Source organism: Nyctibius grandis, chromosome 3, assembly GCF_013368605.1.
Source record: "Nyctibius grandis isolate bNycGra1 chromosome 3, bNycGra1.pri, whole genome shotgun sequence".
In the NCBI taxonomy this organism is placed as follows: domain Eukaryota; kingdom Metazoa; phylum Chordata; class Aves; order Nyctibiiformes; family Nyctibiidae; genus Nyctibius; species Nyctibius grandis.
In genome coordinates, this window is record NC_090660.1 from 59,707,563 (window position 1) to 59,779,651 (window position 72,089).

Genomic DNA, 72,089 nt, shown 5'->3' on the forward strand with positions numbered 1-72,089 from the left:
TGTCCTCTGGTTTTGCCTGCTCGCTATGGATTGCTGGGATGGATGGTGGTCTAGCTATTAAATATGGGTCAGACACATCATCTTTATCCTGTAAACTGACAGACAGCTGTGTCTCAAAGCATGCCAGGAAGCCCAGGAAAGAACCACTGAAGCAAACTGTGCAGCCCAAAGCAGACTCAAGTACATTGGCCCCATGCAGTGAAGCCTTCACATGTAGCTTAGGGAGCTCTGTGAGGGCCATGGGACCCACTGCAGGGCACCTGGTAATTCATTGGCATAAAACACCAGGACCACTTAAGTCCAGCATCTTCGGTACAAAGGCCCTCTAATGTGTCCTGCAAGCAGATTGGGAGGTCCTACATCACCATACAGTCACACAGCAGCCTCATACTGTTAGGTTTAGGTTTAGGTTCATTATCATACAACAGGTCCAGTGGAGGTTAATCAGATTAAGATAATTAAAAAGCAACCAGGCACCTTCAGCAGAAAGAAAAAGACTGGCAGTCCAAGCAAGGAGTAGCATGTTTTGCCCTTTGATTGTGGTTTTCCTTGTTTGCTCAAGTTGCCGGAGCCCTCAAAGTTACATGGAGCAAGCACGGCCAGGGACTGGCATTGTTTTAGCAGGATGAGGAAATTAAACTGTAAAAGAAATCTGTAAGGTTTGTGTCATTTAACACAGAGCCCTGTGGGTAGGTACGGGGATGGAGACATAGGTTAAACGGGGGATTCAGTTCCTTACAGTGACTCCGGCTCCTCAGGACGACCTTGGGCCTGCCACTTAATCTCACTGTCTTTTCTCTTCCTCCGCATAACAGCCATGACGATGACACATCGGTGCCTTGCCCTCTCTGCCTCATCCCCTGGAATGGGAACTCCTCAGGCAGTGATTGCTGCAGCTGCGTGCACACACACAGCCCAGCACTGCGGGGCTGCCGGCACAGCTCGTCACGGCTCGAACAGCAGCAGGAAGGTGTGCAGCACTTCTGTGTCACCGCGTGAGCAATCGCACAGCGAGGTTCGCTGCCCCTGCCACGGTGCAGGTAGAAGGACAGCAGGCAATAACTGCTTTCTGCACGCTTAACAGTTTAAAGGAGATAATGGCCATACATAACTTAAACCTTATGGGTAATTCAGGAAAGTGGAATGAATTAACTATCTTGGCACTTGGCCTTGATTCTACTGCTAGCATGTATTATAAAATATATTAACATCATGGAAGTGTTGTTCTATTTGTCATGCTGCATAACAAATCAGGGAAAGCACTACAGAACAGGAAGCCAACATCTTTCCTCACGCATGCTCTGCCTTAAGCAATCATCTCCTCCAATAAGGATCTGAGGCAACAGCATTGCAGCTATTAGCTGTCTTCCAGTTACAGAGGGACAAGAAGCACAGAAATAAAATTCCACTTCTTGTACATCTGCCTTTCCTAAGCAGCCAGCGCAAGTAACTCACTCGATTTAACCCTGGAATCTCAGACCCAGGCAGAAGCCAGCTCAGCCTCACCGAGGTCACTCACCTGGTAGTCTTTTGCCAGGTTCTCTGCAATTGCATCTTGTCCTAGCTTTCTTTCACGGTGCTTGTATGTCTTTTGATCCTCCTGCGTGATAAAACTAGATAACCTAATCAAAAAAAAAAAAAAAAAAAGAAACAGAAAAGACAATTTAGCATTTGTAACAACAATCTCATTGGAATTTCTCTGGACGGCTTCTTTCTGACCTTGCAGGGGCAAACTCCTCAGGCTACCAAAAGAGTACTTCCTTCTGTTCTGACCCAAATATTTACATAAAAATGGGAAGTTTTATCTCTTTTTTTTTTCCCCTAGCATCAGGATTTTTTAAAAAGTATTTCACACGTCAATTTGTACTTAGGTATTGAGATGGCTAGCCTTCTTGATGGAAGTGCAGAGGTCCCAGCTGAGATAAGCAACCCCTCAAAATAAAGGTAAGGTAATGGCTGCTCAAAATTAGGCAACTGCCATGTTCTCAGGGGCAAAACTTTATAAAAAGACTAGCCTAAATGGCTGTCCCAAGATAGATATTATGTCCTTTTGCTTTTGAAGTGTCTCTAAAGCTCAGGTTGCTTTCCTCTGGTGCTAGAGCTCTGTAAGAAGCAGTAGCATATGGATTTCAAACATCAGTCACTTCTGAAAGACAATGAACAAAGGGCCATGCAAAAAGGAGGAAAGAACTCAGAGCCAAATTCTCTCAGGTCACATGCCAGGTGAGACGACACTAGTTCAGGCTGTTCACTTGTCCAGATGAGGCCCTACTGCCATCTGCCCACATATTTCTATCTTTCCAGTGTTGTTGTCACAGTAAGTCCTTCATTCTTTTGACAAAAAGCCACCTGAACTATTGTATGTGTATTGATTTACTTGATTTGCTGCCTGTGTAACTCAGAGCATCATTAATCTGATACAGAGAGCACTGCTTGAAAGGCTTTGACTAAGTACAATATCAAGTGTCACCCTGAGCTTTAGAGTACAAAAAGTACAGATAGCACAAACAAAAGGGCCATATTCACCCTGGTTTAACTCTTCCAACCTTCCTAACAATTGCCATAAGGTGATTATTCTGGAGTTGAATCAGAGGAAGATCTGAACCAGAACAGAAACGGGGAAATGTTGTTTGGATAAAGATGTTTTCCTGACTTCTTAAGCATGTTGCTTGATTGATACTGCTGAAAACGTTGATGACTGAAAACATTCATGTTTCTGTTTTTCAGATGTTGCAATTGTCTGGTTTCTCTGAGGACGGCAATATGCTTAGCAAAGGTGCTAATCACTTCCTCTACACAAACAAGATTAATTTCTCTTCAGAAAGTGAATATGCAGGTTGCCTCTGACCAGCACTGGTGAACTGCTTCATAAGCAGTTGGGTAACAGTATAAATGCCCCTGAGAGGGAGTATATTTAGAGTAAGTAGCAGCAGGCATTTACTTTCACGAGGAGAAAACTTTCAAACTCAAATCCAAATTGTCTGGGTCCTTGTCCAAATTCCTTCCCCCTTCCTGCACCCTGATGCGTACTTCAGTTGCTGTGTCAGCTGTCATCCCTGCTGTTCCCATGTCCTCCTTCCTATTCACACCCTGAATGTCACCACTGCTGTCAGATGCTGCCTTCTCTAACCCTGGCCTCAACACCACTTGTCAACAGCTACAGCACATGGTGCTGCCGTACAGGCTGCAGCTCATCAGCCAAGTGTGCTGGTGTGATCCGCCGTGGGATTTTCAGCACTGTCTATGCTCCCTCTGTTCCTACAACACATATATATGCATCCAGAAGAAGAGGTGGACTATTCCGTCTGGCCAGCTGAGAAAGAGAGGATGCCAAGCCTCCAAGCAGCAGTGCAATAGGCTTGTCATAAGCCTGAAGCAAAACAAAATGTAGCACCCTGTCCAGCCTTCCTGCCCTTGATCACTCCTGATATCCCTTAGCCCCAGGGGCTCAGTCTAACCTTTACGTCATGCCTATGGCAGACAGAAACTCCTACGGTTTTACTGCAGCTAAATATTATTTGAATTCTCAGTAATTCTGGTGTCCCTTAAAAGAAACTTTGCGAGGCAATTCAATGCAGTAACTTTTGTCCCACCAATAAACTTCTTTTTATGTTAAAAAGGGTATTTTCATCTGAATGACAGAGGCTGGGCCGGATCCTGCCTCGTTTTTAAGCCAACAAAGTGGTGGGGAGCCAGAGCATGCTTGAGCTTTCACTTTCTTTCACAGCCCAGGAATGGGCCAAACATGGTCTAGAAACTTCCAAAAAGGAGAGGAGGGAAACCAAAGTGACTGTTTTCAGTTTTTAAACCAATTCCAGTACCAGCTGAAACCCCATTGTGCCATGAAATTCACTGAGGCCGAAATGTCTTTTTTTGGTGCTATTTCTCTGGCCTAGCACTGCAAAAAATGCAAAAAAGAAAAAAAATTATTTTCTGAAGAAAATACACCTGGTATTGCTGGTGACCCAGGTAGAGTACCTATGACAAAAAAACCAACTTCTCTCTGTTACCATATTATTGTTTCTCACTGACGTTAAGAAAACAACCTCGAGATTAGCCATTGATAAATGGTTTATATTTCCTCAAAGGTAAGATTCCTATTTTACACTGCAATTCAGACAATCGAGCCTATGTCAGATTGTCAGTAACGCGTGACAATAGTTTCCTGTAACAAATAGGCCATGTTCCAGTACGCACATTCCACTTGCATTAATCCTTGTACTACTTTGTGTTTAAAATATAAGAGGCAGACATGATTGGAAAAACAACAAAGATATCATCTGAGCAGTAAGTATATAAATGTGCAGAATTCTTAGAAACCAGCATTGCTGACCCTGGGCTGTCCCAGGGCTTCTCAGCATGTAGGGAAGATTGGATCCTGGCATCCTAAAAAAGAGGATAAAGTAACTCACGTGTGCTGACAAAACTCAAGAGCTGAGGGTTTAATCCCTGCTGCTGCAGTGAAGAAGGTGGAAGTAGCAGATTGCTCCTGCAAGGAGATATAAACCCTTCCTCCCCTCTGCTTTGACCCCAAAATAGCCACCATCCATCTATTTCGTTGGCCTTTTACTGAGGAGCAGCTAGGTATGTGGCTGCACAAGGGAAGCAGCAATTGTCTGCGTGGACAACAAGCACTCCCTGTCCCTTCCAGCACAGACACTCAGGCAGCAGGATCCTTGCCAGCCCAGTTTATAAAACAGGGGAACCTATTTCATCCCTTGTGTCTGTGTGCCCCCACAGAACAAATACACAATTATTTGAAGAATCCTAAAACACAAGACCTAAAGAGCAACAAATCAATGAAAAGAGAAAGCACAACAGGACAACTTCTTCCCTCAGCTACACTGAGATCATCCATTTCAGGTTGGAAAATAATTTTCTGCACTTCATTAGTGAAATATTTTGTATCTTAATATATAACAAGGAAGTCTGCTTAAATGGTAGCAGAGCCTAGATCAATACCTCAGATGTGGTTAAACAGTTTATGCTTTTGTTTCGGTGCCTTTTAAAGCATAGCTCAAATATGAGTCCCTGGTATTTGTTCTTAGAACTAATCATATTCCTGTATTTGCTTGAATATGAGCCAGGAGTGAACTACAGACACGAGTGTCAGAAAAAAATATATGACCAGAGGTACACATACACTGTTTGTTCACTATTCCATACGTTCACTATTCCTTTAAATTGCCTGGGGTGGGGGAAAGTGTTCTCTCAGATTTTCATTTAGCTCACACATTTTCATTTACTGAATTCAAAAGGGGTTTGTTAGACAGCATTCTTTGCTGTCTTTTAGATTCCTCTTTGCTGCCATTTTACAGAGCATACTGTCTGGTCCTGACTGTCTAGGAGTCAGCCCAGTCATAAGAAGGTAGGTGGAGAGTCTGTGTTTGGGCCAGGTAAAGAGAGTGATGGTTACCCAGTTAGTTCTGGCTAGAAATAGATTGTCAGGGTTTGGTTTTTTTTCCTTATAAATGTGGTTTTGTTAATTCTCGAGGATGCATCAGAGTTCTTTTTCTCAGTATTGGGCCAAAGAAAGAAAAGCTTCATCAGTGTGTTCTGATTTTGCATTTCTAGATGCTTGAATAAGAAGAAAACCACATCGCTGACTTGCAAATAGAAACACTCAAGGCCTCCACACCATACAAGTAGATCCATTTTTATTACTCAAGATCAAATTCCAATTATTTTACTTTCAAAAAAGCATCTGTTAAAATATGATTTAGTTCCTAAAGAAGAAAATACTGGGAGAAATTGCACAAGGGATGATAGGAAAGTCCCTTTCAGATACCTGAATTACACAGCACTCAATTCATTTACACACTTTATCTGTACAAGCACCAGTTTTAGAGGAGATGCTCCAGGTCAGGCTTGCTGACATTTCTGCCCACTTTGTGCTAACCATGGAAGAATAAAAATGAATCTTGCACATGCGATACGAGCAAGTTTCAATAGATTAACTTAGGTCTCAGCTATACAAGGTAACCACTGCCAAGAGTACTAGGGAATGCCATCAGAGCTCACTAATTAGTCCACTTTGAAAGTAGGATACACTTATACTTACTACAAGTGTTAGTTCAGATGGGACTAGGGCAAAGTAGCTAGAGTGCTGTACATTCACGCCTTAGCTTACTTCTCTCTAAAATTCCTATGTATGTCAGACACACTGACGAAAGGTGAGATTTTAAACTGATTGCACTGACCAAATCCAAACAGTAGTCTGATCACTGAAGTTCACATTCAAACTAGACTTCCTGGCTTAGCTTAGCCGATTAGGAATGGAAATTCATGTAAGTGGCTGCAGATTAATTTGGTCTAGCTTAACTGAATCATTTAAAAAGCCCTTCTACACTGAAATTCTGTAGTATCTGTTTTCTCAGACACCATGACTCAGAATCCTGATGAGCTATTAGCTGGATTCTGGTCTTGCCTCTGGTGGAGGCTCGGATAAAGGTGACCTCAGCCGTCAGTCCTGACACAAGTGCCTTCTGTCAGGAGCTTATGGAAGTACCAGAAAAAATACGCTTTCCTTAAGGCAAATTCCCACTTCCCTTGGAATTTTCAGAAGCTTCTAAGTACTTATGGAAACAACAATATTTACATTGTGTCTGTATTGTACTTCTTTTTTTTGATCACTAGAGCATTGAAAATACAGTGGTGGTATGCACAGTACAGTAACCACAGTGCAAAAAGAAACTCGACGGGTATCATGTAAGGAAGAATCACTTGAAAGTTTAAACCTTTCCTGTGCAGGTGAAGAGTTTATGTTTTAGCTATACAGCTTTCCTGAGGGAGGAAAATAAATCTAACACAAAAGACACTGTTAAATCACAATTACATTTTCTGTATTTGGGTTTTTTTTTAGTTGCTCCCATCTCTTCAGTGATAAACAAGTTGTGAATGAGGAAAATGTATTGTGTTGTTTCGAGAATTAGTCCAGTAATGCGCTTACATTGTAGCTGTAAATCCATTATACAGTTTCCTCATGAAATTAAGGCCTGAACAGCATTCATATCATACTAGACAAGGTTTTGGTTACTGTGCATGTGCTGGTTTCCCGAAAGTTTGATCCCTTTCATATATTGAAAAGATCTAAGCCTGTGCCCCCTCAGACATGCTACCATTTATGGCTTTGTTTTCAAAATGAAACACAGGTTTTGTTTAAAAAATAATCCCATGGGCCCATCACTTTTGCCTGCCCTGCCAAAGTTTGCCAGTACTTCAGCTACCCTAATATAGGGTTTGTGGGCTGTGCTATTGTATCAATTTAACAATTGTGGTTTAAAAGCTCCTTTTGCTGAAGTATAGAATTTTTTAACCAGATTATTTCACTGACACCCTCCACCAAGAAAACCCACAAACATTTTCATTGGCACACCTGGGAGATGATGGCAAACTTGGCTTCTGGGTAAATCAAGAACGCGAGCAACAGCTTCTTTGCCGTTCATGAGAGTCAGGGCTCCAGCTGTGTGTCTTAGAGGAGGGTGGTCAGAAGCTCTGCAGAGAGCAGTGCTGGGGGAAGGCACCACCACACCTTCTCCCACCTCCCACTGCTCTTCCCCTCCCTCTACCAGAAGCTACCTCTTCCTAGGATTGCCCAGAAGGTAGCTGATCTATATTTTAAACAGGATAAAGAAGAAATACTGGATGAGGCATAAAAACAAGCCCCTCTGTTCATCCCATTTCAATAATGCTGCCATACTAGTGTGAACTTTTTCCTTTTAAAGTCCTGAGAGAGCTGACAACAGGTAAAGCAATGAAGATACGACTCTGTTGTAGTTGCTGAATATAAACAACCGACCATAGACGACAGAAGTTGAAGAAATGAGAGAGGGACGGGAGGAGATCAGATGAAACAAGTAGGCCCAATTCATCTCCCTGTTAGTTACATTAATTTTAACAGAAATTAATTTAGTCCAGTGTGATTAAGCCAAGACATAAGTAACTGCTCTGACACTTAAGTGGGGACAGTGGATATCTGTTAGAGGTCACAAAATTGAATTAAATATAAGAAACAATGACAAATAAGACCACAAAAAAGGCTCTCAAAAGTCAGAGGTCATTTTCTCTTCATACAAAGAGGAAATAAAAGGAATATGAGAAAAGAACCAATTTCTTTTTAATTATGGATATCCATAAGAAACACAGAACATTGTTAAGGAATCAGACATAAGAGCTATATAAACACCAGTTTCCCCGGGTTTTCTATAGGTTACTCAATTGTTCTGAGCACGACTGCTTTTGAAACAACAGCAGTGACATTCAGATTCAGCACCCTTCTCTTAGTGCCTTGTATTTTCAATATGTTGTAGCTTGCAAAGTGGATTAAAAAGCTATTTTGGAGATAGTCTGATGAAGCAATAGTGGTCTTATTCTATATATTCTAGATATATATTAGTAGCCCTTGACAAATTACTGTTATTTAGCCTTAGAAGCACTGTCACTAAGGAAGCAATAGAACTAAATATGAATAAGTGCATTTCATTAAAAATGTTCTTGCGATACCTCTTTTCTGACACAGTACCTCAACATATTTCCAGACAAAAAGACACATCTGACACATAGTGTTACTTGGCAGGCAAGACGCACGATGGAAAAAGCCTACAATGCAGCTGGGGAGTCTGCCACTTAATGGGTTTACCTGAGCACAAGGCATTGTTAAGCAATATGCTTTCCTGCTTATTGCAATGGGACACTGCTAGACCTCTCCCACAGAAACAAATTCACCAGAGGTAGATGGTCACTGGATTACAGCCTGCTAGTGATCTGCTGGATGATGCACTGAACTGATACAAGCATACTCAGGGTTCAACTCACAGGCTGAAGGTCAAAGCTGGAGGCTTGATGGGTCTGTGTCTTGATTTGCTGCTTTTATCACGCAAGGCCTGGAAGGGATTCTCGGGTTACAATACAGCATGGTCCTGTATTCTGTGTACTGACTAGTACCACAAAAAGCAAGTAGCTCCCTTAACAGCTCAAGCCAGAAACATATACTGGAAGAGTTAATTTTTTCAAAAGACTGATTATTTTATCATACAAGAAAGGTACCATAAGAGGATTAAAAATCTGGCTTCAGTAAAGTCATTAGCAAAGCTCCTTCTAACTTCAGAAGTTGAGAATTCTACCTCAAAGGTATTAATTGCAAAAGTCTGCTTTTCTTTCAAAAAGTTGGAACCTACATTTACTTCCACCTAGTATTTTCCCAATACTCTCCTGCTCTTGCCGTTTCTAAGTACAAGAAACATGAGAGACCAACAAAGCTTTAGGTATTGGAAGAGAAAATGCTGCAACAAAAAACTGCTGAATGAAGTAACAGAACATAAGAGTGGTTGGTGTCCTGGTTTGGCCTAAACCAGGCCGATTTTCCTTTCAGTGATTTTTACTTTCAGCTAAGTCTCCTCTAAGTAACTGCACTTTCTGAAACTAACTGCATGTTTTGCAGACAGTGTCTGCTTCCAGGACTGATAACGCTCGAAGTTTGTAGTTATCACTGAGGCACCAGTAGGGATGTTGTGCAGAAAGGCTCTTGCTGTACTTATTCTTGAGAGAAACCAAGGTCACTGCTAAATTCCTCACTGCTTACGAGTGAAGAGCCGAAGGGGGGTCGCAGCTGCAGAGGGGAGCGGACAGGGCAGGTGACCCAAAATTGACCAACGAGGGTATTCCATCCCATACACGTCATTCTCGGTATAAAGTGGGGGGATCACGAGGGTCTCGCTCTCTTTCTGCTATGGCCGGTGTCCAGGGAGGACTCCGTCTGTTTTCCTGCTGCCCCCGATCCCGATCCGTGCGTTCCTGAATCCAGCTCTCGACCATCGCTAGGCCCAGGCTGGGCCTTCCCGGAGCCTGCCCTGCAGTGCCGGTGGTGACGTGGCTGACTTCAGGGGAGCTCAATCTTGGTTTTGTATATATATTTGTATATATTTGATTATTTTTATTATTATTATTATACTTTTTTTTTCATTATTATAGTTTATTAAAACTGTTTTAATTTTCCAACCCAGAAGTCTCTCTCCCTTTTCCCTTTCCCTTTCCCTCTGGGGGGAGGGGGGGGATAACAGAGGGCATCTGCCGCAGGTTTAATCGCCAGCCCAGCTTTAAACCGTGACAGTTGGGTTTCTCTTGATGTTCTGAATTTTGAAGATGTTTAATAACAAAGTGGCATTTTAAGTTTCTAAAAAAAGATATTTTCTCACTAATATCAGGTTTCAAATCAAAAATATATTTTCTCACTAACACTCAAAGAACCAGAAAGCAACAAATACATATTATTTTTTTTTAAAAAAAAGACCTAATGAGTAATTTTGGAAAATTTTAGTGAGTCTTTCTTCAGTAACAGCTTGATTTAAACTATTGTTACATTTAGCAATATGAAACACAAAGAGAAACCTAATATGCTAAGAACATTTCAGCAAGCCTCCTGCAACAGAAAACTGTAGCTCCTTAATGAAACTATCGGTGTATTAGTAAAACAGCAGATAAATGAGCAGTAGATAATTTACTTGGATTTTCCAAGGTCTTTGACAAAGGACTGCAGAAAAGGCTGTAAGTACAAGCTAAATCACCACGAAGTGCGAAAGTAGTTCTCATGTTTAAAAAAAATGAAGATGTAAAAGACAAAACGGAGAAATAAAATATCTAATTTCATCGTGGGAAAAGATAACTGTGAGGTCCCTGATAACCCATGCTACCATGTCTCCACATAGGAAACCTGTTGCTTAATACAGTTCATCTGAAAAAGACGACAAATAACAGAAAAATATTTATTATTCAGACCCCCAAACAATTACAGCAATTCCACTTCTGGTTCCTGCTTTATAACTCTCTTTGTAGCAAATACTCACTATTCTGTAAAGACTAATCTCCACAAAAAAAAAGCAAAGTATTCCTAAATGTCTATAAGAGGATAAGCTGCAATGCTTCATAATAATAATTAAAACCTGGTCAAATACAGACAATAGACAAGAAGAAAATCCAATGACAAGGGATATTGACACTTTAGTCTGTGGCAGTCTTTTCAGAAATAAGTAATAACCAATCACTCTCTGTATGAGAGTGTGCTGGAAAGGACTATTTGCAGGGAGGACTTCTTTGAATTAGGCAAAAAAGGAGGTTCCAGCCATTTGTGCAATCTTGTTCTGGAGTAATCATTCCAGTGTAATGGTCTGAGGTGCTCCAGCTACTTTCGGTTTGCATTTCATTTATTTCTGTCCTCCTTTCCGAGACTGGAAGGCAATGTTGGAATTTCCTAGGAATTAATTCTTCTCTTACATTTCCTCACAATGTTCTTGTACCATTACAGCCCATAGTGAGACCTCTCTACACCCAGAAGTTCACAAAACTGATTTCCCTTCTTGAATTACTGAACTGGACACACTGCTAAAGACAGTCTTGAGAATTGTGGAGAAAGAGGTAGCCTGACACCAAGAATAATATTTCAAGGCTTTTTTCCTCTCAGAGAAAAATAGCCAAGCTTTTATATCAGGCTCACTCTTGCAGTGAGAATAGTGACAGTTCTCTTCTAATTTTTTTTGATATCTTGCCAGCACCCGGACCTGATGCCTCAGCTGAGGTAAATGAGAAATTGTTGTCATCAGCTAATTAGTTGCAACAAATTCTAAACCTGTTCTTGCTCAGAAAAAGCACCAAAAAATGCTTTAGGTTGCACCCTTTGGCTCACTTGGAGGCGTTTTTCTCTAGCTAGCCTCTAGGTCAGAAATTAACTGCTGCTACCTCCCTTCCCTATCCAAGGTAGGACTTGGCCTGTTTTTCAATATGCTGTCTATGAACCAACAGTCTCCCTGCCCTTGCACTGCTACACAACCAGTCCAGAGGAGAGAGATATTACCTAACCCTGATAGGGATGTAGGGGCATGTGTGTTATCTGAATTTGTTTGTGAAAACACTGAGCAGCTTTTGATAGCTACGGGGAGGTATGTTGTAAACTCTCTGTAATGAATACTTGTAGACATGAATGTTTGTGCATACTTTCACTATAAGAACAAGTTGAAGCCTGTGCCATTTAGATTGTCTTACTTTTCAGAATTGCACCTCTCTGAGCCTCTTCTCCTCATGAAGATTTTATGTGATCATTGTATAAATCAGAAGAGTTCACAGATAAGCATTATGTGACTTTTCTTGACTGAAGCTGGAGATGACAAAAAACTTATAATTTTTTCTCAGATGGAAAAGCATTTAATGATAGGTTTGATTTGAAAGAGTATTCATCTGTAAGGTCCCTTTATTGCAAATTATATTTGAAATGAGAGAGGATTCAGTACTTCAGATAATTATACTGCCTTCTTTAGGAGGAAAAGCAACCTCTCTAACAGAGAACTCTTGAGCAAGTCTGATACTACAATATTATTTCAGTGGTATATTTATTTTCAGAAGTGTCATGAGTTACAAGGCTGAGAACAACAGTCAAGTGATGTTTATCCAAGAATGTATTGATTCACACAATGACTTTTTTTGTCCTATACCTTTGCTTTTTTACTTAGGAAAAATTTAATTTCTGTAACCTGTGGAAGTGAATATAAAAGCCTAATTTAAGGTCTCAACCCTGCCAGCAACCCTATATGAGAAGCCCTTACTGATGAGAAGCCCCTACTGAATCTGTAAGGTGTGTACACGGTGGTTTTGGTTTGGGGGAGCAAGAGGCTGGAGAGGAGAAAAGACTCTTCTTTAAGCTACCAAGTCAAAGGAAGAGATAGTAAAGATCTGTTTTATCCCTATACTCTTCAGACTCCAGTTAAATGGCAAGCCCAATGTCTTTTAAAGGCCCACCAGCAGATTCCCTATAAGGCTCCAGGTTTAATCTGGAGAAAAGGTATCAAGAAAGCCGGTGTTTATTTTACCTATTTAAAAATGGTCAAAATGTTCTTTCCTCAGCCCTGTTGTTGCCATGATGATCTCAGGACGCAGGACATAAAATTTCAAACAGCATCTTTTATGAGACCAGCTGACATAGCCGGAAGGAGTAGACCAGCTTTGAAGCATACCCGCCCTTCTTTAGTCTATTATGCAAGCAGAACCTTTTCCACATTGTATAGTCTAACAGCTACTTTGGGTTGTATCTTACCTGTGTTAATCAGTTATGCAGTTTGTCCAATTATGCGACACTGATAAAAACAAATTGTAGGCAGTGTTTCCGGACACAGTACCTTCACATTGGACAGGGATTTACAGTTCAAGGTGTAGTGCCTGTGGAAAGAGCTTTGGAGTCTTTAAAAATTTAAATTTTATATGGCACCAAGACTGTGGCATACCCAGGATCCAAAGTCTCCATCGCATTTGGCACTGATGCTCAGTTATTCAGTATAGCCTACTGAATCACCCAAACCACTTCCTGCAGGGGACTTTTTGTAAATCTCCTATCCAAGTACTGACCAAGCCCAGCCCTGCTTAACTGTATGAAATCATAGCCTAAGGTGGTGTGACTGCAAGCACAAACAGCGTACATCTGTCATTTCAGCTCAGTTAGTAATCCAGTTGCTTTCTTCAGAATTAAGCCTTCAAGGCTGTCATAGAATGTAGTCTTATAAGAAGGGTTACTTCCCTGTAGTAAAATAATCTGAGTAGACTATAATCAAATATGAGCATTTTTTCTTTTACATATTCTGGTCAACGATGAAAAAAGTGCCCACATTGCACAACACTGATGGAATTTGATGGTAACTTCCTGTTCTGATCACTAGTTGTCTAGTAACTATTATTAAAAGGGGTAAGTAAGAAAAGAAGATCTAAAAAAGGATAAATGATACCACTGTGGGATCATTTTATGAACAAACACAGGTTTCTACAGTTACTCGGAGCCTTTGACAACACTCAATAGAGAAAATTTTTTCAAGCCTGACTGTTTAAATCTAAGTGCCTAAATAAAAAATAAAGGAACCTGCCTAAGCATAGGTTTAGCAGACTGATTGCATGTACCTATGACCACATTTCCAGAAGTGTTAAACTTCTACAACTCCTACTGATTTTAGTCAACATCTCTGACAATCACAGCAGGAGATCTGAAAATTATGGTCTATAATTGTATTTGAAAAAAAAAAGTAGTAAGTTTACACAGATGCAGGCTTCTGTTGGGGCATATCCTGATCTTTGCCTACAGCTTGAATAATTGTGCTATATGCAGGACTGATGAGCAAGTATTCTTGCCCTCCAGCCATGAACAAGAAGGAGCACAGTTGCTGCTGCAGCCCATGTGCTATTGTAACAGGGCAGCTGCTGTACCCCTTGGAGAAGGGTGTTGCCTCACAAGTAGTTCCTCATGGTTATGGAAGCATGTCCCATACACTTCATGTTCTCTGACCTGCTTCACCTTGAAATATCCTGTGCAGTAATTCAGGGTGAGCTTGCACTGACCTAGGGCTCCATGGAAGTCACAAGGTGGATATTCCATGTGCAAGCACCTGGTGTCCTGTCTCCCACATGTAACACAGCTATGCTGAATCCTATACATATAGTAGGTATACTTAAACACCTAGAGCAGGACTAGAAATAAATCTGAATTAGAGCATAATTTGGGGTTTTTCTTAGCTCCTCACACTAAAGATTTGGTGTTATTTTATTATAATAAGTCTGTACAGTTAGTGTTACAAAAAAAAAAGGTATTTTCTTTCCTGTTTGTCTTTGTATTTGTGCCGGGCAAGACCTCTAGCCCAGTGCATCTGCATATAAAATGAAAGAAAACTTATAACAATAAGATCTTGCTACACTTAACAAGGATATATCACTCCCCCACCCATCAGTAAATTATTTTGCTGGAGGCTACATCATTCTCTCTAAGTAGTATGTTGGGAGTTGACAGAGGCGTGAATAATTCACTGTGTAGGAAGCCTCCCCGAGCTGAGCTGAGCTGCAGCATGTTGGGCCGGCCTTTGATGCAGACTGGTTGGGCAGGTTCCTGGGCGCTCCGGGAACCGGTCTGACAGGCCTGTTATGCCAACAAATTCTGGTATGATTCCATGCTCTCCAGAACACAGAAACCTGCCCAGCCAGTTAAATGAAAGGCATATTAGGTTATCCATTGCACATTGTATATATCTTAGGTGCAGCAGATCTCCTCTCGGCATTCTCTAGTGTGGTCCACAGTGGCTTCCTCATCTTACTTACACTTGAGGTTTATAGCTGGAGGGGAAGTCAATAGTAAATATTTATCACCCCGATCAAGAACAGAACTTTTCACAATTCAAAGAGAAGGGTGAGTTTTGAAAGTCTTTCTTTAAAATTAATTTAAGATAACCTTAAGCAAAAATTTCTCTTATGCTTGAAGTGGTATAATGGCTATCTCCTTACTGTGTCTGAGTACTGCCAGTCTCTGTGGCGCTTTTTGACCTTTCTGGGTGCAGCTCAACACCACCTTCTCTGTCTGCAAGAGTATTTACTGGAGAGAGAGTTCAATGAACTAAGCACGGGAGTGAGAGATAGAAATGCCGCTGCCAATGACTTAGTATTTTGAGCAGGTCACTTAACTATTGCCTATTGGTCTTCTCTTTTATACAGTGTTTTTATAATCCTTGTCTCATAACCGCACTGTCGTGACAAGGCATAGTGCCATTACAGTAAGATGTGTGGTTACTAATTCTTGCCAGACTAACTTTTTTAATTGTTCAATTTTATGGAGTGACTTAATTAAACCTAGATTTACATATTCAGAATTGGCTTCATGGTAAGATAGGAAACGTACTTGTCATTCTTACTGCTTGCTTTCTATCTACCTATTAGAAATTTACCTGTTTAGAATGAGTAACGGTGGTGGCAACAGTAACAAAAAGCAGTCCTAATCATAAAGAGTAGGCAGACTTGAAAGTTGTACCTGTATCTGCAACTGAATCCATTCACAGGTTCTGTGTCAAATAAGAAAAATTAAACAGTGTGGAAACAAAAGCTGTGGAATCTGGTAACTGATTAACTACTGGAGCACAGAAGTACTTGCTGAGCTGAATAGAAAGGAATGAAGACAGGTTTTGTCATGCCTGTTAGGACAAAATAACTCTTTAACTTAAGTAAATGTGAATCTTCTCGCCACCTGTGCAACTACATTTTTGAAAACCATCACATAGTTACTTCCATCTCCCTGGAAATCTCAATTTTGTCTGTCTTTAAGTGAAACAATTACCGTTCTCTTTCATGATGTAAAAGAAATAAATCAGAGTCCCCGGTGGACATAAACCACTAGATACAAAAATATCTATACATGATTATGTAAGACTTTATGGTAGTCACACAACAGGAAGCTTCAATTATGGAGGTGTTTACTGCCAGCTATTTCCAGGTTGATGCAAAAACGAACACTATTATTCTTTTGTAGAGTGCCAATAAAAAGGCCTCCTGAGCAGCTTAAAAACTCAATGAACAGCAGATTGAAATGACCTTCTCATTAGCAGCATTGTATCTGTGTGTACGAACTTTTCTTCAAAGTGTGGGAAAACAGAAAAGAACACAGGGAAAGTTTTGTACTCTCTCAGAAGCTAATAATACTCATCAGGAAAAAACATTTAGTTTTTATCACCTCTGTTGATTTTGCTATCAAATACGGAAGGAAAACTTGCTAAGAAACAAATCATTTTCAAAAGCAAAAATTACAGCTGGCTGAACTGTACGGTTTGCACAGGGATTCTGTGCCTATAAAAATGCTACGAGAGAGCTACGATTTCTAAAGATACAGGATTTTAACACAGTACATTTTAAAAATTCAAACCAAATAAATCAGTTTTTCAAAATACTGCTTGCCATCCTCTCTCTCTACAGTTTGTGCGTTCTGTTTTATTTGGGTTTTCCTCAGCTGCATTTTTTTAGGGGGCAGGAAGGGCAGGGGCCATTGTTTGGGGATTTTTTTCCTCAAAAGGTAAGTAAAATATTAATTCCTGTATGTTGTTTCTCCTTTGCTTCTTTTCCTATCCCGAATTCTTGTTGTTCACTACAGTAAAAGGTAAGTGGCATGATTTTGTACACAGACCTGTAAAGTTTTACTTCAGCCTTCCAAGCCTGAAACACTTCCAAGGCTGAGATAAATATGCAAAACTACTCAGACTATTCATGTTAACCTGAGAAACATCAGTAGGAGCAAAACATTTCCACATGCAGCTAACACAAATAGGTGCTGCTGCTTAGAGTCTGAGGACCAGGAACACTGCACTGGGGTCCTGCAACAGCATCCCTCAGGTTGCTATTTGTTTTCTTCATCAAGGCTCTCTAAAAGACCTGAGAGTTTCAGTTGAATAAATCCTGGCTGTTTCTGACTACAGATGAGGAGCAGTGAAAGGACTTCAAAGAAGAGGGTTTCTTAAAGTGAACAATGTTACTGGCATCAGGGAATTTGATCTTGCTACGAAAGCAGCTTGAGAAGAATCAAATTCAGCTAGTGGGGGTGATGGAGTGGCTCCTCCCTCTTTTTCCAGAGGAAGCAACTACCTGTGCCAGGTAGCAGTGGTGTGCTCTGTGCACCCTCCCAGCTGTAAGAAATCATACCATTCAGAGGACTGCCAGTTCCTACACTCCCAGTTCAAATCCCGTTTAGGTAGCAGCTTAACTGTGTCACGTGCTCTTATTTGTTGCATCTGAAGTTGGGCTCCTTTGATGTCCTTATTGGCAACTGCAACATAAAGGTCATTAAATGATCGTGACTAGAGTTGCAGGTCAAGGAGGTTGCGAGCACACTGGCCATGTATGTATATGTGCAATCTAGTAAACCTCATGTGAATAAATAAGGACTTCACTACTTTATATATAGATATATACGTATATATATATTTATATACACAGGAAAAGAGTGATATATTTACCATTGCATTTAAAGGAATTAAAATATTTAAATTGGAGTTCCCCAGTGTAATTCAAAGATGGTTTTAACCTTTACATCTAAATTTAAGGTAGTAGAAGCAAAAAATGTAAGCTTTCTGCTAATCTTTTAGCCCTATTCTCTATGCATATGCAGTGAGCTAGGTCGCCTTCTGTTACTTGAATGGTTAGAAACATTGATGCAGCCTCTGTACTACCCCCCAAAAAGGCGTGTGTGTGTGTGTGAATTAAAGGCTATTTTTTATTTATTTTACCTGTGCTGCAACATTGCAGTACTCTTACAATAGAAATTCAGTCATTAGTCGATTTGCTGGTAAACAGGCCACTCATCAAGAAGGAAGGCTTTACCACTAAAGTGTAATTGAAAATCAACAGCTTAACATACTATTAGTAAGAGTAAACATTTCAGACCAGCCAGGTCTAAAATGGGCTAGGATTAAAGTAGATGCCCTTTTTGTGGAGTTGCTTATGGATAAGTATTCTGTCACCTAGTTTAATGTGTCATATTAAGGGTTATTTTGAAATCTGGACATGAGCCATGACACCATAGAAAGTTTTGTATCTGTTCAAGGCCAAAAATGGTGAAGCATTTTTCCCACAGTTTTATTGTCTAGGTGTGTGTGTTTACTCTTATGAGGTGAATGAGATGCAGTTCCAGTTAGACTAGTCAGCTTAAGACATCCAATGTATGTGAATATGGAATATCAGACTCTTCAGTAGTTTTCTAGTACGTTTAATGAGCCAGGGATCTATTCAGCAATTGGTGGCCAAGTATGTGATTAGGGAATACATAAAATCAAATAAATCTGGAAGGGAGATAAAGTTCAACTGCTGGTCTTAATCCGTTACCACTTATTGTCAAGTAGATAAGAATAACACTGTAGAAGTCAATGGATTTATATTGCTGTAAAGTTCAACATGAGAGAATATGAGAATAAACTCACACAGTTTATTAGGAAATAAAATGGATGATATAATTATTTTCCAGAGTGTTTCCTATAAATAGAAAGGTCGGTCCATTTTATGGTAAAATACCTGAACAATCAGCAGAAGAGCTACTTTATGACTACTTATCACATCTGTGTATATGCTTAAGACATCTGTTTCTCCTAACTCTGAGGAAATGATTATTTTCCTACATCACAAACTTTCAGATTATATCAGTTTCAAAAGTAGAATAAAAAGCTGCCAACAGGCATTATTTAAGAAGACTGGAGTGTCTATCACAACCTGCTATGAGCATTTCTTCCATAAGATGTAAGTAATTTTAGTTCTACCATATGTGTAGATATGATAATCAATCAATCTTACGATGTAAGTAATCTGCTGCTGAGCTACTGAACATTGGATTTATTTTATTTTAGTTGAAAAATAAGTGGTTAAACAATGGTGAGGAATGAGCAGAAAAGTTAGCTACAAGATTTTGGAAAATACTTCAGAATTCAAGGTACATATTTGATGGGAAACCAAGAATATTTTCAACAAAGATGAACAACATATTTCTAGCCTGCTTAATCACTTGGACTCCTGTCCGACAGTATTTCAAAATACTTCAGAAATGTTGAAATACTATTTCAGATCCAGTTTTATTTACACTGTAGCTCTATGTTTATGATATTTTCAGGAGATCTGAGTGATCTGAGTAATGTAAGATGGAGCTAGAGTAAGATGGAACAGCTACTAAAAATTATTAAATAGCTGAACACCTTTTTTCATACTGCTATTCATAATCTAGAAACTATGTGTTTGTAACACTGGCCCTTGCAAACTGATTGATTGCCATTGCGTCCTCTAATCATGCCACTAAGCTGTCTCTGCAAGTGTTCCTATACATACCAAAATGGTCCAGTGGAATCATGTGAAGGCAGAATTGTGAAAAGCTGTGGTTTGTTTCTATTTCTTTATTAAGAACTACAAACTAAAAATCAAGGGGTTTATCCCATGGCAGATGGCAGGGTTGGTCCCAATGAATGGAAGAACATTGATCTGCAATTTGGGCAAAAGAATATGTTGGTAAAAATCTCAAAAAGTGACACAAGTTCAGCTGCCTTATGCCGTACTAATTATATGAGCCTACCTCTTTTCATACTCACACAAGACATTAAAATATGCTCTAGGCTGTTCTGCTGTATGCTAAAATGACAAACCCACGGAACCTGTTAAGATCAAGAAGGGGGTGGGGGAAAGCATTGCAAAATACATCTTCTGTGTGCAAACCCCAGCAGGCTACAAGTCCTGTGGAAAAGGTAGATTTGGCTGCATAGCCCGAGTACTAGCGAGGCCACTTCTGCCACAGTAGCATACCCCACAGATCCTCTTTACATCTAAACCTGCAAGAATTTCTTCCACGTAGGCTCCCGCTGGATGGGCAGCATTTAACGCAGGCTCTCACACACGCTCTTGCTCTTCCACAGTGCTTTGTGCCGGCTGCCACGCTTAACGGTGGCACGGGCCACGGCCTGGCTCGGCCCCTGGGCTTTCTTCTGGCTGCTCTCTGTGGAAATCCCAAGGGCTGGGCCAGGCGCAGGCTGGGGAGGAGGACAGGGCTGGGACAACGCCTGTCGGACGCGATGGATGTTTGAAACGGCGGGGCCGCGACACCTGAACGCGGGGCGGTGGCGACAGCTCCCACCCCACGGCTGCAACCCCAAGAAACCCTTACAGCCCCGCTCTCGCGAGAGCAGCGCGGAAGCCTCGCGAGAGCTGCCCGGGCCCCGCCTCCCCCCACAGGGAAAGGCACTCGGCTCCGGCGTTCCCTTTTCCCGCCGTTTCGTGCGGAGCCGCCGGGAGCCAACCAGGTAACGGCGCGCGCTCTCCTCACCGCCGCCGCCTGCCGCTCCCGCTCCGCTCCGGGGACGGGCTCCGCCGCAGCTCCGCGCCGCCAGCGGGGCCTCCCCCCGTGGCCCCGAGTCTCGTTGGGTTCCCGTTCCCGCAGGGCACGTTGCAAACACTGGCCCTCCTTCCGCCGGTAGCCCCCGGGGCGGGGCGGGGGGAGCGGGCCGCGCTTGCCCATTCTCTTCGCTTCGGAGGCTCCGGCCGGCCTTGCTGCCGCTCGGGAGAAGAGGCGTGTGGGACATGCCCGACCCCTCCTTTGCCGTCCAGGCTCCTGGGCGGGAAGCGGAGGCGCGGGTGCTTGCTCCCGCCTGGCAGGCTCTCAGGCGCTGGTCACGGCAGGATTTCTCAGAGCACCCCGGCGTGTCTTACGAGTGAGTCTTCTGTCTAGTGTTTGTGCAAAGGGAAAGGGGGAAAAAAATCACCGCTGGGAGGTACAGGAGGGTTGAGTTTGTAGGAGCAGCTGGTGTTCAGGCTTTTTGGTGGGGCTCAGGGGTTCGGGAAGCTTTGCGCTCTCCAGGATCACAGAGAGGCAACGCGTTCCCATCAGCGAAGTATAAATACAGATAAGCAGTTACAGCCTTATCGGCGCTAACTGCCAGCGCTCATGGAGGCGTGTGTTCATGAAGCGGTGCAGAGCCTTACGGTGCCGGAGGGAGCTGGTGGTTGGAAGAAGAGGGACATGGAAATGTTTAGGTTGTTCGGTGAAAGGGTTAGTCGGGAGGATAGGAGGGAAACCCAGTCTGAGAGAGCGGCCCTGCTCCCTGCCTGCGTGCTGCAGGAGGACATTCGGGAGGGGGGCTGGCATGGCGCTCCCTTCCCCCCTCAGGCAGCTTCCAGTTCTCTCCTAGCCTGCAAGTGTCTATACATCCAGCTCAGGCGGTTTTTTGCCTAAGGACTGGAAAATCCTTTCTTAGGACTAGAGAGTAAGCTAAGAAGCTGACATCACTGAATGCCTTTTACACCTGTGCAACTGCCCAGACCTGTCAAAGGCTCTACTTGAACACTTGTTGGGGACCCTCTATTTGAAGACAGATTGAACACCTGTAGAAAGCAATGTATCATTTTGGGATCTTGAAGCAGGTGAAGCTTGGGAAAACCCATTGCCCTTTTTTTCCCTTTTTGTATTCAGTTGATGTACTAATCATTTGCAGAAACTCTGAGCAAGTTTTGCGCATTTTTTTTCTTATAGTCATCTTTGGGGAAAAAATAAGAACCAAACCAAAAACACTAGGGATAGCCTTTACTAATTCTAAAGTGAGATACCCTTTTCTTGAAAATTGTTCATCTGACGTACTCAAATCTAAGACAGTAAGTGAGAGCAAGTTCGTTGATTCTACTGCCCTAGCACTTGACAGAGAGAAAGATGGTTTCTGAGATCTGTGCTCGAAGGTAGAAAAATAAGAGTTTAAAAGACATTCCTAATGTCACTAGGTAATTGGTTCCACAAAGAAGCATTGTAAGATGGTTTAATGTGACTGCACACAAAGTGGAGCGTTTCAGCTGCAAAGATGCAAGCAGATTACTGTTCAGCTTCTGCTGAAGAGTTGTAGGCACTGCTGATTTAAAAAGGTAATTTTATTTTCCATTAAGGACTTAGTATAAGAACATTAGCTAACTTGAAACCAGGTGCTGAAATGAACGCTGAATTTTCCATAGACAGAGCATGTTAAAGCACATGTGGAGCTACCTAATGGTTACTGAGGGTTCTGCCAGCTCCATTACTGTAGCATTTAAGTATCCTTATACTATAGAAAACATATAGTTCAAGTGTTCCTGTGTTGTCGAGAATAACACTTTGTTCCATTAATTCCGTTTTTTTTATTCCATTTTAAAGACAGCCAGACTGAAAGAAAAGTGACTTGCTTAAGACAGTGCACAGACATACGAGAAAGGAGACCGGAACCAAGGCCTCCAGGCCCTACACTAGGTCGCTGACCACTGGACTAAACATTTTATCATGGTAAATCTGGGGGACCAGCTAAACCAGTAGCTGTATTCAGATATTCTAAGTTGCTTGAAGGCTCTCAAAGATAGGAAATGCAGCTTCTTGACTGATTGTAGACCTTGTATCATCTGAACTACAACTATAACTTGTGCCTCAAAAATTTGAGAGCCAATTGCTCCTTTTATTTGTCTGTATAGACATTGTGGTTTGCTTGCTCAGGCTGCTACTTTAGGAATAGTACAAAATACCTTAGGTGTTTTTTTTTCTCGTTGAAATTTATATTACAGAGTAATAGAGGTAGCTGTGTCCACCTGGTGATGACACAGTCCCTGTTTAAAAGTTGTTTGTTTAAAATTGATCACATAAAAATGGGGAAACTCAGAATGTCCAGTTTCACACACAGGGAACTGAAAGAGAGAGAGATTACATGAGTGTTTCAGTAATGGACACCCAGTGCCAATAGAACTGAATCTTACCTTGGCTCAGACCCAGACCTGAGTACCATGCTTCCCCTGCAGTTTGCCTGAGGGCATCATCTGTGCTAAGAAACCCTTCACAACAAATAAGAGTTATGGGTAAGATTGTTCTGAGTTGTGTAGGCAATCTGGCTTTTAAGACAGAGCTGTATAACTTTGATAGTTGTCCTCAGATACTGCTGTTTTGGAGATTTATAAATTTTGAGATTACTCTCCTATTTCTTTTTTGTCAGGGAGTGCGAATCATTTCAATGTAGAATCACAAAGACTTCAAGGGGATCTGAGCTTTTCCTTCCAGAAGGGTGTCATTTGAATCTGTGTTTATGTAAAGGATGTATACACACAAATACACCTCAGATAAAACTTTTGACAAATGCTTTTGCTGACAGCCAGATTTTGGAAGCATGGTTTACTTTTGGAAAACAGGAATTCTGTTTAACTGTAGCTTTACATAAGAAAATAATAAAGCCTCCTAAGCATATTAATCTAATTTTAAGTTGGTAGCTGTTTAAGGCGGGAAAAATTCTGTTAGTTTATAATTACTTGTAGCAAAATACTTAGCATCTTCCACACTTTCAGGGTGACTGTCAGTGTATAAGTACAACTTGACAAGGATAGGTGGTAAGCTTTGTATTTCATCCATGGCTGCAAGTTATACTCTGATAAATGCAAACATAAGTGTTGTCGATCTGTCATTACAGGCATACACCTGTCTTCAGAAACAGCTTTGTAACTATGTAATTTAAAACTCAAAGTGTGAGAGTAAGCCAGTTCTGCAAATAAGTCAAAGAAGTTGGGCTCAGAAAAAGGCAAGATGAACACATCTGGAGGAAGCTGTGGGAGCCCTAGTTCTGCAGAACCTACAGGAGATTTCTTCAAGGAATTGTGGTCCAAACTGAAAGAATGTCATGATAAAGAAGTACAAGGTAAATTAAAGTTTGGGTTCACAGAACGCTGTCTGTTACCACAGGAAAACTTTGACCCAGAGTACCACTCTGTCTGCATGGAACGAAATAGATTTTTAATGTCTTACGTTATGTGGAGAGTTGGACTGCGTGATTACAAATGATCCTTACTGACTGACCACCTAAGCCTGGCTTAACAGGATTACATTTTAACTATCAACAAGTATAAATGATTTGCTAGGTCAGTGAAGAAAAAGTAACACAATGTTATGTGGGATTTGTGTTTGCTTAGGAAATATTTAAATGTTACTTTACCTTTAATAGATTATGAGTCAAAGTTTCCAAATCAAGTTAATCAATGGAATTTTTTGCTTTTTTCTTTTGCCTTTGGGTTTAGTCACTTCAGATACATTAAAATGGTTTGCATTGTTTATTTCCCCTAGCTTGTGCAACATACCACTGCAGATTAATATTAATGAAGTGAAAAGTATTTCTTCAGTTTTTAGTGTTCTAAATTTCTAAACAAATAGAATTGCTTATTCTTACATTGTATTTTGTGACCTGTGATATCAATTTTACTACGTATTGACTGTTAGTATTTGTTCATTCTTCAGTAGCGCAGGAAATTAATAACATCCAAGGTAAAGGTGAATTATTGCACCATATATTTATATTCTTATTATAATATTGTTTTACAAGTAGTATTCATAAAATATTTTGTTAAAAATACTTCATAAGAAGTTAAGATTTTGTTCTGCTAATCCTAAGTCACATGATCCATTCTTTTGGATGGAATCAGAACAGTATTTGACTGAATCTTCCAACAAGCATGTCCTTATGCATGAAGTAGTATTTATATTGGGCTGGAATAAAAGCAGGTGAGTGTTTGTGAATTAAGAGCTTTAGTCATGCCAGTGGATCTTTGTAGCCAGACCATTCCAGTGGCCTTGGTCGTTTCCATCAGCCTCAAAACAGTTCCAGGTCTGTCCATTTTGGTCCAGTTATATCATCACTTCCAAATTTCAAAAACTATGGGGCATTGTTTTATAATGTATAGATATTTCATACCTCCCACTGAAAGTCTTGACTCAACAATTTGCAACACTGGGCCTTGACACTTTATGTTAGTAATTTAAAAAAAAAACCCCAAACAAACAAAAAACAAAAAAAAAATCAGTTTGGCAACTGAAAGCAAAGATGTACCAGATAGTACCATTTTGTTACATTAAAAAAAGTATGTGTAACCATACGAAATATAATTTTATAGTGTCCCAAAACACACAAAAAAAAATCCTATTTATTTTTTATGACTTTTTCTTTTTTCTTTTTTTTTTTGTTTTAATTCTTGATGGTTCTTTTCAGAGTGGGTGTGATGTCAACTGCAGATAAATGCGGAAGTACTAACAGAATGGGATCTGGCAATCTATGGCATGTCTGAACAACAAAAACTGAACAAACAAAAAGCTCTAATGTAGAGGGTAATGTTAAGTGACCCCTTCTCTAGTTTCTTGGGATGTGCAGCACGTGATTTTAAAGTTTTGGTTTTCTTTATGCAAGTGAAGATACTCTTTAGAATGAGTGCTGGGTGTGGCCAGATAATTTTGCCACTAGGCAGTCTTTTTCATGCCTAGCCCTTTGTCAGTATGTCCCGCACTGTGTTAGGTAAAATTAGGTCTTCCATGATAACATCAAAGACATGCCTGAAGGATAGCTAATTTTTTCAAAAGGTGGGGATCCTCTTATAGAAAGTACTGGAAGATATTTTAGAAACATCAAACACAGGCTTGCCTGGACTTTGCTTGTTTCTGAAGTCTATAAATAAGAATTAAAATTGACTCATGAGTTTCCAATCTAAATGTCAGCAAAAAATTATTTTAAAGATGGTGGAAGGTGGATTAAGGGAAAGTTAGTAGTTGGAAAAAAAGCTTTTTGCATGTACAATGCACAATGCAGTGAACACTGTAATGGTGCAATTCTTATTTATTAAAAATCCATGAAAAGCAGGATTTATGACACATGAGCTTGAAATGGCCAGGCATATTATACAAGTTATAATATTTATGTATCTGTAGAGTATAGACTAGAGAATACTTCAAGCTCATACCGTTTGAAATGGATTTTATGGAATTTTTATATTACTATACTGTAAAGGGTGTATTTTTCCACCATGTTAGCTAAACAAACCCAGCTTCTTATTCTTTTAAACTGATCACTTGCAAAAAATTCCAGTTTTGGCCCTCTTTGGACAAAATAGCTATCATTTTCTCTCAATCCATTATGTGACAATGGGTAGGACTCCTACAACCCAGTTTCCAAAGCTGTTGGGCATGGTCAATGTCAGCTGGCTTTTCATGGAATTCAGAAGTGCTCAGCAACTCAGAATAATGGTCATTAAAACTATATTTGCTTTTATTTCCTACCTGTAGAATGTATGGGATACTAGCATAGTGCTCACAAATTAGAAAGGAATTTAATAATGCTGTTTATAAAGTGGCCAATTTCTACAGGTGTTAATACTTGCATCTAGCTCAAAATAATTATGTGGATACTTGCTGCCTGTGGGTCTTACCAACATGGTAAGACCCTGAGGATGTCATCCTGAGGATGAATTCAAGTCTAAAGCTCTATACTAAAAAGAAACATATTTCAGCATAGAAATGTGAGGAGATATCTATACTATACTAAAAAGAAACATATTTCAGCATAGCAATGTGAGGAGAGTTTTGTGTACAAGAAATAGCCTAGTTTTTTTTCAATTATTCCTTACCTCTGAAAAGCAGAAGATACCAATAGGGAAAAAGCTGTAGTCACAGATGCAGGGAAAATTATGAGGAAAGCAATCTCATTGATGGATTGCTGTAGGAACTCAAAAATAAATAATTATAGAAAACAGGGCTGGAAGGGATCTTAGAGATGGACTAGATGACCTCCTATACCCTTAAGATAGGATTATGTTGGTGTCATTGCTGACATAAGCTGGTCCAACCTGTTCCGAGAAAACGTCACCAATTAAGATTCTGCAGTCTTCCCAGGCACTGTCAATTTTAAGGAGGTGCATTTAATGCATTTGAAAATTCATCAGAACAGAAATTGTCATAGTCATTAATTGAAGTATTACAGGTACATGGTCTAATCAAGTTGCAAGTTTCATAAAATAGTGTCGTGCATTTAATTAATCTGCCTAATGACAGTTTAAAGAAAGTATCCATCACTTTAATGGGGACAGTGTGTCATTTATGAAAGCACTTATGAGCTTTAGGTAATGTAGATTTATACAGTCTGCAGCTTGTCTATTCCATAGAAATATTGTGGGAAAGATAAAAATCGAATCGGGAGTGTACATAGTGTAGTTCCCAATAAGTTTATATGCTCACTGGAGTGTTACGTAAGGAAATCTGAAAAAGCAAAGCTCTTTAAATGAGTATGCTTCAAACCTCCCAATGCTCTCGAAAAGCAAAAGGAAGAGATTACACCCGATGCAGTAATTCAATGCTCTTGGATAAATGTAACAAACTGGTTTCCTGCCTTCTCATTGCAGTCATTTGAATTAAGAAAAAATGTAATCTTTAAGTAACTAGTTTGGTTCCTCCTGAATTCAGGTGAGAGGGGAGATAGTGTTACCTGCAGCACAGTACCGGGCCTTTTGAGCGCTGCCTCTTCAATTTGTGGCTCAGGTTGCCAATGTTACAATCCTAAATGCTTGCTGAACAGACTACCTGTTCATACAGGAGATGCATTGTTGTGCAGCTTCATTCCTTCCGATGGGTGTGGAGCAGCATTAAAGCACACTTTATAGGGGTTCTAATTGCAGATGCCTAATTGACTTGATGAATAGCAACCACTTAAAAAAAAATAAACGCTCTTTCTGTGCTGATCTGCATGATAGAACGTAACATCTCACAGGTGTTGAACACTTAGAGATGAAAGGAATCTTGCTGTATTTGCTAAGAACATTTTTTAAGTAGTCTCTGTGCATTTTTACCTCATTGTCTCACTGGCATCTTGTAGCAGTCTGTGCCACGGGTTCACTGTGGCTCTGGCTGGCCTGACTGTTATATTGTAAGTGGCCTGAAGAGTGAACCTTCTCAAACAAGTAGTTTTCCCCTTTGAGTTGTTCCCAGTTGAGTGTGGTAGGGGAGACAAAAAAAGAAGTCAGTTAGCTGCCTTAACCTACATTTTCTATAGTAATATATAGTATGGGTTATGTGTTTTGGTTTAAATTCAAAATTGTCAGAGATTTTCTTAAAAGTATTCTGGTTTTATAAGTTTATCCTATTATCCTAAATGACTAATGCTTTTGCAAGAAAGCTCACAAGACACGTTATGTTCAACCTGAAGTTGCTCACAACTTGTTTGAAGAAAATACGGTGGTAGGAAAAATTGTTACATTACTTTCTGATTGTCATATGAAAATTTCTGTTGGATTTCTATTGAAGAAACTGTTATACTGTTGGAGTCTGATTATTTCTGACCATTTATTTAGAATAGGAATGGCAAGCTTGTGTGTGGGTAGTATCACATCAGTTTCCATAGCACTGCATCCTACTTGTTAAGCTGTGCTGTACTTAAAGCACCTTTATCTTCCTGCCCCTGTGCATGTACACATGCATCCAAAACCTTGCAGGCAGATTGGCTGGACTGCTTGTCTAAGCCCCTGGGCTGTCAGCTGGCCACTCCTGCCGAAGCGTCAGTGTTTTTTGCAAACCTTTTTACTTCTGCACAGAACGTACGTTTAGGAGTGTGTGGGCCTTAGTGGGAGAAAGGCCACAGATGAAATATCATTCCTCAATTCACCTTAAGATGTTCCAAAGAAGCTTTGGCTGAGAGGGTCTGGTAGCATACCTCCAGTACAGTATGTTGTCCTTTTGTGCTTTAAAGCTGTGAATCATGTATTTTTAATGTTTCCTTTATGCATATATATTGTAATACATTTTTCAGTTCAGTGGTTGGATGCTACATTTCAAGACTAGTATTACGCAGGTATGTGTACACAGAACATACTTTATGCTATTTATATAGGCATAGTCAATGAAAATATATTGACAGTGCTCGATAATTCATGTGTGGTTTTTTTTACAAAGGTGTTTTTATACCTGTTTAAGTGGGATCTGCATGTTTGTTTAAGAAGTCCCTACTCCCTAGAGATCATAATAGCTATATTTGTTTCCAACATCCTGTAGAACATACTTAAAGTCCAGAATGAAGCATTTTCTCTCTAAATTAGTGACATTTTCTCTCTCTTTTGCAGATGTCATTGGCAAAAGGGGAGTTAGTTTATTGTTTCACTCATTTCTTTTGAATCAGAATTCTGTAACATGTATTTCCTTCTTTCCACTTTTCAGGCTTACAGCTGAAAATATCTAAGTTGAAAAAGGAAAGATGCTTGTAAGTACTCATCCTAATGATCTAATTTATTAAAGGAGAGTCTGAGTACCATTAACGAGCCGTAATTATTGTCAGGTCAATTAAGGTTTCATGTTTTCTTCCTTCAGATGTGTACAAAACTCTGCTCACTTTAATAATTCAGCTGAAGTCATCTAAAGATATACATAATTCTTTATAGGGTGTGTAACCTGAACACTAGGTTTGCCTTCCTTGAACAAATGACTTGTAAGGTTTTCTTATCTACAGTATTTCTAGTATGCCTGTCGATGTTGACATTTCTAATACGAAAGATAATTAGGGAGACGTTTTAAAATTGAGGTCAAATCTGTAAAAGAGAAGTGACGAGATAACAAGCCACAACAAGAGAAGTGACAAAACAACTTTTTTAGGAATTTTTTTTTGCTACATGTTTGCGTTTAGTATCAAGTGTTGTGCCTTAACTCAGCTTTCAGTTGTTCAGTAAAGATTATAGTAATAACCTTGCTAATTTTCACTCAGTTATTGTATTTTAAGACATACGTAATTTTTTTGCAGTCATTATTTGCTACTAATTTTTAGTTCTGTTCATTAGAAGCGATTTGGGGAAAAAAATCTGAATTCCAAGATTTACATGTACAGTAGAATCACAATATGTATTTACAGCATTAAACAGCTTTTATTTTCCTTCTGCTGACTAAAGCCATATTTAATTAAATGATGAGATATGCTAATGTGATTCTTTATTCAAATTTTGACTTCAGGTTTAAGTAAGTTAATATTATGTTAATATTACATATGACCTGTATTATGAGTTGCACTTTATGAAGTGCTGTGTAGGAGGAATAAAAATAAATTACTTGATCTTTTTCCACTTTGGAAAACAATGTAATTGTATTAGATATATTAAAGAAATTAAACTCTTCTTAAAATTAGCAAAAATATCCCATATTTGCATTGTAGCATTGCCATCTGAAGTCAAAGATATACAATCTTAGTTTTAACGTGTAGCCGCAGTGCTCTCAAGCACAGTTTGTGCTTTTTTAGAATTAACATTTCTATCATCATCTAGTCAGTTTTCTGCCTCATTAGTTCCTATTAGTTTATTTAGTTGTCTTTTGTTTTTTCAGTTATATTTTTCAAATAACCCTCCCCTAGTCTAGAAAAATTAGGTCATCATGTGCTTTTGTGTACCAAACAACTCTATCATTTTTGATAGTTCTTGTCTGAACTCCCCAATGTGCTTATATTTCTGGATGAGAGAGAAACAAAGGTGTCTTTCCATAGGAGTAATTCCATCTAATGGAATCCATCTTTCCTTTTCCTGTAACATGAAGTATGTAAATGCATCTTATAATAATACTGGCTTTTCTAGTATAATTTGTTTGTACTACAGTACTTATTTAACTTGCTGTCTACTTTTACAATAACTGTTCTTCTGTAATTATAACTGTGTCTCACTTCCAGGAAAATTGTTCTTATTTCTTTTCACTAGGCTTTTGGAAGAAATTGCCTTCAATTTTGTAATGCCTGTGTTGCTCCCTTCCCTAGATTTTGGATTTTGTTTGTCCTTTGTAGGGCTCAAACCTCCTCTGAGCTTGTGTTTTGCTTATTTCAGTTAAATATTGCCCATCCTGCTACCATTTGATAATCCACAGTAGCACTTTGAGCCTGTGCAGTTTTGTATTTTCTCACATTTCAGCTGCATTCACACAGACCTCATCTGTGAAGGCTATAAGTGATTGCCTATGGTTTTGACTTTTGTCTGCACGGTGTCACTCTGATGTTGCTGAGCAGGTGCAATCCACCAAACCTACAGCAGGGTTTACAACCCCAAGAGTACCTGTGTGGGTGACTCCCTGTTGTCCCACGTATGTACCTGCTCTTCAGGATCCAGATTTGTCAGGTTTTATAGGGCTTCTTGTTCAGTCTGTCTCCAACACTAGTAGGACACAGTGTACACTACTTGCAGCTGCTGTTTAATTGTGCGTAAGAGTTCACAAATTAATAAAAAAAAAAACAACCAAAAACCAAAACAAAAGTAGCAATAGAGTCCAGTTGCTTATTTGGTCTGTGGGTGAATTTTTAGTCAATTGGAAATACGAATTCATATGAACTTTATCAAGATTTTAAGTTCAGGATATATCATGGAATGTTGTCAGATTGTTCATTACAATCCAAACAGCATATGTGTTGTTTACATTTTAAAGATATGCTTTCTGAACATTAAGATTGACATTGCAGCATCACAAGGAATATATTTATGTTAGTAGATAAAATTATATTAACTTATTAAATGACTTTCAGTTAGCAAATATTTGGTGCTACATTTTATACTTAAAGGCTACACTTACTTTCCTGGAAAAAAATCAATTTAACATCTTAATTTTTATGTATAATTCATAAATGAAGTAGCTAATTTCATCCTTTTAGATTAAAAATGAAATATCTCTTGCTGTTATTGTGTCATGAACTGCTTCCATGTTCTGAAAATCTTAAACTGATCGGTTAATTTTCTAGATGATGAATATTATCAGTGATGTGACTGAACACATACCAAATGGTTTAATTATTGTTTGTTGGAATCTTTCTACAATTACCACATTGTAGATATGATACTCTTACATAGGAGGTCTTGTTCTCCTTGGTGCATCTGAATACCTGAGGTTAGTATTTCAGACTTGGTAATCAGCTGACAATGAGCGCCTTATTTTGTACCTCACTTCAGCATTGGAGCTAATGACTTGTAAATGCTAGGTCAGAGACTGTTCATTATGCAGAGTGCCTTCATAGCCAAAAATGTCTGTCATGTTTATCAGGTGCACTGGAATTCTAAAAAAAAAAAAAAAAAAAGCCTACTTCCTTCTGTCATTTTACTATCTTAATGTGACATTTTACAGGGTTTAGGTGGAAGGCATGGAGCATTAGTGTATATTAATGTCTTTCCTTTTTTTTACCTTAAATAACTTAATGCCGTAGAATGACTTAAAGGTAGCTTGAGAAAAGACTTTTAAAATTTGATATTTTAGGCCTTCTGTAAGTTGCATAAACTGAAAAAAAAATATATTTTTTTTCTATGCCATAAACATCAGAAAAATACAGACTGCTTTTGTCAGACTTCAACTTTTGCCATGGCCTGGCTGTAGTTCGTTAATGAATTGAGGTAACAGAACTTTAACACTTTGTCCTCCCTAAGTGAAAGCAGACGTTTTAAATGGTCCCTCATGCTATTTGCATGTAACCATCTTATACGTTGTATATGCAGCTGGAAAGGACAATACTGGTCCGGATGGTAGCACAGAAAAATAAAACATCTGTTCTTAAATTTCAGAATAAATAAAATATGTCTGTGATTGTACACTGTGGAAGCTTCAAGCTGTCCCATTCACTTTGACCCATGATTGTTAATTTCTTGTATTACTCTAATACCAACAATATGAAAATGGGTTTGACTAATGTATCTTAAAGGGATAGGATCAATTTAAAAGTACGTCTGTGTAAAAGAATTGTATCAACAAGTTAGTAAATACGTTTTCATTTCCTGTTGTGTGTGCTTAGCAGCTTTTTGTGAGCCAGTTTCATGGCTTCCTCAAATAATCCATCTCAGGCACACTGAAAACAAACATGTGCTTTCATGGAATACACAAAGGATTCCATGGTAAAAAGAAGAGCTGTGAATGAATTCTCAGAAGTTAGTCATTGTCATGTTACATAGATTCAGCTGATTAGCTTTTACTGAAAGTTAATTTCCTTGTAGAAAGAAATTGTGTGCTTGTTGCTCATACCTTGTTTGCATCTTGAAGAGGTGTTGTGATCTGATAATAAAAGTGGAGGGGAGCTAAACTGGGAAGTTAATGTTACCACTTTTCCTTAGCTCTTTTAAGGAGGAAATGTTCTTTATTAGTGAAATAGTCCTGGCTTTTAGAGAAGGTATTCTCCCCAAGATCTGAGGTTTTTGGGAAGAGAGTTCTCTTCCTTGTATTCATATTATGGGAATACATGTTCTATACACTGAGAATTGCTTCTTGAGGAACTAAACCTCTAATGGATCTGAAGACTTGTCAGAGCTTTACAAACCTAATGTAGTTTGCCACAATGCAAGAAGCACTCACTGCTAAGACAAGACCAAAATGACCCAATTGTGAAAGCCCCCAATTAGCTTTCCAACAGCTCAGTAACACAGTAAAATAAGAGAAGTACTTGAGCTTACGTTCCCTGAGATTGTTGCTTTAATACTATTAGCTTTTATGCCTTGACTGTCATCAACTCTAATTTTTGTCCTGAGCAAAAAACAGATTTATCAACAGCTCAACTGCAATATGAATGAGAAACTAACTGCTTCTTTCCTAACTTGGACATTTCTAAATTATCATTCATCAGAAACACTTGCTTCATTTATCTTCAACTTAATATTTGTGCTGATGATAATCACATTTCCCAAGAATATGAAAGAAACATGGCAGAAAGAATTCTCTATAGAAAAACTAATAGCTGTAATTTAAAGCTAGAACTAACTTTTTCTCTATTTGATTTCAGGGATGCAGAGAGGCTTGAAGAGTTTTATACCAAGAACCAGCAGCTCAGGGAACAGCAAAAAGCACTTCATGACACTATCAAGGTTTTAGAAGACAGGTGAAGTAGTGTCTTTTAGCTTTTGGGTTTGTTGTATTGTGCTTTTACAGAGTAACTGGGTATTTCACAAGTTGGGTGGTTTTTTGTTTTTTTTTTTTCGTAAACCAGTCCTTTTCTAATACAATCCAAATAATGTGTTTTAAAGAAAAGTGTAGAATTTAGATTCTTCTGACTGAATTAAATTTCTGTTATTTTATTATTTTTGAAGTGCTTAGCTTGCTTAGTTCACTTAAGAGAAATAGAAGTTAAATAGATCAGCTTGGGAGGCAGACAGCCATTTTAAAGCACATTCTTTTCCATCCATTTTTGTAGAGGTAAGTTTGATATCAATTGAGATGTATTACAAGTACAAAATCCAAGGGCAAACTGTGTAATATACTTTGAAACTCATGAACTGACTCACTAGGAAATCTTTCAGGCTTGAGGGGGCTCTTTTTTTACCAGTTGTCTGTTTTACCTAAATTTAATCCCAGGTTGTCTTTTGCCTTCTTTTAGACTTAGATGTTCTGATCACTTTTTGACCCTTCCTGCCTTTCCCTTATTTGTTCCTGTTTAATCTGGTATAGCAAAACAAAACCAATAGACATGAAATTACAGTGCATTTTTTAATCTCCTAAAAATGATACCTGTTTCGGAAAGTGTATGTTAAATTTGCTGCTGATAGGCTCTCAGAAGCTTTCTGGGAACAGGAGATCATTGCATAGTAAATCACTTTCCCACATTCCTGTGCTACCTCAAATTTTGTACTATTATACTCAAATTTTGTATTCAGTTCAGTTTCTCTGTGAAAAGCATTAGGGATAAACTTGTAACCATGCAGGTAATACTTTCACACTGTATAGGTAGAGAGACATTTACAGAGTGAATGGACTTTTCTAATCCCTCAGCAGATGAAGTACTCACATTGCAGAAAACAGAATATTTAAAGCAGTTTAATACAAGGAGATAATACTGTGTTTATAACACAGTCAAATAGCTAGTATGAAGAGGCATTTCAGTATTTTACTCTTTCCATAATTCCACAATATTAAAATACCCATAAACCAAGATGACTTTCGCTTCTAATATTCACCTATGGAACTTAGCTGTTTTGTTTGGGTTTTTTTTTTAGTACTTCATGTGCTAGCAGCAGCAATGGAGGACTCTTAACCGACTGGTCTCCTATTTAGCAGGCAAAATAGAGTGTGGTTTTTGCTTTGATAATACTGTTAGCTTTTTGTCGTGTACCAGAAATAAATATACTTCAGTTATCAGCTGTAAAATGAACACACATTTCATTGCATGAATGAATGTGTCGAGTAAGATGGAGTGATCGTAACAAGTCCTTTTCTCATGGGGGTATGCTGTAAACAGCTGATCTAAACCATTAGAGACGGTGAAGGCAATGCCTAGCATGGACTTTTGGATCCACTTCTAAATATTAGTGTCTAGATAAAGATAAAGGATTTCACATTTGATTGGTATTTGTTACAGAGCAAACTTACTATTTTTCCTTTTTATTTTATTACTTTGCTTAATGACAGTGATATAGCCTTCTTAGATGAAGTAGTAATTATATTTACTGAAATGATTTGTTTATTTGCATTTGCTTGAAGGAACTTTACTTATAATGAATGGTAATTTATATCTGACAGTACTCTTGGTAGGACACCTCACAAAGGCTTTCAGTGGCAAGGTGTAACATGCTCCACTTTAAAGTAATGCATGCTGCTTTGGAAGTATCCAGTACCTACAGCCGTTTATGCAAACGTTAGTACATGTAGTATTAAGATTGCTCAGAAATCTCGAAATATTGTTATGTCAACATATAAAATCGCATTACTTAGTGGTGTTATGCATAGTTGTCAGAAATTTTCTGGTTTTCATTGTTCAAAAGACCAGTTAAGTGTGGATATCTGCTTAATGTATGGGAATTTTTTTCTTAACAGAGGGACTTTTTTCTCTTAATTTTATTGTAGATTAAGAGCAGGATTATGTGATCGCTGTGCTGTAACTGAAGAACATATGAGAAAGAAGCAGCAAGAGTTTGAAAATATCCGGCAGCAGAATCTTAAACTCATCACTGAGCTTAGTGAGTTTTATTCAAGAGTCTGAAGACAAAACATACTATTTTATAAACTAGTTCCTCGTGAATTTCTGTAACTTGATATAATTTATATATGGTGTGTTTAGTAAGTCCAAGTTCAGTTGGGGAATACTTAATTCTACAGTCTGAAAATACATAACATACCAATCACTAGTCATATGACCCACCTTCTTAAATTGAAGTGCTGATACTGAAAGTGAACTGACGTGGAAAATCTTACAGTGTAAAGTAGCTACTGTAGATAAAATGTGGCTCCTTATGTTTATTCCTACAACTAAATCATAGAATGACTGATTGCCAGTTTTCCTAAGGAAACCCTGACTTCAAAAATAACTGGTGATCACAAAGTAGCAAGTTCAAACAGAAGTTCCCTGGGTCCAGCTTGTGTCCTGTAGTTGGTCTTGGGAGTTTTAGCTGCAGTAACCCATAACCTTCACATAACCCTCTGAAGCCACAAAAGAATCGCTTCATGCCAGGCAGCTTGTAGCCAGCTCATTTTGAAATCAGGAAGTTGTACATATGGGACAGGAAAAAATAAACTGTTCTGGGTGACATGAAGGCAGGACACAACAAATGTCTTCATAAAGAGAGTTTGGAAAGGTTGGTTGTATAAAGTGCTAAAAAGTACAGGACAGGATTTTGAAATGTTATTGATATCTTTACCATTAATTAATTACTTTGTGTCATTTAGTTGTCGTGCTTGATCAAGAACAAGCAGACGTTCAGTGAGATTTAAAATATGGGAAATGTCGGGCACAAAAAGTAGCTTTTCAGTGCTTAAATTACAGAAATATTAGATTCTGTACTAATATAAATACATCAATTTTCAAGGACTTTTTAATATTGGATATTTATATAAAATATTCTGAATTCTTGAGTTTAATGATTAACAACAAACAGGGTACAACCCATCTTTAAATATATCTCTGAGCCTTAAAAATCAAGGTGAGACCTATTAGTTACAAATCTTCTTGAACGCTATCTGACAGAACAGTAGTCTTCCGTGGGTTGGAGTTGAGATCTGTATGACTATTTATGTATTTCCTGCAACCGGAAAAAAAAGGTCAGTCAAGAATAATCCACAGGTAAAATATACAACAAAAAAATAATAAGAAGAAAATAAAAATTAAAGTGAACGGAAAAGGTGGGAGCTATCACTACATTAGTTTGAAACAGTGTGGAAAAAAGGCTGAAGGTCATGCAATAAGCTTGTGTGAAGTATGGGCAGAATGAATTGGAAATTAAGAACAGTAAATCAAAAATTTCTGACAAAATATTTAACTGATTTTTAAGAAATTGGTTTTTTTTTTTTTCCCTTCTCTCCAATTAGCTGGTCGCTTTGGTGGCTAAAATGAAATTCTAATTACTTTATACTTCATAGGCTGTCTTCAACTTAAGGAAACAATTTTGTCCATGGAGCTTAATGAGCAATTCATTAATCTTTACAACACTGTCTCACTTGTATGGACATGGACAAAAGTAGTTAATAATTGTGTGGAACTAATATTATGACCCAGTAATTGTGACACCTTTGCCTTTTATAAGACATCATTTTACAACCTTTTTAATGACTAGCTTGAAAATTCATTTTGGTAAGCCGTAGAGGGTGTATGGTATTATGCTTTAGAATTGGTTCTGTTTTCCTAAAGGACCTGACAGAATTAGGTATATGATGTTAACATATGTGCGTTGACTTTTTTCCCTTTTTTTTTTTTTTTCCCCTATAAATTGCAGTGAATGAAAAAACCAACTTACAGGATGAAAATAAAAAGATAACTGAACAGTTCCAGCAATTACAGAAGGAGCTGGAGTAAGTTTTGAGTTTTTTTGGATATCCCCATTGTAATGTCTGGGAATATAAATATCAACTTTTAAGTCTTTAAAACTTGAGTTTCCTTCTTTTTGCTAGATTGTGATAAAATAGTCTACAGCCACTATAACAACATAAAACTAGCATCTTTGTATTGTGCAGAATTTTTGCATTTTTAACTGTGTGCATCTTTCTTTTTTAAAACTGAGATAAATTTGTCATAGAAATTCTGTTTGACTTCATGATTGTTCAAGATCAGTGTGGTCACAGTGCATAGCAAAGCCTTATGTCTCATTCTTTTATTCCTCTGTTGACTCTTTACCAGTTCTTTCCTCCGAGGTTAAGACTTTAGAAAAGTAGTTTCTCAGCTAGTCAAAAAGTCCCAGGATCTTGCAATAAATTTTTTAAATAAACTTATGATAATTTTACAATTTTAAAAAGAAAAAGCATAGTAAACTTCAAAAGGAAATCATAAAAATAATGAGCTTCAAACTGACTGTCAAATTGTAATCTGATATGATAGCAAGAATGTGCCATAAAGTGTTGTGGTTAATATGCAAACGTGATGCACTATACAAGTGCACCTTTCTTGTATAGCTGTGGTCTGACATCATCTGAAACTTATCTCACTTTTGCCTGTCTGTGAACAAGTTGCATACGTGTGTGGGGGGAACGGGACAGGATGCATGGACTTGATACATAAGGCTTTTTCCACGTTTAATTTTTTCTTGTCTTTGTCAGAAAGTAACTTTCATAGAGGAGTAAAACAACTCTGTTCAAAATGACTGTGGTCGTATTCCTTTGTATTTTTTGGTTTGTCTCCCATCGTTGGCACCTTAATCATCCTTTCGTTTCTGTATGCATTTCATCTTCTCCAAGTAACATATTTCATGACCCTAGGAATACTCCTTTTTAATACCAAATAGGAACAAATTTCTATATGCTTCCCACTGTATAATTGCTTCTCAATAATGGCTCTCCTGTGCAGCTTTACAGCAGTTAGGAGGTGACATTAAAAAAGTTGACACCAGATAGATCCACCCAAATGTGTTAGTTTGATCCCTGGTCCTGCAATTTAGCTTCCAGTAAAAATCTCCAGCCACTGTAGGAAAGCTGAGAATGAACAATGTAACACTAAAGTTATTTGCTCTGCATGCTAGGTGGTCACTTAAATGAGCACAGAGTTGGGTGAATAAACAGTAATTAATAAGGATGGTCCTGCTGTTTCTGATATAGCCACTGCATTTGGTTGTTTCAGTTGAACTATAGTCACGTTACTTTATTTAGAATGAGCAACTTAGACTAAAAAACATCATCATGTAGGTGCAAGGTAACAGATTGTTTCTGGTGCATAACATGAAATTAGATTTTGCAATAATCTTCTGTATTTTGTTATCAAGGTTTAATATTTTAGAAAAAAAAAATCTAAGAATCCTTTATAAAAGTGAAATAAATTAAATTTTGGAAGAATTGTATTATCTGATCCTTTATCAGTTTAGAATTTCATTATCCATGGTTGGAAACAGCAGGGAGACTTCTGCAAAAATCTTTTCTGGGGTCTTGGATAAATGGTTCCATGATTCAGAAATTATTTATTGCATATTTATGATGTATAGTATGGGTGGCAGCTTCTTCATTTGACAGTTTTTTGTGGTGTTATGTAGGAATGACCTCTTGGTTTGCATGGAAGTAAGGTACAGAAAAAAATATTTATAGCAGGCTCATTTGTCATACAAGGCCACATATGCCAGTAAGTTTAAAGAGAACGCTAACAGCTAACTTAAATTTGCAAAGTAACTGGATGAATATATTGTTTTATTGTCTGTTTTGATTTGTTTCTTAAGATATTGTTAGTAGATGAGAGTTTTCCAGTTATGCTGCTGCTTTGTAATGTGCTAGAAAAGAGGAATTACAAAATCACACAATAGGATTCATCAAGACTTCAGAGCATCAATGCATCAATGTTTATCATTAAGTGTTCACAAAGTTAGTCATGGTAAAAAGCCTAACTGCAAAAATACTTGTTGTCGCAAGCCAGGCAGCTTTCTACAATTCTCCATCATGTTATTAACTTATTTTGTATAAGATCTTGTGGTTCATTTCAATGCAAGCAGAAATATATCCATATTTCCTTCTCTCCCCTTAGATCCTTCTCTTTATAGTTAGGAAATGATCTTTTGGCCCATGTATTCTCTTGAGGGTCATAAGGAAAAGTGCTACTGCAGAAAGATGACCAAGCAGGCAGAGTTAGATTTCCTTGTGTTTTTCTTTTACTGCCTCTTCTATTTCCCACTACCACCAACACACGACAGGTAGCAATGCCCTTATTAAGTGCTAAATAAACTGTATTTGAGTTAAAAGAGCTGAAAGAAATGCTTTTTTGTTGTAATTTCCTTGCTATGGCTAGACAGAGTTTTTGGAGAGAAAAGACATAGTTATTTGTATTATGCTAATTTTTATACACTGACTGCAACATGCTGTTAGAGCTGATAGTGTGAGAGAAAATAAACTTCATAACTCATGTTGTGTTTTACATTACTTGTTTTACATGGTTTACATTGCTTTTTGCACTCCTCTCTGAAGACCTTTGTGAGGTGAATAAGAGGTATAATCCAATGGTCTGGAGAGGGATTGTTTGTAATATAGTGCAGTTCATTGCCATTTAAAATTGTCCAAAAGCTTTTGTTTTATTTTTAAGACAGTATTCTTGGAGTATGAAGGGACTTCCATACAGGGAGAGAGACACTAGTCCATCCATTTCAGCATTTTTTCATTTAAGTAGCACACGCTTCAGAGGACAAGCTAGAGACTCTACAGTCCCTAGTTTCTTCCAGGGAAAAAGTCTTCCATAGTGCAGTAGTTAAATATTGACTTCAAATGTGAAGAGGTAGGGGTGTATGCTATTCTTAGGCTTGATGGAGCAAGTGTGTATTTGTTCTTAGATGTGTCTGAAAACTGGGTTCTAGTATTACTTTTTGATGCTGTGATGTTACTGAGATGCCTGTATTTTCTAGATTGTTGCTTTCTTAAACCATATGATTGTCCTGCTTGCTGAAATGAAAGCTTTTCATCTTGCTGACATGGGGTTTTATTTGATCACCTAATTTGGTCTCCAGGGAACGAAAGCAACAAGCAGTGGAATTAGAAGAAGGAGTCATTCCAGATTCTCCAGTTCTGGCTTCTTCATTATCTGTGGTTAATCGTATGAGAAGAAAAAAAGAGAATAGGCATATCCGATACACAGAACATACACACGCAGATTTGGAACTTGCAGAAAGCAACAGTGGTAAGAATATTGTATTTTATTTTTTTAAAGTAATTTTAAATATATTTTTAAGGGCTAAAGAAAAAGATCATGTATAAATTTGATTGCAAGAGTGAAAACTAAAAAAAAAAAAGTAATCCTTTTTTTTTTTGGTTTGGCTTTTTTTCCATTTATGCTATAACACGTGACTCAGGGGAAAAACGTCTTTAGCAGTAACTGTTATATCAGCAATATGCTCAAAGCTTATCTCAGCCTCCTACTTTTCTCCGTCCACATACACTTGCAAATATAACAGTTTTCCAACCCATATATCTTCTGTGACTCCAGACTAACTAAAAACATCTGCTCCGGTTTGACTTGTGCGTACAGCTGTGTCACCACCTAGTGGAGAGTGAAGTAAATGTTTTGCCACATTCAGCAATTATTCTGCAATTAAAGTAGTGTTACTGAAACTGATAGATATCTAATTCTAGCAGCCATGTGATTTTCTGGTACTGATACACTTGTTTTGTCTCTGAGTCCAAAAGTATTGTGCACATTTAATTTCTAAATTTCATTCTGTAATGTCATAGGAATGGCTGTAATGTATTTTAACTGTAAGAAATATTTTTGTGAAATAAGGGACTTTGGCTTGTATTTTAATGATACACAGGACCTATGGTAAACAATCCCACGTGTTCTTAATGTGTTAATTTATGTTGTGGAATAAAAAAAGTTATTTTAAATAATATATGCTTACATCTAAATGTAAGTCTTGACTAAAACCTTCTTTTCAAGAATAAAAATAGCACAACTGTGGGGTGAAGAGGGTGGGTTGGTTACTCACGTCCTTTATTTTGTGTATGTAATTTTAGTGCTGTGAATAGTTTCTCCTTTCTAAACATAAAAAGTGTTTATAGTGCAACCTATCACAGTTAATGGCTATGAAAAGGTGTCGGTGTCCAGATAGAAAGGACTACATGGCACAAAGTTAGCCACGATTAAAATCTCAGGTTTTTCACCTCCTCATTACCTTAGCTGATACAGAAAATTATTCCCTTGGATGGTTTGCTCTTTAATAGTTTTGTTGCTGTATTAAACATGTCAAATATAGATTGAATACATACTTTTTATGTGGTTAGTATAGAAAGTGATGTAATTATGTGTCAGTATTGTTTTATGGCTGACTGGGTAGGCTCATATTTGTGAGAGTAAGGATTAATATGAAATATTTGTGACTAATTTGTCATAGTGGTACCTCAGAATAAAAATAATCAGATGTGCTTAAGTTACTGGATCTACTGACATATCAAAATTCACATTAAAGTTGCTTTTAAGATCAGGATATTGTCTATATCTACACAAGATTATCACAACAGGATACTAATTTCACTGTGTGAAAATGTTTCTACATCTTCTCCTAGAATTTGGAAAAATTCCGCTGTATTCCACACAAGGGAACAGTCACCATGGAGAAGAGATACTAGTGGCAGACACCTGTGATCCACAACTGTCCCCTGTACCAAGTAAGTGTATTAATAGATTTAGTTTGAATTCCATTCAAAATAAGGCAAAAATGTTATAAAACTGAGGGTTCATCAACAACTGAAGGTTCATCTCTTTAAACACAGGAGCCAGAAAAAGGATATTATGTTTAATCACAGAATTGCTGCTGAAATGCCTATCCTGTAGTGCCTGTCTGTATGCCACTAGGTACATGATGTAGTGGCATAACATCAAGGCTTAGAGTCAAGAAATAAAAAGAAGCCCAGTGCAGCTCTTACTGCAGATATCTTATATTTTAGGCAACTTATCCAATTGCTTACATCTGATTTTCCAACTGTACAGGAGATAAAATATTCTGAGAATTGCACTTCTCTCTGACATGAATATATAACATTTAGAAGTACTTCTGTTCATTATTCCCTTTTTTGCAACTGTGAGTTGGTACAAGTCTTCAAGTCTTAAGTCCTTCTCCATAAGCAGATCTCTGACAAGAACTTTGTGTCCCTGATTTTTTTTTTTCTGTGAAGTATTTAACTATAAACAGCTGTGAGAATCAGCATTTTGCAATTATTCGTGCAGGTCAGGGTTGTGGTGGTTGTAGTTCTTGTACTTTCCCATCATATTACCTTGCCCCATTTAATGAACTGAGTAATGTTAAACCTCTGAAAGAAAGGAAACTCATCTATTTGTTTTCCTAATAAAAACATAGGAAGAATAATTGTAAGTGTCACCTAGGAAATAAAACAACATAAGCATTTACTATAAATATACATTATCACTGTTGTACATCCTTTTCTCAGAATATTCATGCCCTGGACTGGGAGTTTGAAAAGCAACTTTTACATTGACTTGTCTTTGTATTTTAATTCTGGGGAGCTGTATTCAAATTGGAAGCTTAGTTCTCTGTGATGATACAGCAGTTTGCTCTCATCAGAAATTCCTCTTATGCCCCCCTTTTCCACTTACCACTTCTAGATATGATTTTTATCTGACACAGGTCAAACTATGTTTATAATTACCGATTTTAATTTGTGATCTTTTTAGTTCTATGTTTGTACTATCTGTGTGAGTGGAGTAAGATATTAGAATGTATCTGTAACTTATTGTGAGCTTCTCTCTAATCTTAAAGATAAACCAAGGATGGGAGGCTATCCTGTTCCAAAGCCATCTTTTAACTTGGCTGCAGTCGTGGCAGAAACAATTGGACTTGCCATTCAAGAGGAATCTGTAAGTAGTAATCCCAGATTTCTTACAGCGTTTTGTGCCAGTTGTTTTTGAAAACAGTATTTTTCTCTTTCGTATTAAAATTCTGCAAAAGTATTCTGAGTTCCAGTAAGCTCACCTTGATTTGCTTTTGCTTACTCATTACAGAATTGCTCTAGCAAGAAGAGGTGTAACTGTGCTGACCTGTCTGGGGGTTGGGGAGGAGGGTACGGGTGCAGTTCCTGTTGTGTATACAACTTTCCAGTTTGACTAAGACAGTGGACTAAATCCTTGGGTCTGCCAAACTCCCTTTGTGTAGTAATCAAGTCTAAGACACTAAAAAGATTATTTGGTGATGAGGCTGTTTGGTGACTTGGGTGAGATTATTTGATGATTTTTGCTTAGTAACTACAGTGAAAATGATAGTATGCAGACTATTTTTCTGTGTGTGTGCATTTGAATTATGAAATTTTTTAATTTCCATAAGATTTCTTTAAAGTTGTTGGTCAAAATTTCATCTCTTGTAACTTTTATTATTTTTCAGAATTTTGAATTGTTCAATTTGAATGGGCCTTCAGAGTATTTATGTGCAAAGCTAGCATGTTTCTAATTTTTAGTTCTAATAGCTTCTCACACTTCCTTTCTTTGTTTTCCTTCACCACTTGCAAGGAGTCCCAGAGTATACTGAGTCCTCCCTGCACAAATACTGTTATGAGCCAGGGCCCAGAGAACATGCAGTCTGAAGACTCAAGAAAACATCCAGATTCTGAATCAAGAAATGATGACAACAATTTAGGGTGTGTTTCCACTTGGTTATAGTAATATTGTTTTAAACAGGCTTATATGAAGTTCTGGTTTTAGTAGAATTTAAAACCTTACAGCAGTTCACTTTAAAGGTACACACATGGAAATAAATATTTTCATATTATACAGGCTTCTTTCAAGTAAATCACATTAGAAGCAAAGGAACTGATAGAATGCAAAACTGTGGACTTTTCCTTCGTTCTCAAACTTCTGATTTGGGCTTTCTATGTACACAGTCCCTCCCTTGCTGACTTCTTGTTATTGCAAGGTATCTTCTGAGGCCCATAAACCTGGTGGTAAGGGGGCCTGGAGCTGGGATAGGAAAATGAACATAAAACTTCCTGTTGACTAGATGTCATACTAGTTGACTGTTACCCTTCCCACTCTCCTCAGGATGTTGCGGTCTAAACTGAAGGGGTTTTTTTTAACCCCTATTTGTCATCTTAAATGTATGTTTTATTGATGACAAGTAAAAACCAAAATACCTGAAAGAAGGCTTGCACGTTTTTCCTTCACTTGCAGAAGCTTTGAGAATCTGTTTCTCGTGGTTATAAGTCTATACAAGAACCTAGATAGACTGCTATCACAACCATTCTCACTTTCGTCCATTTCACTGCAATGAAAGGTAGGGAGTCCTTTGGTAGAAGAGATTCCTAGGTAGGCTTAATTCTGGACTTGGTTCTCAGTTGAATGTGGAACAGAATTTCACACCGTACTAAAATGAAGGACAAGGTCTGTGTTTTATTTGCCTTTTATAGCTCTAAATGCGACAGTACTTACTCCTAGACCAAAAATTTCCCTTTTTCCTTCTATTTTCAGTTAATACTAGCAGCTCTGACAGCTTTGAAGTAGATCACTGATAGGAAACTTACAATTTCTGTACATCCCTTTCTCTCCTTCCAGCCCCCTGTGTACTCCAGGAAAATATCTCATCTCTCATTGTATTCAGTCTTTCAGATCCATCTCAGAACACACCACCACATGTTGACTGGGATTCTCAGGTAGCCTCTCCTGTTTTCGGAGCTTCTAGCAGTATGAAGAACAACTCAAGTACAAGTCATGCCCCTTGTATTTTAGATACAGGATTGAAGCCTAATCTCAAAACCAACCTCTTCAACAGTCCTTCCAGTTCCAGATCTCATAAAAATAGGTCAAAATCTGAAGATGTTGCTTTTGTTGCACCACTGAATCTTGGAACTGAAGTCAACTTGATTATTAGCCAGGCCTCTATCAATAGGCAAATGGTTGTGAAAAAGAACACTAATGAGGCTGTAACCTGTCTTGGGAACACTTGTGCAGCTAAAAATGAGGTGATCAAGAGCGATTTCCTTCTCGTACACCAGAGGCAGCTAGAAAGCAGATGTGCTAAGAGAAAGAAAGCTGAAGATGAGCATGCAATTAGCTGTGAAAAAACATCCTTCAACAAAGAGAACTCTATGCCCTTTCGATCAGATGTTCAGCATATTAATGGGGAGCATACAGTTGATAAGCCCTTGGATCTGTCTGATCGCTTCTCTGGAGTTCGTTGTCAAGAGAAAAAACAAGGAAGTGAGGAGACCTGTAAAAATAGACTGAAACAGGTGACTCTGCATGACATTTTTTCACAGCTAGGGAAGCCTATTCCCGAAGGTTCATCATCCATTCAAAATGCCAACCATGAGAGCTGTTTGTTTGGCAGAGATTTACAAGAGGAATCCTATGTACAAGAGGCAATGCTGGGAAAAATGTTCCCAGATAAGAAAAACCAGATCCAAATGAAAGAAGAAGTTCCTCCCTTCAAAATTGCACCACTGCCAAGTTCTGCAGAGACACAGCAACTTTTGATGATGTGAAGGTACGCTTTTCTGACTTTTTAAAATTCTCCTTTGAAATATTATATTTAAGTTTTGGGAAATAGTAAAATTGCAATATGTTGTTAGGTTGCCAGTGGCCATGTACCAAATAGAAAGAAAACAAGGACAGGACATGGCGAGTCTGAACCAGCATCTGTACTTCAACCAAACCCTTGTAGACTATCAAAAAATAAAGCACTGCAAAATGAGCAAGGTAACTTGATGAAAATGTTCCTTTTATTGCCCCCTGCCCCTCCAGCCTGCATTATTGTTGAATAGAATTTTTTGTATCTTCTTTTCTCCTACTTTATTAACTTTCTCTGTTCTGCTTTTAACTTAGTCTCATCCTGTTCGGGACTTCCCAAGATCACCCCCCACATTTTCAGTCTGTGTCTTCCTGGCATTCTCTTGCCACTATATAATAAATATATCATTGGCATTCAGCTGTAAACTCAACAGGCCAGGAATCTTGTTCTTTCTTGTTTATTTAGCATTATTGTTTACTGCAGCATGTGAGTAACAGATACTGAAATAAAATCTCAGGAAGTCTGAATTTAAACTGTCTATATCAAATACTTGAAGACTGTACTTAACTGCAAGGATAAGCCACTTTGTTAATATTTTTCATGATTCCTGATGATCTGTTAAAGAAATTTGTACCTTTAATGATAATGAACAGATGCTGCCAAGTTGTATCTTCTTTCCTGTTAAGTGGTCCCAGTGTGAAAACTTATTTTTTGAACTGGGATTGTAGAATCATTGCTTCTATACACCTTACCTGAACTGTTACACTGCATACTTTATTTAGAAATACTTGCACTGTGAATTTTAAAAAAATCTGTCAGCAGTTGGTGTGGTCATGTAGCTTGGAATCTAAACCTCTACTTCACAGATAAATCAAGAGCCATTTCTGGAACAATGACCAGACACTTTTGTACTCTTTTTGGGTTGTTGATTTACACAGTACAGAGATTTTACCTGCAAGAGTATTACGTATCTCATACAAACACAAAGGAGTGGTGTGCTCCCTGAATGTGACAAAAAACTTAAAGATCTATTTCTAACTCTTCAGACAAAATATGATTTACACCAAACAAGCATGTTTATTGTTTGAAAAAAATCAATTCCTAAACCCAAAGATTAATTGATAAAAGCAAAGCTGACTTATAATTTATACACTATAGGATGCCGTTGGCAGAATTTGATTCTGATTATTTGTCTTTTTTCTCATATTCTCTGCATCCAGACCTGAAAGGTAAACCTCCTTTAGAAAACCGCCACTGGAGCGTAGACCCAGGAGCTGACCTTTCGCAGTACAAAATGGACATTACTGTGATTGATACAAAGGTAAACTTGTAAAGCAAGTCTGCATGTTCTATGATATTGAAAAAAGCCTACAAAAGTAGTATCATGAACTTTATTCTGGGCAGACCAAAATCACTAACAAAAATCTAAATTCAGCTCATTTGATATTTGTTTGCACTCCTGAAAGTTTGTTTATGCACAGTACACTACAATTATCCTAAAACATTTCCACTGTCTAGTTGATAAACTCAGCCAGGTGGCTACACAATATGAAACTGATGCATTTGGGAGTGTTTTTGGTTTTCTTTTAAGACCAAAAAAAAAATGTTCTAAATCTCTCAATTTTTCCTGTGAAAATGTTCACTGTGGTATCTCTTTATGTTAAGTAATGGAAAATGTGCAGATATGACTATTATCTTTCTTTGAGTTGGGTGTAGGTTGGTTATTAGGATCTCTGAGAATGTTCCTGAAGACTATTTGTTTTGTCTTATTTAAAGGCTATCTTAAAATGTATTAATTTGAGACGGTTTTAATTTCTGTATGGTTCATTGTTACTTTTTATCTTTGTAAAATTTAACATGAAAACTTTTAAGGCATTTCTTGCCCATCAGGTAATCACAGAATCACAGAATCACAGAATGTTAGGGATTGGAAGGGACCTCGAAAGATCATCTAGTCCAATCCCCCTGCCGGGGCAGGATTGCCTAGACCATATCACACAGGAACGCGTCCAGGCGGGTTTTGAATGTCTCCAGAGAAGGAGACTCCACAACCTCTCTGGGCAGCCTGTTCCAGTGTTCCGTTACCCTCACCGTAAAGAAGTTTTTCCTCATATTTATGTGGAACCTCCTGTGTTCCAGCTTGCACCAATTGCCCCTTGTCCTGTCAAGGGATGTCACTGAGAAGAGCCTGGCTCCATCCTCATGACACTTGCCCTTTACATATTTATAAACATTAATGAGGTCACCCCTCAGTCTCCTCTTCTCTAAGCTAAAGAGACCCAGCTCCCTCAGCCTCTCCTCATAAGGGAGATGTTCCACTCCCTTAATCATCTTCGTGGCTCTGCGCTGGACTCTCTCTAGCAGTTCCCTGTCCTTCTTGAACTGAGGGGCCCAGAACTGGACACAATATTCCAGATGCGGCCTCACCAGGGCAGAGTAGAGGGGGAGGAGAACCTCTCTTGACCTGCTAACCACACCCCTTCTAATACACCCCAGGATGCCATTGGCCTTCTTGGCCACAAGGGCACACTGCTGGCTCATGGTCATCCTGCTGTCCACTAGGACCCCCAGGTCCCTTTCCCCTACACTGCTCTCCAACAGGTCTGTCCCCAACTTGTACTCATACATGAGTAATGCAATCCACCAGATAAATGCTTCACATTGGAATTTCAAAACATGTTATTCTCTTGCCTAGATTTTACATCTTTATCACGCACGCATAACTGCAGGAAAAACACCACAGAAGGTGTCCAACAAGATGCCAGTAACTGTTGTGAAAACGTTTCAGATATATAGCGATGTCACTGACTACACCAGTTGCTTCTGAGTGCAATTGTCATGTTTGCCTTTTTTTTAATTAGGGTGGTTCTCTGTCAAGAGTTGGAGGGGAAGCTGTTGATATGGATTATACATATGTTAGTGAAAGTGTGCTATTAAAAATGAAAAATCAAGAGCAAAACCAGGAAACCAGTCCAAGTAAGACTTTTATTTTTTTCCTTTGTTTTGGTTTGGTTTTTTTTGAGGAAGAAATTGAAGGGCATTATTTCCCCTGTATGATTAGATAGTCGAAAATGGTTTGCAGTAAAACAGCACTGATGTATTTTTGTAGGTGATGAAGGTCAGTCTGTTTCCTAGTAGAATCAGTGGTTGTTGAGCTTTTTTTTAACTTAGGTTCAGAAAATGATAGGATTTGTGCTGAGATAGAGCCAGTAGCTATGCTTTTACAGCGCTTAAAGAGTTAAATACTGAACTATACAGTAGTTCTGATCTCACTTGCAACAATCACTTAAAACAAACAGCCTTGAAAGTTTGCTATGTAATCGTATCAGACTTCCTATGGGAAGACTAATTTTGCTTTTAATGGCATATAAACAGAACTAGTATACTTAAAATAAATCCAAATGTGTTTATATCACATTTTATTTATGGTATGTGGTGAATCATGGCTGCAGGGCAGTGACTTTTGACAGTGTATTTTGGGTTTTTTAAGCTTTTGCAACTTGATCATATTTCTGTAGTTTTATCTCCTACCCACAGAAAGTATTTCCTTCTGCTTATATAACTCCATAATTACAAGAAAAAAAAATTCATGTGTCTAGTATTAAGGTTAAAGGTATATCAAAGTGATTTAGTAATTAATCAAATTCTAGAAATTGAATCAAGGTATCTTTATGAAAAATAGATGTGCCTTGTCCACATTTAAGATTGACAGAGAAGTTGCAGAAAGAATAAATGTATCACTGGTGTTGAGTTAAGCAGTACTGGAGCAGAAAGTAAATGTTAGTTCTTTTGATACACATTCAATCAAAAAACACTTTCTTGACTTAAATTGTTGAGAATCTGATTTGTATGTTCATTATCCTTTTTGTAATAGGAGGAGAAAAAAAAATGAATGATACCTTAACAGAAATGTTTGATCGGACAACCCATGAAGAATATGAATCCTGCCTACCAGAAGACAGTCCTCCTGCGTGTGATGAAAAAGAAACTCTTCATGATGAAGAGCAGGATAAGGGAATAACAGCAGCAAGCAAGAAACTAAAGAGTGGGATATAATTTGTTTTGTCTTTATTAGCCTGGTTAAACTACAAAAGTTGATTTGAAATCAGGCTCTGTTCTCTAGGAACAAATATGCCAAATAAACCATGAGTTCATTTTTCATAAATTCATGGGAAAATTTATTCATTGTAAGGACATAACGTAAACCAATATGAAAATTATTTTTTGGTAGTTCATTTATATAGGCACCACACAAATACGGGATGTGTAATGGAAGTTGGTATAGGAGCTGTACAGCAAAGTGACTCTTACAGAAAACACCAGGTTTTGGCTGCAGATTACTTGCTTCCTTTCTTCTCCCTATCCTAGGTTCTGTTGAAGGTTTTGCAGTATTTTGTATTTTAAGCAACCTTTCCTTTGCTGTTCTGCTTATCTTTTTTACTTGTCTCGCTGCTGTTTTCCTTCTACTCCAGTAATGCTTTCTGATCACTGGTTCAATCAATTCTATATTATTTTTAATATCTGTTTGAATCTGTTGTCTTGGACTGAATGTACGTGGCATTTTTGTATTTCTTAATAGCTGGCTAATAATTTTACAGACATTCCCCCAGGCAGTCTGTTAACCTTATATGACATGTAATTTTTTGTTTTGTATGTATATTTACAGAACATGAGGATAAACAAGATAAAGCCAAGCAGAAAGCTTTTGTGGAGCCATATTTCAAAAGTGATGAAAGGTAATTTAGTTCGCTCTGTGTAGGCATTTTAAGGCTCTTTATATCTTCCCTACAGGGAACTTGTTCTTCCATAAAATAGATGTGTTTGTGCATAACATACTAGTGGCTGAAGATGCACAGGTAAAAGACCTAGTGAATTAGATGAAAGCCTTAGATAAAAGCTGGGGTAGGGGGGAAAAAAAATAAACACATTGAGATGCCTATTTATCACATTTGCTGAAGAGAAGGGATTGCCTCTTCGGCTTTTTATAATTTTACTGAATGCAGTACTTTGTAATCCATGTTGTCTCTTACATGCATGTGGTCATGCATGAGTTTATGAGCAAAGAACCTATGGGTTGCTTGTACAATTAAAAACTTTCTTTCTCTGGCATTTTTGCCCCTCCCTTGAGGCAATAAATGAGTAATGTTTAACAACTGTACCTCTTAGTGCTTCCCCTATTGCCTTTCTGTATAATCATCATTGTAGTCTGAATCTTCATTTCATAACGATACTAACCCCTTCAGTAAAATAGTTGTTAGCTTATTTTTTTACCTTAGCATATGTTTTCTTTGTAGAGGAAAACTTGTTGAGTGTTTTCTGAGCAGAGAAGTTGAAAAGAATCTGTTTTGTTCTTGAACCCCAACATATGTTCCTCTTGCAGAAATCAGTGCAAGCACAGCTGTGTCGTGGATAAGTATTCTACAGAAGATCTATATTTGAGTAATTTTGATCTAGTAATTATTTTCACACTATGAAAAGCCATAATGAGGAGATGCACATCTCTGGTTATGTAAAAGATCATATTACATTTAAAAAATCCTGGAACTGTTTTAGTTACAAAAATAGTCCTATTCAGCTATGAAATGCAGTATGATTGGGTTTGCAGGCATTTTCTGGTATTTTTTATTTCTTGAGACTCCTTCATTGTGTTCTAAAAACTGAAAATTTCCAGACATGTAGGAGAAATAAATTACTATCTTGTGAAAACATTTTTGTTTTTCAGAAAGAATACTGTGCTAGATTTTCCTCATATTGAGGTTATTAGAAAAAAAGAAGAAAGAAGAAAATTGCCTGGCCATACTTGTAAGGAATGTGAAATAGTAAGTAGTGCTTTAAAATTTGGTCAGTCTTCCATTCTTCTAACTCTGCTAGTATCTAAGTGCTAAAGTGCTGTTGAAATTATGAATCTGGTTGCATCATCATCAGTACCTACAGTAGCAGAGAAGTAAGTGTTTACCAAAGCTGTTTTACCAAGTTTGGTGTTGGTTGGTTTGTTTTTAACTGTAGTAACTGCATATAATTTACACGAAAAAAATTAACACTTTCTATCTGAGTGATAGAAACTTCTGACACTGTGGTTCCAGTAAGATTTTTGTTAATAAAAAAGACATTAGCTAGTCAAAAAATTATTACAAGCTTCTAAACTTCAGCTTAACAGCTCTACTGAAATTTACAGGTACTGGAATAAGTAAGTTCTATGTTCTGTTGTACTTATATCTATACATATCTTAATTTGGGGGTTTTTTTTCTTATTTTCTGGAGTGTCTGCATTTTCAGATAATTGCACCAGCATAGGTGCCAGTGTGTGTATATATGCAAATGCATGCAAAAATGTTTACATTAGCATGTTGAAAAGTATGAAATTTTAGGCTTCACGTTACACGTTTTTTCCTCCCTTTCAAATTACTAAACTGCTTTCAGATACTTGGCATAGAGATAAAATATTGAAGTAATTATACGTGTAATAAGTCCATATTTCATTTGATCATTAATAGACTTGCAGGCTGGAGTTAATCAGGCAACGATCTAATACATTATGACTCGCCAGAAGTGTGGATTAATGACTGAATAATGATGGATTCTCTGGAATCTTTTCACTTAATTTCCACACCTATATAGAACCAACATTTTTCATAGGTTCTCCTGCTATTCACTTTATAGTCAAGTCACATTTACTTAACTGAGGAAATTTATTAGAGTGTATTTTTAACAAAAAGAGATACCTGAAAAATAGCTTTGGTAAAACTCATTAAATACAAATAATTAAGTTTTACAGTCAACTATACCTACAGTTTTCAAAAATATGTTTGATTTAAAGAGTTTGAAAGAAAGCAAGGTGTTGGAAAAAAAACAAACCCAAAAAAACCCCAAACCTTCAGTCTATTTCTTGGCCCAAGAGCCATGTGTTAAGTATTTTAATTTCCTGTTCTGTAAGCTACAGATCTTCTCCTCTCAGCAAATCCAATGCTTGTTACTTTCTGGCAAGTTAGAGTGGTAACTATGGTGTTTGGAAACATTTACAGCTCCAGTTTTACAATATTAGGTTTCTACATTAAGCTTCAGAAAAGTTGGGGTTTGTTGTTGTTTTTGGTGTTTGGTTTGGGGTTTTTTTGAGTCTATGCCATTCAAGATGAATGTCTTTGAATGTGTGGAATGCTTGGCTGTGTCATTGCACCATAATAAAACTGGCTTTGAATGAAATGCCTATCAGAGGAAGGGAGTATTAGACAAAGCATAAATGATGCTTTAAAAAAATCTTGGCTTACTTAGTAGTCGTATGGGTTTGAAACATCTCCAAAGTCTAAGGAAATATTTAGGGAGTGGGTAGAAATCAGTAAATTGTTTCTGGCTGTGTGCTGCAAGCAGAGTGAGTGGGGAGAGTTACCTGTCATTCTGAGATGTGAGAGATTTAACTTCTGCACATGCCGTAGCAGACTGATATCAAAGTCCTTTATAAGTCCTTATCTTAAAACTCTGTGTAAGCATCTCATTCACTTTATAGTGTAGAACATTGGATAAGAGGTCTTGTTTTGGTTTGTTATGACTTTGCGATGTGATCAGAGAACGATTGTATGCAGTAGTTACTGGCAGCTTGTAAAAGTAACATTTGTTAGTGTAGTTATTAAGTCTAGCTACACTTAAGTAGGAGAATGTCAGGTGTTTTTATACACGTTTAGACTACAGAAATTACTCTGTAAGTAACTTTGTGCTAAACTAACGAGAGCAACATTTTAAGGGTTTGTTCTCTTTTTGAGACTGCAAATTGTAGAGTTCTGTGAACAGTTCTTCTACAGTGAAGAGACTGCACGATGAGATTTTGCATATCTCTTCACGTACGGAAAAGCCTAGCTCAAATGTTTTGCGTGGGTTGAAAATGCTGTGGATAGTGAGATCGATCTAGAAAACAGCCGAGAGTCCTTTTTGCGGTTTAGCTGACATATATGTAACTTTCTCATTCTGTGTCAACCCTAATAGATTTCTAAACAAGCCAAAATAAGAAAAAGTTACTTTCTAATTTCTTTTGCACACATACTTAGCTTGATTATTGCTTGGTCTTTTTATTTTCTGTTCCTACAAAACTGTACTGTATTTTTCATTGTTTGATCCATAAATATACCTTACCAAACATTTTAATTCCAACAAAATGCAGCATACTGCAAACTTCTAGTAGGCAGATTTCTGAAATTCCAGGTTATTTAAAGAACAGACATAAGGTGCACTGTGAATTATCCCTAAATAAGACTCAGCTATTAATCTATTTGGTTTACGCAGATACTGTAGAATTCTTAGAATTAATTTTGTTGACTTAACACCATGTCATTTCTTAACTTTTTTCAGTGAAAATTGATGTGTACTCGATGATAATTACCTGTTCCTCTTTTTTCATTAGTCTCTAGATCTTTAACTGAGTGACACAGACATTTTTCCAGCTGTGTCTCTGAAGTCCAGCTGCATAAGTGACCCTACTCTATCTGACTCAATCCCCAAGCTACTGATATCCACTTAAGTTGTGGTCTTGGCATAGGTTTTTTCCTGTTTAAGTGAACATTGTATAAGACAGCAGCAAACATTTTCAAGCTAAGTGTCTCCAAATTCAGTGACTGAAAGGGGTTCCGCTGTCAAGAGCGTGGGAGTATCCTGGGGTTATAACAATATGTTTTGAAGAACCTTTTACTAGGGGCTCATAACCATTCCTGAATATTGTCTATGAAACTGGCAGTTTATTCTATCCTGTGTAACCAGGACTTTGTACAGACAGACCAGTGATCTGAAATTTTGGATACAACCTGCTAACAACCTGAGTCTCTGTTCTTGACCAGCAGACCCACATGTTACTAGATCAGATTCCTGTACTAATAAGGGCTTCAAGAGCAGAATATGTTCTGGTGTCACACTTTGTAGAACGGCAAAAAATGTTAATTGATTTTGGGTGGGAAGAAAATGTACCTCAGTTTCAGGCAGAGCTGCAGCTCCCACAGACTAACAGATTCACAAAATGAAACAAGTCTACTTCTCCTAGTTCATGCAGTTTTGTCACTGACATTTTCGGAGCTGTGATTACTCTTTTTTTCTATACAATCTTCAATATTTATCTCATGATTTTTTGGAGGAGGATTTTTATGCCTATTTTATACTTTGTCTGGCATCTAGTAGCAAAAAAGGAATTTATTAGCGTACTTTATGATTCCAAGTAAGTAGGTTTTTTAAATCCTACCAGTAGATGGAGACAGGAAGTAATCTTTATTGGCAGGGGTATTCTGTTCCTTTCCTGTTTTTCCCAGTCGAGATCACTTCCCAGCTGATTGAGTGAGGTTTTAAACTTTAGTTTGCCTTTTTGAATTATAACACTTCTCATTTCAGTAGAAGTGTTTTACCACTTTTATAAGGGTCAGGTTTCTTGTGCAATCCAGCCTGTGACTGTTGGCTTGCCACTTGAATCAAACAGTGCATTCACTTTGAAAATATTTTGGTACTCTATGATATCTAAGTGCCAGATTGCTATTTTTAGTGAACACTAACTAGAATCACAAACTAAACCAGCAGAAAACTGCATTAAAAAAACCTATCTTGCTATGATGCTACTCATGGGAACACCCAGCAAAAAAGTTTGGGGAATGTATATACTTTTCCTGTTGCAGTCCCCAGTACAGCTGACAGGGATGAAAGAGTAACTGATTTACTATATACTCTAGAGAATGCCCAGTTGGGAGAGAGTTTCTGGAGTCCCAGTGTCAGTCAGCTAGTTAAATTAGCTCTTTATTTACTCCCTATTTTTTTTTATCCTCAAATTAGAAGCATTTTCACTTAAGTTTGCTATTACTACTGTAAATTTAGATGCTGGAAATAATTCCGCAGCATGGATTTTGTCGTGCATTTTTTCACTTCTCTATTTTATTTGTAAATGTGAGCTGAAATTTAGTTTATTAGAAAATTCCCATCTATTTCAACACCTGTGCTACTTAGCTTTGTAAACTCAGTAAAACTGTTGACATAAGTAATTGTACACATGCACAAACTTGTACCTATGGTATGTTAAAAGATATAAAGCTAACAAATTTGCCACCATAAGGTTATACCTAATCTGTAAATTCAGTAAGCTTTTAGGATAATGGCCAGATGTTTGTCAGTTGGATAATAAATCTCTACTTTTGGCTATCCTCACCATTATTTTTAGATAACTGTGTTAATAAACAGTAATTGACAATGTCATTGTGTAAAGCAGTTGCTCTATATGTATGAATTTGTTAACTTGGATTTTTTATTTTTTTCCCCTAACATTCAGTATTATGCAGACATTCCAGAAGAAGAGAGAGAAAAGAAACTAGCTTCCTGTTCAAGACACAGATTTCGCTACATTCCTCCAAATACTCCTGAAAATTTCTGGGAGATTGGATTTCCTTCCACCCAAACTTGTGTGGAAAGAGGTTTGTGCAAAAAAAGGCTTACAAAGCACTTTTTAAAGCTGATTTTTTTTTTCTAAAATGGTTCCCTGAAATTATCTCTAGTTCATAAAGCAGCCTTTCTCACCCAGTCTTGAGGTCTGTTTACTTAGCAGCAGCCAGTATTTTGAATAAATATTGTCTTTTTTTTTAGCAACTCCTGTACTACTCAGAAGAAGGGAATATAAGGAAACTTTCTTAGAGCCTAGATAAAGAAAGCAGAAATAATTGGAATTTTCATAGAACTTAATTAAAACCCTACATGTCTTTGAACCAAAGCAAGAATTCTGTCAACATTTTCAGAGGCAAAGGCTGAGAGATTGTACTTATTGAAGAGAGACAGGCAGCACTGTTGATGTCCTTTGTCTGTATCTTTAGAGCTCCATAATACCACATAATAATGGAAACGTTGAAGGGAGGGTGTGATTAAATATACCCTGCTTGTTAGTGACACTCAAAAGCTGGTTGTTTGGGGGGGTTTTTTTGACTACTCTTCACACAGAAGATTGTTCTTTCCTAAATAACTGTTCTAAACCCTAGAGCTTGGTATAAAAATGAGTTTTTACTAATGATGTTAAAACATGGTAAGTTTGTAGTGTATTATATGTACATTTCTTCAGAAGAGGTGAAACTCTGAGGTAAGGAGCCCTACATGGACTCTCTTTGAGTTACTTATATCTTTATTTGTGCATATGTTATTAGCTGTGAAGCATTAATCTTCACTTATTTTTATCTGTTCTCGTAACAGTTTCAGGTCAGGCATAGGAAAATGTAGCCAGAGATGTGTATGTGTTATTGTATGATAGTGTTGCAGTATCATCCTTAATGTTTCAGAACAGGGAGCCTTGATTTTTAGGGACTTGCATAATTTCCGTAGTGCACATCATACTGCTTAATCAAGATACACTGGGTCAAGATAATTTAAATGTAAAGCTGTATTTCCAAGAAATATGTGTATTTCAGACACGGTGTTAAGAATCACAGAATCACAGAATCAATCAGGTTGGAAGAGACCTCTGGGATCATAGAGTCCAACCATTGCCCTGACACCACCATGTCCAGTCTTTTCTTAAACACATCCAGAGATGGTGACTCCACCACCTCCCTGGGCAGCCCGTTCCAATGTCTAATGACCCTTTCTGAGACGGAATTCTTCCTAATGTCCAACCTGAACCTCCCCTGGCAAAGCTTGAGGCTGTGTCCTCTTATCCTATCGTTAGTTGCCTGGGAGAAGAGGCCGACTCCCACTCTGCTACAACCTCCCTTCAGGTAGCTGTAGACTGCAATAAGGTCACCTCTGAGCCTCCTCTTCTCCAGGCTAAACAACCCCAGCTCCCTCAGCCGTTCCTCATAGGTCAGACCCTCCAGACCCTTCACCAGCTTGGTCGCCCTCCTCTGGACTCGCTCCAACACCTCAACATCTTTCTTGAAGTGCGGGGCGCAGAACTGGACACAGTATTCAAGGTGCGGCCTCACCAGTGCCGAGTACAGAGGGACGATCACTTCCCTAGACCGGCTGGCTACACTATTCCTAATAGAGGCCAGGATGCCATTGGCCTTCTTGGCCACCTGGGCACACTGCTGGCTCATGTTTAGCCGGCTGTCGATCAGCACCCCCAGGTCTCTTTCCACCGGGCCGCTTTCTAACCACTCTTCCCCCAGCCTGTAGCGCTGCATGGGGTTGTTGTGGCCGAAGTGTAAGACCTGGCACTTGTTCTTGTTGAACCTCATGCCATTGGTCTCGGTCCATCTATCTAACCTGTCCAGATCCCTCTGCAGATCTAACCTGTCCAGATCCCTCTGTCCAGATCCCTCTGCAAGAACTTAAAGCCTGCCCTGCATTGTGGGGACAAAAGTCAAATTTGCTCTTGAAGCCCTAGTCAAGTTCCCCCTTCTTAAATAACCACTGCAAAGAGTTAAGCTCGTCATAGAATTTGCAGGCTGTTAAGCTTCCTGGGGCTTGGTTACGCTTCAGGAAAATGGTTCTTTTTTTCCCATCAATTTGTCTCTGGTATCACACAAGGAAAAGTAAATCCCTCTGTCCAGCTAGCCAGCACCTCAGGAATGCTGCTGAATTGCCACTTCCTTTGTGAGTAGTCTCTTTCCTTTCTTGTGTATCCAGTGAGACAGGGCTTGGCTGAGGCTAATCCATTCCTCCTTTACCTTAAGTAATGAGAGAGAGAGAGTTCTCACCACTCTAGAACCACCTTTCTTGATCATTATTTTTCAAGATTAACAAATCATAGTCCTTCCTCTTCCAACCTGGTTGCCTCTTACCTGTTCCACCTGATGAGACAGCTGGTCTAAACTAGGCACGTCTATTTATAACTTCAGGGGACTGAGATATCCTGTTAGGGAGATTATCTGTTACTACCCATTTGGAATCTGCTTGCAACCTCATGAAAATTAGCTTCTTGGCTATCTCCTTGTTCTGCTAGAGTAGGAGCTGTTCAGTTGTTAGTGGTCCTCAACAGCATATCAGAGGCAGACTTTAGATCAGCCCTTTCTTGGTAACAAGCCGTACTATACAAGAGTGGAGCAAGAAGACCAAAACACCAGAGAGAGTTCCCACAATGAGCGATTGCAGGTGTCACTCAGAAGTAGTGGGGTACAAAGGATATATTTTCTACATTTTCTGTTTTCTTATTGTTATCTTGAACCAATTGTGGTTTGTTTTGATTTTTTTTTTTTTAAATAACTGAGTTGCAGAGACAGCATTTTCCAACTATGAAGTAGGAATCTACTACTCTCACTTCAGCAGATATTAGTGCTGATAAGCAGTAAGGGTTTGACAAAAGCCAGGTGCTGTAACTGATTTGCATTAAATGTCTGCTTACTATCTGTGTTAGCTAAGTTGAGCATGTTACAGAAATTTTCTATATACTTTTCTTATCGGAGAGCTTTCAAGGTGTGTTTGATCCATAGGTTCATGTTTGGCTTTTTCCAGATGGACAAGTCTTTAATAAATAAGAATGCCCTCAAAACAGAGGGATGTGCTATTTAGACCCACAAAGCACATGTGCCTGAAGTTTCCTGCGTATTGCTAGGAAATACATTTTTTTAAAGTGATTTTTATTAGTCAACTGAATTTGCAGTACTTACATACTTTGTTATCCTTACATAAAATCTTCTGTAGAAAAGACAATGAAAAATGCGATTTTGTTTTGAGTAGATGAACAATTCATAGTTTCCATTCTCCTGTTCAGTATTGTCTGGTTTTTTTGAGGGTAAACAAATGCGTGTTTTTATATTGTATTTCTTACCTCAGATTTGTTCTTATTCTTTTAAGGATATATTAAAGAGGATCTTGCTCCCTGTCAGCGTCCAAAAAGACGGCAGCCTTATGCTGTAATGTTTTCTCCAAAAGGTAAAGAGCAGAAGACATAAAGGATGGGGAAGTAAGGCACGCCAACTTGAAGAGTATCTTTCCTGTCCTTAGATATAGTTAATATAAACTTGAAATAAAGGACTGTGTTTCCCACAATGATAGATAAATCGTTTCATTAAATATGTAAATTTTATAAAATTCATTTGAAAATCTGATGTACCAGGAAACAAAACTATTTAATGTACGTTTGTTTCATATTGTGTTAATACATTTTGTATTAATTTTTGCACCTGTCAGACAACGAGTCTCCCGTTTTTTTTTTTCTTCGAAGTCAATAGCTAAAATTCCAGCAAATCCTGTCTAAACTTTGTGAGTAACTGCTTTGAAGTCACTGAAATCAGTTGTTCTTGCAAGGTCTAAATGCCTGTCAATGGGAACAGAAATGCAGATTTTGTAGGGTGCTTTTATTTTGCACTGGATTTTTTTATATAGCCTTTCTCTTATGGCAATAATGGTTATATCTACTTGTAATAAAGCTGTATTAAATATTAGATGTATCTACTGTTAATAGTTTGGAGGTATGAAAACAGTGTAGTCTAAGTGTCTTGTCTTAAATTTTGGTGTTAAATGTATAGCACCATGTTTTCCTCAGCATTTAAATTAGAATATCCCAATATTTCTTCTTTTTTTAGTAATTTGGATCTGTTTGTATATCTATGTCTCATTTATTGATAAAGAGATAAGCATCGTTATTTCTATATTTGGATGACAGCTATGTACAGAGGTCTCCTAGGTGATGACCATTGCTGTCCACTAGATTATGAAGGATTCTCCAGAGATATTTTAAATTAATTTTTTGTAGCAGGGGATATAGTTTCATACTTGTGTTTGGAGAGTAAGAGCATACACTATCACAGAGGCAGGGCAATGCTTTTACGTAGGTAGGCAGACCAAAGATCACTATAAGATACTTAGGAATAAAGTAGCATTCTAGAATAGAATAAAATGTTCAAGCAGCATACAGAGTTAGGTTCAACCAGTGAGAATTCTCTTTTTTTAAAGAGATCATACAACAAGCAACTTCTTAAATGCCTTAAACCAAAACAAAAGAATAGAAAGTACAGATACTTTATATATATATAAAAGTATCTGTACTTTCTATTCTTGTATTTTTTATATATATGTGTGTGTGTGTGTGTGTATTAAAAAGTATGCATTTAAAAACTTGGTGGATAGGACCATTTAATTTCAGGTGTAGTTACATAGGAGTGGTGGTAGGTTCTGCTGGTGGAGAGGTTATGGCATATGCCTAAAGAGAAAACTAAAAAAAATTGATTAATTTAACTGTAACACTAAGTAGCACAAAATCCTCTTAGGTTGAAATCACAAGCCTTGCAGAAAAATAGAAGAAGGTGTATCACTAGGCACTGTCCCCATCCTACCTGCTTAGCTGATTGATTTGCTTTAGCATTTCACAGGGTTATATCCTAAGGAATAGCAAAGGCATAAAGCCAAATAACAATGAAAATTTTTAGTTGTTCTCATATATGCCAACACATGCTGACAGTAAATGTTTACACACTGTAAAAGTTCATTTCGTGGAGCAGGTAGTCAAAGAATCCATGCCAAGGCAAGTCTAGTTTCCTGAAAATTAGAAAGCTTTGAAGAATGTTCACAAGTGCTGCCAAAAAGGTGGAATTCTTGCAGGTATCTTAAATTTTTTTAGGGCAACTGTTACATGCTCTGAATAAATATTTATCCATCACAAAAAGTTTTTGACAAAGAAAGTAAGGTAGGAGGCCGCTTTTAACTAGGGAGAACCTTTACAAAGTAGAAGTTATGTCCACAAAAAGAAAAGTGGAGGCACATTGTAACTCATCAAATGTAAAATTTGCTATGAAGTAGGCTATATGAAAAGGTTTCTTAAAGAATTAATTATAAATCCTATTTTTCGGAACCATCAGAAAGAGCAAACTTCACAGTAAGTTGGTAGAGTAAATGATCAAACAATAATGGGAACATTTAAAGGTAAGGTGACAAGAAAAGTTGAATTTGTGCACTGATGTTCATTATGGAAGTGCCGAAGAACCTGTCTTTGCAGGGTGGGTGGGCAGAGCTGTTCTAAACTGAAATGGCAGAAAAGGTCAATGAAATGAGTGTCAGCACTCAGGGTTGCTCCCTAAGGGGCAGCAGGTTTAGTTACAAGCAGGAAGGAGCAGTTAGTGTCCGTGAGGATATTGCTACTCCACTAGAGGACAGTAAGGAACTGCTTTTATGCTTAACATAAGAACTACCCTTTCCTCTTTAGTTAGCCAATTTTTTAAGACTTCAGTTGCCTTTAAAATCTTAGATCTCTTGCCTAGCTGTTCTAATGCCATAAAAAATATCTCATTATTGAGAACCAGACTTCATCTTGACAAGGAAGAGATCAATTTAAAAAATCTAGAAACAAGAATAGAAATAGACTATGATTTCCCTTCCAAAAAGTAAGAGAAATTCCTAAAGAAATACCAGAAGTCTGAGCAACTTTTGTGTACCAAAAAAAGATGACAAATTTATAAATTTTAGAAATTCAGTTAAATTTCTATTTGCAGTAATTTCTAATTGCAATTTCTAATTACGCCTTACCTATATTTTTAGCAAACTCTTGCAATAATGTGTATTTTTTTTGCCCAAAGGAAAGGGAAGGAAAAAGGAAGCCAGTCAAACCCAGCAAGGAAAGTCTGCTAAAAAAATAAAGATTGTTACATTTAGAAAATAGCATTGGCCATCTTTGTCCTCTTTATGGCATGCAGCATGTTGCAATCGTGGTCAGCTGCACTGTCAGAGGAGTGGTCTGTGTTCTTTGATGAGCTGTTCTTTTCCACATCTGTAAGCAGTGAAGAAGAAAGGGAATTTTGGATAAAAACCATAAGCTGAAGTACGTTTGTGTCTTTGGAGGAGACTGAGACAATTGACTAAAACCAATGTTTGTGAGCCAAGTATTTGTAGACTTTCTTACATGAAGCCAACGCTCTCATGACAGAGGGGGAGAAATTTCAAGTGTATTCAGGTGTGAGCATCCCACTGGGAATCTTTGAATAGCAGTGCCTGTTGGGTTGTACCTCCACCATCTGGCACTCCTGCCAGGACAGCCACAACTGTCTTCTAGTTGCCTCTCCTTGTCTGTGACAGTGTCTTGGGCTTCAGATGTGTCCACATGCTGCCTCTTCTCATTTTCTGAAATAAAGGAAAACTTAGTGTAATTGATGCTAGGATTTGTGCATCTTTTTTAACACGTAGATACAAAATGATACCACAGTAGCCTATGACTGGGAGAACTTGAAGAATTTATGTGAACATCAAGAGACAGTAATACGTAGAAACTCATCTATTTGACATAATCAAAAAATGACCCCCCATTGGCATGGGTTGAAGCGGTTTCTGAAAATCAGCTTTTCTCAACTCAGATCCCAGGCAACGCGCAGGGGTTATAGCAGAGCTTCTTCTGGACTACTGGAGTACAGAGCATTGCCCCTGTATTCCTGGTGATTCTTAGCATATATTCAAGTTTGTGATGTTCAGACACTGGCATGGATCCAATGACTGTTACAGCCTTCACGTTAGTGGCCTAGTGTTGTTCCCAAAAACATAAAGATGGCAAGTTGATGGGTTCTGCACATCCAGAGAACTGTCTGTCCAACTGGCAAACAGACCTCAGCCTGAAAAGCAAGCCTTGGATCATAAACCGTTTCTTGGGCTGCTGGGAGCACAGAAGTCAGACAGATTGTTGTTAAAATGTCCCCAGGCAAGCTATGTTTCCTGCACTGCCTGCAAGGCCAACTTGGTCATTAGTTGCTTTTAATTAGTTGTGCTTTTGAACTTTGCCTTTCTTATGCCAAAAGGATGAATGGCTTGTCCCTAATGAAGCAGAAGGAAGACAATGTCTGTCTGCTGATTAATAGAAACTCCTGTCAAAAAACAAACAAACCAAGAGAACAAAATTATAGGCAGGGGAAGAGCAGAGGAGGAAGAGGAAGGAATGGGGTATCTGTGGTCTCTTCTTTTTAGACATAATCAGCCTAACCTTGTTGACCCCAATCCTCAAAGAAAGGGCTTTGCTATATTTAAATAAATTAGTTGTGGAAAATTTGGAAGAACAACTAACGATACCTTCTTTTGCGTGTGTTAGTGCAGAAAGACTGCTTGGTCTGAACAGAGTCACTCTGCTTTGTTCCTGCACAGAGTGAGCGTAACATTTCCAGGAGCGTTCTCTGTGTACAAGCACGAACAACTAACTACCAAGGGAGGGAGCGAGACAGCGCAGAAATAAGGCCAAAGTTTGACTCAATGGAAGATGGACCAAGCTTTCTTCGTGCCCATGTAGAACAGTTTTATTGGATAAAAACTGAAACATAAAGCATTTTTATCAGAATTCCTCTTGCTTCTTTAGTCTGTGCTTTGCGTGCAGTCTTGGAGGACAATTTGCATTCCTGTATGACAGCACATGGAAAAATGATGTGCTGTAGGTGATACAAAGTGTTTTCTTCTGTGAATTATTTTAGAGGTTACAAAGTGATGGCTCAGCATAGGTTGGGTTGCTGTGTCTTAGAACAAGGATGTGCTGTAAAAATACACAATGCATTTTGATCATCAAATTTGAAATGATGAATGCTGTAAATATAGATACATCTTCCCTTGATGGTCTTATTAATATGCGATTTTTCCTGGGTTACAATTGCCTTCTGTCTCCCACTCTTTAATCTGCTTCTCCTCTTTAGAATACTTTTAGGATACACATGTTGCTAGACATTTGGCATCCTGGGCACAGTGCTTGAGGTGCGAGCATCATCACAGCAAAACCATGTGGACTCCCAGGTGGCTGGGAGGAGTTATTGCATCACGTTCATTGTGAATAGAGGCACTGGGTGGCTCCAGCCAAGGACAGTGATGTCTGTGTCCCACACTTGGCAATGGTGAGAGATAACCCTGCCCAGCAGGAACTTTGAGAAGGACATTTGGAGACCGCTTGCCCTTGAGTGGTTTTTGTCTGCATTCCAGCTGCAGCCATGAACAAGGCTAATCAGTCTCATTTATAGCCAAGGCTCCTTTTTAGCATCTTGTTAGGAAAATTAGTTGGAGCTTAAGGTCACCGTGGGAGAAAAGTTTTTCATTACAGACGGGAAAGCTGATTTAAGCTAAAAGCATGTATTTACTGGGAAGATATCCTCAAAACAGAATATGTTACCAGATCAGAAAAATAACATTTGGTACATGCTTTTTACACCATTAAGTAGCTACGCTTGGAACTAGCCAATGCATAAGCAAAGTTATAAATCCAATCTGGTGACGCACAGGAGCTATTCAGACAAGAAAGTGAGGAAAATATTCCCAGAAATAATGGTAGGAAGATTCCCATGTCTAGCTCTATTCCACCCATTTCTTCTCTGAACATACCACTTCCATGTGGTGATGACACATATTAATACATTTCAACTACTGTACCAGAATACATATAATTTTAATGACAATTTGGAAATACAGACGATCTCCCCTTTTTTCCTTCTTATTTCTGAGTAGTTTACGTAGAACATCCTTGATGTTCTTACCTAGGACTTTAAACTTCGGAGCAGAGATCAGTTAGGTCTTTAATTTCTATGTTTGATATTCACCAACTTTAATAACTGTTTTGAATGAATTAATTTTCACTTAATATCTTACCTGATGTTGTTTATACTTAGCCAACAGTTTCATGTGGAGAAGGCTTTAAAAAAATGACATAGTGATAGAAAAGACAAGACCTTTATATGCATGTACTCCAAAGGCAGTAGAAATAGACAGGAGACTATGCTGTGGATCAGACACATGTGAAACAAGAAGCAAAGGAGACAAAATTCAGATCCAGTCATGAGCTCAAATCTGTCTGGTGATAAAAGCCACCCGATTCCCTCACAGTCAAAATTACCAACTCAATGAGTCTTTTTAGAATAGTCTTAAATAAAGCGAGAATAAAATAAGGCTAGATAAGAAAGAAATAACAATTTGGGGGCCTTTGGGAATCTTACATGTGCTTTACTCGTACCCTTGAGTAAATCAGTTGTGGGAAAAGATAAAGAGATTAAATACAGTCTTTGAAATTACATTCCTAATGACTCACCATTTCAGAGAGCTTGGGAATTTAAGCTGCAATTGAAAAGAAGCATAAAATGAAAAAAAATGCTAACATTATATTGGATAATGTGTATCAGATAATGAGTTGATATTCTTTTAATGTTGAACAGATGTCCTAGAAGAGGCAATTATTTTAATTCAAATTTTCTTTTACTTAAACCAGTTTCCAAAAATACAGGTACTCTATCATACAAGTGTAAGGATGAATATAATTAGAACCAAGACACTGATCCTTGCAAATCAGAAAAGCTGATTTCCTATTTCTATTCCATGGAAACATCCAATTTCTCAAATTGTAGTAGCATTCCACTTTGGAACAAAATGCCAAAATTTACCACAAAATTACATCTAAAAGACTTGGTTTTGAAATATTCAACTTCTTGAAGTATTTCACTCTGTCCTAATGCAATTGAGTTTGTATCATTACTGTCAAATTAATAGAAGCAGGCAAGAAACTCAAACTCATCATGACAACCCTCTCTGAAATCAGACTGCTCTTTATATGTGTTTCTAAAGTGTTTTGCTTGCTGGGTATCAGCTGAATACTTTTCAGTTTGCTAGCCTGCCAAATACGCTCTATTAATTGCTAATAAATTGTTAAATGCTTGGCAAATCATTCAGACAAACCAATGAGATTTTTGAAGTTTAGTCCTAGTAATTTGACACTTGAGCAAGGAAAAAAGGAAATACAAAAAAGTTATAAAGAATATGTTTTTAGCCATACTTCCCTCTACTTCTCTCTTAGTCTATAATAGATAAGCACATGAAATGATCAGAATTATGACTTTCTTCTCAAGCCTGTGTTGAAAGAGTTAACTGTTTAAGGGGGAGGGGTGTCAAGAAGTCCTTTTTATTCCTCAACCTCTGAGTATTGACACAGAGTATTTTCTTAGTGACTCTTGAAAGGTATTATGGATTTCTGAGAAAGGAATCACGTGTATGTCTCATCTGCTCCATCTTCTGCCTTAGTTAATGGCAAGCATCAAGCCAGGGGAGTCTTGGGTTAGTGGGCCTTACTGGTAAGCGGCTCCACAACTGCACTCATCAAGACTTCATTAAGGCTCTTCTCCATGCTAAGAAAAGGCAAAGGAGGCTTTTGTGAAAATTTTGGCAAGATGTTAGATGACCAAACAGTTCTAACACAGCATTATGTAAACTAGGATTTCATAAGTCATTAAATGTGATCAATACTTTTTAAAAAAGGTATGTGCTGTGGAGACTGGTGGTCTCCAGGCTATGCCAGCTGTTTAAAGTTACTGCATATACGATCTCCTCACAGAAATGGGTTCACTTATAAAGGCATTTATGTTCCTGAAAGCAAAGGTGAACTAGCACTGAAACAAATTTTTTTAAAAATGTATTTCCCTTTGTGATGAAAACTATTTCCAATTCAGTACATATAAAACTGGATCTCGTGGGCTTTCTCGGAAGAAAACTTCTGCAGATTCTGTTTATCCTAAGGCTGAACTGGGAAGGACGTGAGAATATGAACACTAAGACTTAAGGCATTTATTACCAAGAGACTACAAATGATTATTCCAAATGGGTATGTAAATTTGACATGACCTACTCTAGGGGCTCTCACCCATGTCCCTACAACCTGTGGTAGCTCTTTTTACACCAGGCAAAGACACCCACAAGCTGTAGTAAGCACTGAGTAATTCTCCTAGAGGGAACTGCCTTCAACATACAGTTCCGAGACTCGCAGGAGTCTCCCAAAAACAAGCACCACTTCTTTCTGCTGCTCTAATTTGCTACCTAGAGGTAGCATCCTGCTTTAATCTGCTCAACTCTTCCAAGTCCTGGATTTACCCACCTTTTCAGGAACAAAACTGATGCTTGCCTGCCTAGGGCCATCATCTGCATTCCTTGTGGTAAAATATTTTCCTCAGCAATTTCCCATATCTCTCACAACTCTGGATTCAGGCTTTCAGTTCAGACTAACTTGAAATGTTTTCAAAAGGGGATCTTGTTTCAAAGGACAACAGACTCAAGATGCTCTGACACGTGATGGAGTTCAGCAATCAGAAAGCAAGGTGCTGTAATTCACATCCCATTGCAAAAAGCTTGGCTGTAGCTTGGGGCACTGGCAAAGGGCAACCCATGTGGGAGGGAGTTTTGTGTGAAAATATTCTGTTTCCCCAGAGTCTGAGACGCATGTTAACATAAGGATGGCCAATAAGCTTTTGTCAGATCCTGACCTATTCTACAGCTGCTTTCAAAACTCATCAATCTGGATTAACCTACTGTCACGGTTTAAAGCTGGGCTAGCTATTAACCAGGTGGCAGATGCTCTCTGTTAACCCTCTCCCCCCCCCCCCAAGGGAAAGGGAAAAGGGAGAGAGACTTATGGGTTGAAAAGTTAAAACAGTTTTAATAAACTATAATAATGAAAAAGAGTATAATAACAATAATAATAGAAATAACCAAATATATACAAATATGTACAAAACCAAGATCAAGAGCTTGGAAATCCTCCTCAGGCAGAGTTGCTCCCCCCAGTACAGGCAGAGGGGAAAAGGCAGTACCTCCCCCCAGCACAGGCAGAGGGGAAAAGGCAGTAGCTCCCCCTGCCATCACACCTGCAGGCTTTTAACTGGAGAATTGGCAAAGCTGGTACCAATCAGTGGGAGACAGGAGGACCCCTCCCTCCTGGGCCCCACCTCCAGGAGGCAGTGGGTTAGTGATAAATAGGAAAGTGAGAATGACGTGTATGGGATGGAATACCTCGTTGGTCAATCTTGGGTCACCTGCCCTGTCTGCTCCTCCCTGCAGGTGCGAGCCCCCTTTGGCTCTTCACTCATAAGCAGTGAGGAATTTAGCAGTGAGGAATTTAGCAGTGACCTTGGTTTCTCTAAGACTAATTGGCCTGGTTTGGGCCAAACCAGGACACCTACGCTGGTGGCTTTCCTTGAGCCGTCATAAAACTGGTGGCTGTTGGATCAAATATTTCAAATTGGCTTACTGTATTTTAACTCTTAGTCACCTCTTTTTCTTTACTTTTTACCACTCAGGCAGAGGAAACTGCATCTTTTTTATGTATTCATGCTATGTACTAATCAAGAATAAATCATGCAAGTGGAAAAATATTGGGAACAGAGCATAGAAAAATAAAATAACGTGATTATGTCTGTGGCTGCTGTCCCTGCAGACCTCAAGTAGAATATCTGCTGTTCTGCACATCTCTCGTTCTTTTGAAAGGTAAAAAAAAAGCTACAACATAAAAGACCTGATGTCCCTTGGCCATGGCTGATGCTGAAGGGAGAGTTTTCCAGGGAGGATTTCTGAACTGCCCACTCACTACCCTATTCAATTTTTTAAGGCTTTGGGATAATAGAGACTGATTTCTCACTCAGAAGTGGCCTGCATGTGACTTTATATCAAAGAGGTTTTATGAATTTTCAACACGTGAAATTCCAGGATTTTCCTGGCCTACTGACAGCCCTTCTGAGCTCCTTCTCTTTTGCTACTTAACGTGTGTGCATTTAGGTATTTTGGTTGTGTTTTCAACCATTCCACTTCCCCACTTTCACTGCTGCAATGCTTTTGAAGGATCGTCATCTCACTGCCAAGCCCCCAGTTGTTGCATCGCTAAAGCTCCAGCCCCTACAATCAAATGATTGTATGAATTTCTGCTTTTATTTAAGCAAAGCTTTCAAAATAACCTGGGAGGGCAAAAAGTTTTCCATATGCCAGAGCTAGTGTTGTTGTTATGTGACAAAAGGCTCACACCCCCCAACACACACAGATGAGCACAGAGGCATGACAGCAGGTGCAGAGACCCCAATAACCTCACCAGGGACATGAGTCCCTCCCTGCCCCTTACAGGGCTGCCCCAGGGGAGCCTCAGCCCCATGGGCTGGGGGTGACGTCCGTCAGGGTGAGACAAGGGGAGAGGCTCTCCAGAGCACCTCACAGGGGGCTGGCACATTAAGGGACACAAGGGAACAGCATCTTGGGATTGTACAAACCTATAGGATGTAATGGGGAGGAACCAAAAGTGGTGAAAGGGAGGGATCATGGTAGTTTGGGGAATAAGGAGTGTGGGAAGATTGGAGGATAAAAGAGGCCAGAGCATGTTAACAGTGGCTGGTCAGTATGCTTGTCTGGCCATGCCCTGTGTCTCATCGCTGCCGTCTGTACTGTCTCCTCATTAAACTCCATTTCTAACTATTTCCATGAGTAGGAGTGTCCCTACTGTTGCTGGAAGGCGAGGTAGGTGGCTTGGGAGTCACGTATCAAAGTGGAGACAAGCCCGGGCCAGATGCTTGTGCCCCTGCCTGTGCAACGGCTGGAGGAGTTGCCTACTGGCAGGGCCAGGGGTCCAGGCCAACCGTGGGGACTGTGGGGTCTGGGGTCCACTGCGAGACCCATCTGTGCATGTGTGTGTGTGTCTGTGCAAAGGGAGATGCGAGCACCCAGGACCAGCCGCCAGGTAGACTGGGCATCTATGACTGGTTACTGGTGGGCTCCATAGCGTGTGGGGCGGGGGGGTGGGGGGGGTGCTCTGCTCTAAGCAGTGGGGATGAACAAGTAACCTAAAGTCTGATATTAAATGAGTTTTAGATTATTGCGGTTTCTAAATGAAGGATTTCCTTTAAACAGGGAAAGCTTACAGACACACAGGGTCTGCCCGGCCTCTGCTGGTGGCTGCTCAGGGATCTGTACAGGGGGAAGTAATTTCTGGCTGCTGCACTGGCACCTCTAACACAGCCCCTATGCAAAAATAAGAGAAAGAAACTACGGAGGGAGAAACTTGGAGATGCAACTAGTGCAGAGGCTGCAGCTTCTCCCATGGGATTTCACCAGCGCAGGGCCATGCCTCCAGGATGGCCGTGCCAGTGGGGTTCATTCTCTCATGCTGTGAGGGATTACACAGCTTCGAGCACAAGATCATCAGCTACATGACCTGGGGCTGCAGGTCCCTCCCACTATCCAGTTACTAGGAATTTTCCAGTAAGCGAGACCCCACAAGAAGGTGTCAGTGATAAAAGCCAACCTGAGAAGAACCCTCTCAGCATCAGCGCTGAGCACACTAATAAATCATTTAGCCCAGCACCTTCTAAATAACAGCTCCAAAGCAGCAATATTTACATACGTTTCTCCAGCTCATGCACAGATGGTCTCCTACCGCTTATGCTGCGAGAGAGCTCTCAGCGTGAGCAAGAAGTGCCCTGAATGGGGGAACAGCTCCGGTTATTCACGGGGACAGTTTGCGTGCTTAGCTTCGGGTACTAAACAGTGCAAAATAAAGCAGCAAGTATTTCCTACGAGGCTGGGAACTCCGACCTCTTTCTAAACAAGCATCTGTTTGCTCCAAGCATCAAAACCATAAAAAAGCACAGGAAAAACCTTCTTGCGAAAGCAGAGTGATGGAAAGCTTTCAAACCCTTTAAAATTCCTGAGATCCTTTAAAATTCCCTTTAAAATTCCTGAGATCCTTTAAAATTCCCTTTAAAATTCCTGAGACGTTGTATCAAGTGGGAACGTCACCTCAGCACGTGCCAGGATGACTGGCTAGGTGGGCTGTGACGCTGCTTGGAACAAGTGATCCACTTCATCAAGAGATGGCAAACTTCACAGGTGATGCCTTGTGTCCTCCCACCAGGAAAACAAAACGCACAGGGGAAGCCGGTCAGTCCTATTCACTTGTCTGCCTTTTGGTCCCAAGTGAGATGGTTTCATTTTGCAAGCATTGCTAAGCG

The 72,089-nt window shown here is 38.6% G+C and overlaps 1 protein-coding gene across 1 annotated transcript; it reads left to right on the top strand.

Moving 5' to 3' along the window:
• Window positions 1–22,518: 22,518 nt before the first annotated feature.
• On the top strand, window positions 22,519–60,367 carry RBBP8 (RB binding protein 8, endonuclease). Its single transcript, XM_068396184.1, is given in 20 exon segments — window positions 22,519–22,597; window positions 23,760–23,984; window positions 29,306–29,348; window positions 33,861–33,956; window positions 35,915–36,027; window positions 37,777–37,852; window positions 40,969–41,138; window positions 42,521–42,622; window positions 43,732–43,829; window positions 44,475–44,602; window positions 45,559–46,424; window positions 46,427–46,443; window positions 46,529–46,655; window positions 47,688–47,788; window positions 49,329–49,443; window positions 50,342–50,512; window positions 51,134–51,203; window positions 52,190–52,286; window positions 56,750–56,891; window positions 60,196–60,367. Coding segments are annotated over 19 exon segments (2,742 nt in total). The 5' UTR covers window positions 22,519–22,597; window positions 23,760–23,872; the 3' UTR covers window positions 60,294–60,367.
• The last annotated feature ends 11,722 nt before the right edge of the window (window positions 60,368–72,089 follow it).